The sequence below is a fragment of the Cupressus sempervirens genome, chromosome 1 (assembly GCF_028749045.1).
Source record: "Cupressus sempervirens isolate cs-2001-9-10 chromosome 1, ASM2874904v1, whole genome shotgun sequence".
In the NCBI taxonomy this organism is placed as follows: Eukaryota; Viridiplantae; Streptophyta; class Pinopsida; order Cupressales; family Cupressaceae; genus Cupressus; species Cupressus sempervirens.
The window spans coordinates 890,930,676-891,002,764 of record NC_143118.1 but is presented as its reverse complement, the minus strand read 5'-3'; the positions used below and the strand labels follow the sequence as shown (position 1 = coordinate 891,002,764).

At 35.2% G+C, this 72,089-nt stretch overlaps 1 pseudogene; it reads left to right on the top strand.

Moving 5' to 3' along the window:
• The first annotated feature begins 56,815 nt into the window (after positions 1–56,815).
• LOC149580721 (uncharacterized) lies at positions 56,816–58,009 on the top strand (annotated as a pseudogene).
• The last annotated feature ends 14,080 nt before the right edge of the window (positions 58,010–72,089 follow it).

Sequence of the window (72,089 nt, the reverse complement as noted above, 5' to 3'; positions counted from 1 at the left end):
GTATTAGTGAAAACTTGGTAAACATGCACCTCAGTAAAAAATTAAAGGAGAATAATTTTTTCCTGCAGTGAAAACCACTTCTCATGGCACCATGGAAAAGTATCATGATGAAAACCTAGGAAACAAGTGTCATGCAAAATCCTCCATCCCCCAAATATTCCCTCTTTCATCTTTGATCTTGAAAATATTGAGCTATCCAATAGTATAGGCTATCTTATCCATTACGTACCCTATCATGATATTGTTTATCCCAAATTATTTGCTCATAGCCTCCATACCGAGCTTCTTCCCAATCATTATATCCTATTACTACCCTATCCAGTTAAACCCTTGGTATTGATCAAAATAATGAGAAAAAGGAAAAACATGGTTCTCATAAGCCTCTTGACATGCCCACTTTTTTCAAACTGTATGCTTTCATGATATCAAGTTATTATCCTTTGTGTTATCTCTCTCGTTGACTTCCATTACTTATCCAAAACATGCTTCATATTTCTATTTTCCCTTGCTAAGGTAATATTAAAGAGATGTTCCTTGAGTATCACACCTTTTTTCATGCATCATTGCCCTTATCCATCAGCTTATTAATCCATCATGTCCTATACCCTCACTAGGCACTGGGATAAAATAATGCGGTCTTACTTAAGAACTGATAATCTCTAAATCACTCCAAAAACATTGATATATGATCCTAAGATAATCAAGAATGGTCCTAAAAAAAAAATTCCAAGTGGTTAAAATATGGAAACATGCACTACTTGTGACCTTTATGCTTTCATCTATTAACTCATGGCTTTGGCCATGAACCAAATGACTTTTACTCACACATATCTCCTTGGTTTAGAACCAATCTTTGTCTAGGTCTAAGGGGACAAGTACCATGTTATCTTTTGTCTCTAGGACACAATAGTGTTTCTCAACACTTTTCTCCTTGACATAAAGTATTTCTTAACACTTATTGGATACACCTTGAGAAAATACTTTTTTAGCAGTTTAGGATTGTGTAATATGTCTCACTTGTAGGCATAAGTCCTAAAGAGTCAATGGTTATCTTTTTCACACCACTCTTAAACTAAAATGATTGAGGCATGCTTGATGATATTTGTTGTTTGTTGTTTGTTATTAATGATTTTTATTGATGTTACCTCCTTAATCTATTTGGGATAATATTCAACTAGATGGTTGGAGGCATGAGACATTTTTTGTTTGTCTTCTTCTTGTGGGTGTATTGTCAATGATAATTTTTCTCTTATTGCATTGGGTGTCTATAGTAAGTGCCCTCTCTTGGTTTGAACATTGCATATACATTGACCCAATTCATTTGGAGACTTAGGAGAATTTGAACTATGTCCTTGATTATTACATCATTTTTATTCCCATAAGACCGTGCTTATGACCATTTCGACATCTATGTCTTGATGCAAGAATAACCTTTCAACATCAATTGGAAACTTAACCTTAGTCATTTTAGACCTTATGTATTTTATGCATAAGTGATTTTCTTACATCCTAACTGGTATAGATCATATTTATATCTTCAAAATCACTTTGTCACTAGTGATGGTTTTATGATCTCATGATGTCCCTAATAAGGCCCGATGATAATGACTAAGGACCTACTTAAAATAGTCCTTGCACCTTTCACTTTGCATTTTCATCCTAGCTTGCATCTTACATTTTGCATTTTCCATCGAGTGAAGAGAGATTCTTCTATATATTAGATACATCTGGTCACCATATCATCTTTTTTCAATTATGCTTGATCATCTTTATGCTCTTCTTGATCATCTATTTCTCATCATCCTTCTTTCTTCATGTCATAAAAGGTTAACCTTATTGTCATGCCTATCTATACTTTCAGACCCCTTATACCACATCTATCTATCCTACTAGGACTCTTTGCATCTCCCATTCTATGGTTTATCTTATAAGGTTCTCCATGTTTAGGTTCATTTGTCAACCACAATCACATCATTTGAGCTCTTTCATATCATGAGTAGAGAGCTATAAGCCATCTCTCAAACTTCCTATTCCATGATATTCTTTGAGAATAAGGGTTTACAGAAGTATGCTCATTTTTAAGCATACAATTACATGTCATTTTGTATATGTGCTATTATTTTTGCATTTTCACTTCTTTAGTTTTCTTGGATGCTTGCAACATGATAACATCGATTCTTTTTGGTCTCAATGATGCCAACACAAAAATAATCTTTTTTTCTATCTCTTATGTTATTTTTCCTCCATTTTATTTTTTTTCTACTTCCTTTGGGAATGATGAAATTTTATACTTGATATAATATGACATATTATCATATGATCATACTCACCCCAAAGTTAGTACATCCCTTTTGTGATATCTCTTTTAATCATGTATTTATTTCCCTTGAAGTTCTCTTGGGGGTACTTCAGTGGATGCATGTGTTAGAATAAAGTGATAACTTAATTATTAGGTCATCTAAACTTGATCATCAAGTTACCTTTAGTTCCCTCTTAATATATCACTTTATGCATTAGTGACATTTAATAATTATATTAACTATTAAATGATTTCTTTTTAAGGTTTCTTATTTTAGGTTGCCGGATCTCCTATATTAGGATTGATCATTTTATACTTTATTCATTTATTTGATTCGATAGTAGAATCTATCATATTTTTAGAGCCCAAACCCTTTCTTTTTTATTCCTTCTTCCCAATTACAGGCTATTTTGAATGGAAGTGATCTTGGCTTCAGGAAATTGGATTGCCAACTTCTACATGGTATTAGAGCTTTGACCTATTGTAGCTTGTTCTCACTTTTGAAGATTTTGGATAACCAAGGATTTCCTTGGATGGATCGCAAATTACTTTGAATTTTTTGGTAATAGGGGGTCACCTATTTTTGGTGCACTACAAGCCTAAACAAACAACCATTGGGTTCGTAGTTCCAAAAACCCTAATTTCCTTATAAAATATGTCCAGTTTAGATGATATTACAATATGTGGAAATTATTTATAGCCCAAGTCGTACAACATAGACATGATTATCAAGGCAACAATTTTTTCTTTTTTCAAAAATAAAAAATAGAAAAAATTAAGAGATGTTTTTTGGAAAAAGATTTTTTTTTTCAAAAATAAAATAAAGAGAACTTTAATTGAAGTGCATGGGCATTAAAAAGCACTTATGTGCATGCACTTAAATAAAAGAAAGGGCACAACTTTTGAAGGAGAGCCCCACTTACATTTCAAAGTGGTTTTCCATGTAGGAGCTCTAGTAGAACCAACCCCACAAACCAAGGTGCACCCCCCCCCCCCCCCCCCCCCCCATGTTTTATGTGTTTCCACACATAGGGTCAACACATCAAAACCCTTGCATGTGGTCCCAAAAAATTCCTTTTGACCACAACTAACTTCTCTCGTGATCTATACACAACTTCTGTACTTGTACTTGTATATGAGAAATGTTAGTATGCTAATAGAAACCAAATTTAAATAAAGCTTCTACAAACTAAAAAAAATTCATAAACTTCAAGATAGACTAAGATGAGCTCTCAATTGAGAATATGAGTCATTAATGGGCTCTCTCAATGAGAAGCTCTCTTGTTGAGTAGCTTTTTCTAAATAGATAGGATGTATGCTCAAGCTTTATGCTTCAAAAAGGACTTCAAATGGAGTTGGAATTTGGGTGTGAGTGTATGGTTTTGATGTAAAATGGCTTCTCAAAATGGCATTATGACTTTACTTCATGTATTGTGTTGTTTTGCAAAGGGGAAGATCCAATTTATAGGCAAGAGGCTTGAGGGATTGAGGGCTAAGATGCAAGGATGGGAAAAAGCTCATGGAGGGCTCAGATTGCATGAGAGGAGAGCACATGGGTTGTGCTTCCTTACAGCCAATCAGGGAGTGACACATGTCACAGGGTGAGAGGATGGAGGAAAGGGGAAGGATGTGTCAACAAAGGAGGCTCAAGGGATAAAATCTTCATAAAGACCCTCATAATGGCTTGTAAGAGCAATAAAAGGGCTTGGAAGAGTCATTTATGGCATAGTGGGCTTCATAAAGTTTTATGGTTGGGATATTTTGAGGGAGATGAGAGGAATTTCGACTTGGGCTTGATTAGGAAGGTTTTAAGCTTTCTTAGGCTTGTGCAATGATTAGAGGATGGATTAGGATGGTTTAGGATTAGCTTAGGGATAGGCAAGTGGATGGCATTTAATGAGGGTAGGTGAAGGAGGAGATATTTGTTAACTTTGGCTTGGGTTGGTAAGTCTTAACCCATGTTTAGAGAATGTGACAAGGTTAGGAGGGGATTAGGATTAGGTTTAAAGACATCTTCTAGAAGAGTCTAGACTTTGGATGAGGATAAAGACTTTTTAGAATAGTCTAGAACTTCCTAGGATGAGGATGAAAACTTTCTAGAAGAGTCTAGAACTTCTTAGGATGAGGATAAATTAGATTTTTAGGAAATAAATAAAGTTGTATTTATTTCAAGGGTTTGGGTTGAGGAGATATTTATTAAAACTTTTTAAATAAACATGAGGATTAATATTTAATCTTAATTAAATATTTTGAGTTGGGATTAGGGGTAGGAAATGATGGGATTAGCCTTTAATCAAAATTAAAGAAGAATTAGAAGATTTTGGAAGAGGTTAGTGGTCTTAAGGAAATTGGCCAAGTTTTGGGCAAAAAATAAATTTTTTATTTATTTTGGGTTTTTTGGTCAATTTATTAATTAAATAATTAATAAATAAATAAATAATGTTTAAATAAGATTTAAACATTTTTGGGAGGGATTCCTTAATTAAATATTTATAATTAAGATAAAGGGATTTAATGGCATAAAAATTAATTAATTAATTAATTAATGATGATGTCATCAGGAATTTTTTAGAAAATAAAAATACTTTATTTTCTAAAGGTTTTTAGGTGTCTACATTTTGCCCCTCTTTGATGTGATGTCGCAAGTGGCATGGCATCAAAGATAAGAAAATAAGATGCCCAAGGCTAGAGCAGAAGAGGAGAGAATGGACTACAAGATGCCCCCTCAAGAAGGCAGCGGGGAGAGAAAGCGAGGCTCGATGACTTCTTGAAAAGTACAAGAATCCAAGATGAGCAAGAAGACTCGGATTGGCTTAAGAGAAGAGGTTTAGTTAGCTCAAACTCTCACTATGGGAGGATGATAAAGGGAGAATCAGAGGCACAAGAGGAAGCAAGCTTAAGATCTGAAGGATTGCAGAGGATGAAGGAGTGGAGTGCTATAAAAATAATCCAGGATGGGGAGATGGATGAGGGGACTAAAAAGCTATTGCAACAGGATTTCAAAGAGTCAGATTGGCGGAAGATGGGTTTCAGAGATCCCTAGGACTAGGATTGTGGATCTCGAAAGATGAGGCTTGGTGGATTGATTTGGATTGGTGGATCCCTAAGACTAGGATTGTAGATCCCTAAAGCTAAAGGTGAGGAGTGATTCAAAGAGATACTAATGCATAAGCTGGGGTAGGAGAGACAGATGCTGGATATGGATGGGGGATAATGGAGATGAAGGAAAACCATTGAAGCTTTTTTTTTGAGCAAGGGGATACTTCAAAGAGAAGTACCACTAGGTAGTTGAGCACTAGATTTGCTATAGGACTATTGGTTAATTGCCAAGGTTACCAAGAACATCAAGGCCATGTCACCAACCATCCAAAGGACTGAGGAACCGACTCAAAACAAACACACAAGGATTGCCCCAGCATCACACATGAAACTCGGAGGGAACAGCATGGAATCGATACTGGGTAACCCACAAGAAAAAAAAAAGAAACAAATGAAAGACTTGATCAAAACTATATTCTTAGAGTGCCCCATTCGTAGCATACCATGATATGAAAGATCATGGCAACCTTGAGGAGGGAACAAAAAGATTGCTTGGAAAAGATACTTCAAGACCCAAAAGGGAAGATTCCAAATCAAAAGAAAGTGAAAATCCAAAAGAGAAACATTTGCCAACGAGATGGGTAGGACGAGGTACTAACGGACCAAGATCAAACATGAGGAAAAAGCTGGTGGATCTAGAAGAGTGATGCGTCTGGCAAGCTAAACTAAGAAGGATAACACTTTGGTGACAGGAGATCTAGCTAAAGGATGCATTGGAATAGCTAACCAAGATGTGCGATGTGTGCAAGATGCTGATCAAGGAGGAACTGACACAAAAGCTAGATAGATACAATGGTACTAAGCTAAAGAGGATGTACAAGCTGACGGACCAAGATATTTACAAGCTGAAGCTGACCAAGATAGTTACAAGTAGGAAAAAGCTCAGGATGATAGGATAGTGGGATGGTTCGATGTTGTGCAAGATGCGAAAGCTAAGGGTGGGGTGATAGCCAAAGATATGGATTTGGCATGATGCATCCAATGATGATGAGAGATTTTGTGACCAAGGATAGCTAGAGGAGCAGGATGAGATGGCTGGCTAGGATGGTAGATAGCTAGGATTATGATGGATATAAAGAGATGACATTGGGTTTGCATGAGGATAGCCTAGAGCTAGATACCAATGACAAGGGAGGATGGACAAGACAAGATCTCCAAGGAATATAGTGCCCCTAATCAGAAGATAACATGCGGAAGGAGGTCTTATGATGGATGTGATAGGATTGAAGCTAGGATGGAAAAAGCTAAAGCGGCTAGGGAGATGGATGATAGCTGGGATGGTTGGCTGAAGCTGTAGGAGATAAGTGGATGGTGTGAGATGGAAGATGGAGGATGGAGGATAGGTGGATAGATTGGAAGATGGGGTTAGATGTCAAGAGATGACCAAAAGCATGAGGGTGATAGGCTAAGCTGGGGATGGAAGGATTGCGCATGATGCTTGTTTGCCAAGTTTTCATCATGGTACTTGTCCAAGGCGCTTGAATTGCCAAGTTTTCACCAATGGACGCTTTATTTTTCTTTATTATTTTTTTTGACTTTTTGACTTTGGACTTAGTTGGAATGATTTTGGCTTTCTTCAACTATTTTGGCTTTTTTGGGATTTTTCACTAGCTGTTGGAATGTTCAATTTTGTCACTAGTTGTTGGTACACCGGATGTCTGATTTATGCAATAGATTGGATTAGATGGGATTGATGGTAGGAGATGGAGGGATGAAAAGGTTGGAAAGGAGCATGATATGGGGATGCTTGCAAGAGAAACATTGGCACATGTTGGGACAGGTATGAAAAGAGCATATGGGGGATAGATGGTAGATGTGGGCGTGATGGAGGATTTTTGGAAGCTTGCTTGGGGATATAGGCACCCAAGATGGAGTTAGGAGATGGGGGACATGAGTCACTGGATGGAGGATTAGCAATGGTGGATGCCATTATGCATTGGGTTTCAACTTTTTTCTTTGGGATCCACATGGTTTTGGTTTTTCTTTTCATAGGCGTTTGCAATATTTTTCATTCTTTGATTGGATTTTTCCTTTTTGGAGTATGTCTTTTAGAATGGACATATGATTGCCTAGGATGTGGATTTTTAGCTTTATGCATTTTTAAGTTGGCATTTACATTACTGTGGTAAGCTTTGGGAAGATGGTTAGGAGAAGCTTTGTGAGATGGAGAGGATATGGGAGAGCGTGTAGGGGATGATGATGGATGATGTGCCTAGATATGTACCTTTGCTGATCTTGCATAGGAATGGAGGGAATAGGATTTGAATGATGGTTGATAGGAGGATGGAGTATGGTAGATTTTGGGACATAGGGACCCAAAATGGATTTAGCAGATGAAGGGGGGATATGGTAGGTTGTTTTAGTTTGCAAAGATGGTGGAGGGGGGATGACATAAGATTTCTTGAAGGAGTGATGGGAGGCTGGCATGGGCGGTTTGGAGATAGGCTTGGTTTGGGGGTGTGGTGTACCAACACCTTTAGATGGTGAGCCTTTTGATACATATCCAAGACCATGAAATCCTAGATTTTTTTTTGCAATAATTGGCTTTCTGATTCCTTTCTCTTGTGGTCCTAAACCTTGACCTTGATAATGCCATCAATTGAGCATTTGAACTAGCTGAGGATACTTTTTGCTTGCAGAAAATGGTGGAAGTGCTTTATCAAATGTACTGCAATAGGGAGATACTATTCTTAATTCTTCTGCTGAGAGGAGGCCACTATGGATGAATGTAAGTGAACCAAGAGGGTATATTATAGATGGTGAAATAGCTTGGATAGGTGGTAAGATGGAAGCATGGAGTGGAGGAGATGGTAGGATAGGATCTTGATTTAGCTGATGGGATGAAAAGATATCCTATAGTAGAGGAGGTATGGCTTGAGGTTTTGGAGATGGAGGGGATAGTGACTGCACTATGGATGGAAGACATGGTACGATGATATCTTCGTTTATGCTTTGGGGGATGTCAACATGCTTTTGGGTAGGATCTTGATAGGATTGGTTTGGAGTGGATGGTGCAATAGGAGGTGAAGGGATGGACTCTTCAAAGGCAGCAGATGGATAGATGGAAGATTCAGTAGTGGAGATGGGTGAGTAGAAGATGGATGCATAAGGGTCATTATGGGAGATTTGGGAAATGCTTAGAGGTGATGTGGATAGGATTTGGAGGGTTTTGATAGATGGTGGGATTTTGATGCTTGTGGGAAGTGGAAGGATTTTAAGCAATTTGATGGATGGTATGGGGATGATAGCTATGGGAGATGGAGGTGATATTATAGATGGGGAAGCTTCATTACTGACTACTTCACATGGTTGGATTAGATGACATGGCTTATCGACTGCTGGAGGTGACTTTTCTTGTATTTCCTCTAGGAGATTCCTTGGAGACTCGTGTGTCAAAGGTGGAGGTGGATTGATAAGAATAGCTAGTGTGATGGGGGTGGAATATTGGAAGCTTGGTTGATTGGGTGATGGAGGAGAAGCTGGGATATCAGATGGCATGACTAGATAGTTTGGAAGAATGCATGGATTTTGTAGGATGCTTGGGGGAATGTTTCTAAGGCTTTCAATATACCCGTCATAGTCAACAAGATTTTCATCATCATTGGAATAGGAGGTGGCGGGAGCAAGGACAATATGACTGAACACATCATGACAGGTTTTGGATTTCATGTTTTGATGATGAGTTGGATGGGGATGGGGTCTTGCATATGGATGAACATAGAAGCTCATGGTTGGATTTGGATTAAGCGCAAATTTTGGATTGGCTGATGAAGGATTTCCTAGGGAGAGTCAAAGCTATATGACAGACCTAAGGAGGATTGGCTAGAGATTTTTGGCTTTCCTGTGGATGGAAGACTTCAAGGGCATGCTTGTCAAAAAGTGAGTTTTGCTTTCATATGCGCTGGATTGGTGGAGATTGTGTCAACTTAAGGATAGACTAATCCTATGGGCATGACACAAGATTTACCACTTGTGGATCCCAACCTTTAGCTCAAGGTGATGAGGGATAACAAGTGACAAAGCTAGATTACCCTAGACAAAGCTCTGTCAAATGGATAACCTTGGTGAGGCTGGTGGATTGGTCAAATTTATTAGATAGGAAATTCTAACAGAATGACAACAACTCTCTAAAGGCTTGGGTGTGATATTGGATTGGGTTGCTAGCTGGCTGGGGGGGATGATTTGGAGAGACTTTGGATTTGGGATTGTTCTAAAGCAAGGAACTAGATAGATTCGGTTGCAGCGGGGGAGCTTGGATGATTTTTTGATGAGGCAGTGACTACACTAAGTATGCCTTGAGCTGGGAGATTTTTTCTTTTTTGGGATTTTGACCAAAGTTGGCAAACATTCATTCAAAAGCTATGAACAAACAAGCAGACAAAATTTTGGAGCAAGCACATCAAACACACCAACATCCTAGGAATCTTTCTACAAGGATGAAATTTCTTATAGCTAGGGATTTCTTGATATATGCAAGGTACATGAGGCCCAAATCCATAGATGAAACCAAAAAGATGTCACATAGCCGAGAGGAGCGGTAACCCACTTCTCCTCTTTCACTTCTCAATGGTATAAAGTTCCTTGAGGCTTAGCTCGAGTGACAAAATCTTGATTCCAAGAGAGGTGTCTTTGGATTCACCTCCCGATTTTTATACTTCACAGAAACACTGGAGTTGAGGTCGTCCCAAGGGGTGATGAAATCCCCAAGTAGGCCTCCTAAAAAGTGTAAAACAAAACCACATACATGATCTTGGGCTTTAAAAGACACGCATTTATTCCAATTGATGATTTAGATTTTGTAAGCTATGATTGAAGACACTTTTGATTATGGCATACAATGTTCATTCCAATTTGACAGCATCGTCAGCATAATGAAAGTCGAGAGATCGTCAACATAAGAAATGTGAGCGTCATTGAAACTGCATCCAAACCATGCAATGTTCATTGATTGTTAGGCATTCAAGATTGAGTGTGAGTTTGTTTTAAGCCCAAAACAAAGATGTGTGAAACTCGATTGCCAAGCACGCACCCGGAGGCCCTCCACGTCAAGATTTGTCCAATTTTTATGCCCAAATGAAGTGTGAGCGAGATTAATGCACATTCAAAGAATTTTCTAACTTAGAAAAACCACTAAAGACCCAAGTGAGTGGAGTCTGATCTTTATGGAGCACTTAACACCCTCTTAGGTAGACCCATCCCCATAGATGGCACTGAGATTGCAACCAATGGTTAAATTGATGGGTGATTAAAGAGGGTGATTCCAACTACAAACTTACTCAAAGCATCTTTATTAGTTTTTATAACTTAGAAGATTTCAAAAATGTGGCTTCTTTTTATGCCCCAAAAGATGATTATTTGATCTATGGCATTCAAGATTGGATTTGTTATTTTAATCATGCATTCATAAAATAAAAAAAACTTGATTTTAATCCATGGCACACAAGAGTGATTTTAGCAACATGCATTCAAAGACAACTGATTAAACATTCAAGTTTTTTCCTTTGAGCATTCAAGATTGAGATTTTGTGTGTTGTTTTAAGAAATTTGAAGTGCTTTGTTTTAACCTTAGATCATTCAAGATTGTTTTGGACTCAAAAGTGAAAATGAATCTTTGGACTTTGGTTTTCATTCAAGATTTTGTGTTCTAGTTTGCATATTTTAAGCCCAAAAATGATATTCCTAGATTGTTTTGATGCATGAAAAACCTAAGAAACATTCAAGATTTTGCAACAAGACATTTGTTTGGAACAAATAACAAAGCTTTTAGGACAATTTTTGGCAAACATTTAGGACTCTTAGTTTTCATGAGATTTTTAAAAGAACTTTAAAATATTTTCAAATGAGGTTCATTTTATCCTTGATTGATGCTTTGAGTTTGATTTAGATTTTAGTGTGCACTTAGTGTTGATTTTGAACCTTTTGAAATGGAAACTTGAAGTTCTTTTTAAATTTCCAAAAATGAAGTGTTCCTAAATTTGCATGAATGCATCTAAAACCTTGATGTTGCAAGGATGCAAATGATTGGATTGGTTTAGTTTCACTTGTTAAAAGATTTTTTCTTTTTTGCAAATTTTTTATTTTTTAATGGATTTAAGTATGATTTGGTGGTTCATTTTAAGCACTAAAAAAAAGTGTGTATGATTTTGCTTCCTTAAAAAAAAAATGGCCAAGATCTCCCACAAGAAGAAGAAGAAGAAGTAGATGGAATAAGAAGAATATAGACAAGAAGAGGAAGAAGAATTTCAAGTTCTTTGTCCACCTATAAGCTTGAAAAATCTGCAAACACTATGAGATAGATTATGAGTTCCTTTGTCTTTTTCATGCTCATGTGGACCTACAAAACCAATTTATACAATCCTACCAATCAAAAAAACAAGAAAAATTAGCCAAAATTAGAAAATGACATACAAAACTTGACTAAAAAAGCTAATGAAGATGACCCATGCAGGGTCCCACCGGGGCGTGCCAAAATGTATATGAGCAATGTTAGTATGCTAATAGAAACCAAATTTAAATAAAGCTTCTACAAACTTAAAAAAATTCATAAACTTCAAGATAGACTAAGATGAGCTCTCAATTGAGAATATGAGCCATTAATGGGCTCTCTCAATGAGAAGCTCTCTTTTTGAGTAGCTTTGTCTAAATAGATAGGATGTATGCTCAAGCTTTATGCTTCAAAAAGGGCTTCAAATGGAGTTGGAATTTGGGTGTGAGTGTATGGTTTTGATGTAAAATGGCTTCTCAAAATGGCATTATGACTTTACTTCATGGATTGTGTTGTTTTGCAAAGGGGAAGGATCCAATTTATAGGCAAGAGGCTTGAGGGATTGAGGGCTAAAATGCAAAGATGGGAAAAAGGTCATGGAGGGCTTAGATTGCATGAGAGAAGAGCACATGGGTTGTGCTCCCTTACAGCCAATCAGGGAGTGACACATGTCACAGGGTGAGAGGATGGAGGAAAGGGGAAGGATGAGTCAACAAAGGAGGTTCAAGGGATAAAATCTTCATAAAGACCCTCATAATGGCTTGTAAGAGCAATAAAAGGGCTTGGAAGAGTCATTTATGGCATAGTGGGCTTCATAAAATTTTATGGTTGGGATATTTTGAGGGAGATGAGAGGAATTTCGACTTGGGCTTGATTAGGAAGGTTTTAAGCTTGCTTAGGCTTGTGAAAATGATTAGAGGATGGATTAGGATGGTTTAGGATTAGCTTAGGGATAGGCAAGTGGATGGCATTTAATGAGGGTGGGTGAAGGAGGAGATATTTGTTAACTTTGGCTTGGGTTAGTAAGTCTTAACCCATGTTTAGAGAATGTGACAAGGTTAGGAGGGGATTAGGATTAGGTTTAAAGACATCTTCTAGAAGAGTCTAGACTGTGGATGAGGATAAAGACTTTCTAGAATAGTCTAGAACTTCCTAGGGTGAGGATGAAGACTTTCTAGAAGAGTCTAAAACTTCTTAGGATGAGGATAAATTAGATTTTAAGGAAATAAATAAAGTTTTATTTATTTCAAGGGTTTGGGTTGAGGAGATATTTATTAAAACTTTTTTAATAAACATGAGGATTAATATTTAATCTTAATTAAATATCTTGAGTTGGGATTAGGGGTAGGAAATGATGGGATTAGCCTTTAATCAAAATTAAAGAAGGATTAGAAGATTTTGGAAGAGGTTAGTGGTCTTAAGGAAATTGGCCAAGTTTTGGGCAAAAAATAAATTTTTTATTTATTTTGGGTTTTTTGGTCAATTTATTAATTAAATAATTAATAAATAAGGAAATAATGCTTAAATAAGATTTAAACATTTTTGGGAGGGATTCCTTAATCAAATATTTTTAATTAAGATAAAGGGATTTAATGGCATAAAAATAAATTAATTAATTAATTAATGATGATGTCATCAGGAATTTTTCAGAAAATAAAAATACTTTATTTTCTAAAGGTTTTTAGGTGTCTACAGTACTCACATCATCAATGGGCCCCATGTCTTGGCTTTCTTTGAAACCCATGCCAATTTTTTCACCAAAATTTTTTAGTAGTTTTTGAATTTTGTCATGGTGATTTTTGGGTTTCATGGGAAATTTCAAGTTTGTACAATGGCTTTTGGTCCATTTTATAATGTTCTCAGTGGTTTCTGAACTCCAACATTAGTTTTTGACTTTGCAAGGTGATTTTTTCCCTGAAGGTGGTTTAGGCATTACCAATGGTTTTTTAGACTAGGAAGTTTTGTTTGCCACCAGATTTTTTTGGCACAAACATTTTTTCCTAGTCATTATGATTTTTTGTGCATTTTTTTGCATCAATGGTTGTTTAGCCATCAAATTTGGGCTCATCATTTGCTTATGTCAACACATCATCAACATGCTTGTTAGCCATTTTGGCTCTATTTGACATACCTTTGATATTTTTCTCATATCTTGTGCACACAAAATCTATTTTTTCCAAATGATATATCACTAGATAGCTAGTTCCAAGCTTGTCTGATTGGTGCATGTACTTTTAAGTTTTGATGCATTTGTGATGGCTCTTTTTTTTCGTCAAAGTCAGAGGTTCTATATTGCACTCTCAAAGATGTATCTTGAGCATCTGGTCTTTATTTTGAAAAAAAATTATATAATTGAAAATATTGTTTTGTGCTCTTTCTACTGAGGCTAGTTTTTTTTTCAAGATTCTACTCCAGGTACATTCTATTCATTTTTTGGCATTTTTTAACACTGGTGGATATGTTGCTTGTTTCAAGTCCAAGGATAATTATTGTTGCATGGGATGACTCATCTCAGGTTGCACTTTCTATTATAATAGCCTCATGTCTCTTCTTATTTTTGTTGACATTTTTTGTAAGTGTTCTTATGCAAACACACTGAGATAAAATGCCATTTTCTATCTACATTTTTTACTACACTTGTTTACCTTGTTTTGCCTTTTGATTCGAGCAATGTCATCTAAGGGAACTCATATAGATTATTGTAATCTTGGGATCCACCATATATTGTTCTTTATTATCCATGCATTACATTTATTAAGTGTCATGGGAGGTTGATGGTAGCCTTTGTTTTCCATCTACCTTTTTCAAGTGAGTGTTCCTTCCGTGACATTAGCCTCATGAAGTGTCTGAAATTGATCACCTCATGACACTATTATGTATTTTTTTATGCATCTTGATTATGGTTCCTTGACATGCAGTTCTTGTTGACCACTTTTTTTATTACCTGCCACCTCACCCTTATCTGCATTGGTTGGGGGGGTGGGGTGGGGGGTGGGGGGTGGTATTCTTTTGTTAGTTCTTATGCTTCCTTGGTTAGATGAAGTGAGTTATGTATTTAGTATTTGTTCCTATGTACTAAACATATGCAATTGTTAGATACCTATGAATTTTGGTGAAAAGGATCATTTACCATATGAAAAATTTTCTTTTTATTCCATGTTTAATTGATTAGTTCTTCAGGATTTGGTATTTTATCTCATCTATATCTTCAAGTTCAGTTGTTTGTCTCTTGATTTAAGTAGTGCCATTTGAGAGCGCTCATACAGATTATAGTATTCTCTACCTAGTTAGGTTCTATTTCAATGGAGGTTCTTTAGATCAATAGTTACTATAAGCTTTACAACTTCTTCATGCTTCGGTGGTGTTCTTCATGATCATTCTTTTGTTCCTTTCTTCTAGTAATTTCTCTAGTTTGGAGGCTTTTGTAGTCCACTAGTTTTTTTCAGCATTCTTTCCATCTCTCTTTAGACTAGAGTTTTTTCTTATGAGGTTTTCTCTATTTCTCAACTTTATAGATAGTTAGTTGTGATTGGTTACCTCATTAGGCCATATTTTTGAGACCCAAGTTTTCTTTTGTATTGTAGTTTCCTTTTTTTATGCATTATTTTTAGTTTCATTGTCCCTCATCTTAAGGAGGGGTGTTAGAATAAAGTAAGAACTTAATTATTAAGTCATCTCGACTTGGTTGCTAAGTTTCCTTTAGTTCTCTCTTAAGATAGCTCTTTATGCATTAGTGATGTTTAATGATTATTAAAGTATTACTTTTTAGAGTTTCTTATTTTAGGTTACTAGATCTCGTATATTGGGATTGACCATTATATACTTTATTAACCTGGTTGATATGATAATATAATATTTAATGTTTTCAATGCCTAAACCCTTGCTTTGTTATTATATTCTTCCCGGTGACATGTTATCTTTGCATACATGTGATCTTGGCTTCATGAAGTTAAATTGACAACTTCTACAATATGTGCACTTTTATTAAAGCTATTTCTCTTGTTGAGGTGTTTGTAATTGCTTTAATGTAGAGGCAAACACTCCACTCGCTTGTGCGCACACACACTTTGATGGTTAGTTATTTTTAGCTTCTTGGATTGCTTTCTCAAACTATTAATATTTTTGGGGCTTGATCCTATAGATGCTCAAAAATGGTTCGCATCTACGATTTCATCACTTCTTCATACTAATTTGTCCCATTTTCTCATTCTACTAACTTTGATCTTTTGGCCAAAATTGATCATACTTTATCATTTGTATCTCTTTCACATCAATTTCATGTCATTTCAAAATCATTTCATATCAACTCAAAATCACCCCAAATCAACTCAAAATCACTCAGAATCAATCCTAATCAACCTAGAAAAATCAAAAATCTCAAATCAATCATCATCTATCCAATCCTAGGCATTGTTGTGGCTTTCAGTGTCTTGGAAACCTATCAACCTATCAATCTTATCAATCTGACCTTAGTACTGTCATGGCTCTCAGTGCTAGGTCAAACTATCATTCATGTCATCCAATCTTTGACATTGTTGAGGCTTTCAATGTTGGATCATGGCATTATCAACCATTTTAATAATATTGACAATGTTCATTAATGTTATTATGATCAACCTTATCAATCAACCTTGATCCTGTAGCATTTACAATGTTAGTTAAATGTTACGTATCAATCAATTCATGTCATGTGTCCTTGGCATGTTATCAATTTTGATCAATCAATCAATTTGACCATGGCTTTGGTCTACCTATCATTATCCTAGTAATTTCCACTATCATCGTCACATTTTCATCAAAGGATACGGTCACATTTATTTAATCAATTTGGCCAATCATTTACTAATTTTCTCTATAGGATTAAATAATCCATAATTTAATTCTATTATGCTTACTAACTATTCTTCCTAATTATCGTCCTCAATTAATTAATTTTATGAGTTAACTGGTTCATCATTCACAAGCCATGGAAATTCTTAATTTCCTAAGTTACATTTTCCATCATTAATTCCATTTTCTACTAATTCTTATTTTGTGGAATAAAAGGATTTTTAATTCGAATATTCCATAAAATATTGCATCATAGTGACACTTGGATATGACACCTCGTAGATTCTCCTTTGAAACTTGGATAAGATTTGTCATAATCAAATATTCTTATTCCTTACACATGTCCCTATTTGGCTTATTTGTCATAGATTCTTGGCTTTAAGTGGGCTTGAGGTGTCTTATGACACATCATAGATTCTCTTCCACATTTAGCCAAGTTTGACTTCCATGCATCATAGAATCTTACAATTGGCATATTTTGTCATATGTGTCATGGATTTTCAAAGGAATCTCTTGTCACATTGCATATCTAAGGGTGAAAAATCCGATGCTCTCATCCTCCATGCCAATTATAAAATGAGCATTTTTCCTCTCATTTCTAGTCCTTGAGGTCCTTGAAGGTCCTAATTCTTCAGTCTTTGAGTCTCTAGCTTCTTTGCATTTTGCATTCTTGCTCTTACACTAAAATCACACTTCTAGTATTCTCATGGCATTATCCCTATCATAGACTTTGCTTCAATATTGTGTGCACTATAGACAAGTTGGAGCTACATCATTTGGAGAAGAAAGAAGGACATGGGAGCTACAAATGAAAGAGGGGGTTCCTAACCTTGTGTTTGCTTCTTTTGATTAGTTTGGCTTTCATGGTAGACTAGTGGGTGCTAACATATGTTGATTGAGTTTGTGATTTTCTCATAGTATGTTATGCATTTAACCCATTTTCTAGGTACTACAAATCCTTATAGTTCTTTTTGGTTCCCTCTATCTAACAATCAATAGTTTAAGGGGATTGATCCTCATAGTTCTTTTTAGATCTCTCTCTAGATTACTAATAGTCTAGGAGCCACCATCCTTGGTCTTGATCCCTCTTTAGAATATTAACAATCTAGGAGGTATGATTGTTACTTTTGATCCTTCTTTGCACTATTGGTAGTCTTAAAAGCCTCATCCTATTTTTTATCCTTTGAGGACACACCCATCCTTATACATGGGTGATTTTTTATTCCCTTTTTAGTATATGATGTTCCCTTTAGTATGAATCTCTTTGATGGATTGACTAGCACACCGCATACACTTTCTTGACCATTCAGTTCATCTTTGATGAGTTGACTAACTTTTCACACACATATGATAGACCATTCAATATCATATTTTGCAGAAACATGCCTTTTGAAGTAGTTTACAATGAGAAATACAAACCTTATTGCATGAGTTGACTACACTTTTTCTCTTGTTAGTGACATCATTATGATTTTGAATATGATGAACACTAAAGTCTATTAGGGTATCGATAGCTTTTTTGTTTCCTTGGTCATTATAATATTAGCTATTTCTTTTGATATACTTTACTTTGAGTATGAGGATCTCATATTCTCACTAAAGTGGAGGTTAAATGTAATGTCCTAAAATAGAAGTTGTTGATCTCAGATTGGTTTTGACAAGTGAGTGTCAACACACTAAAGCTATTTACTTAATTCATATCGAACTAGTAATACATGTCAAGTAAAACATGTAATTATTAGACCATGTTGAGTTGCAATAAGTGCCAAGTCACTCAAGTGCCAAGTAGATAGACCATGCTGAGTGATTCAGAAGTTTTGTAAATAGTGGATGTCGAGTAATATAGGTACCAAGTCACAACATAAATAATAGAGTATGTCAAGCATCAAAGACTTCATATGCAAGTGACATAGTTTTGACATATTTTTTGTAATGGCACAAACAACAATGTAAACCATTTTTTAGCCAACTTAAGTTTATATTTTGATATTTTGAAGATAAGGATGAATCTATATTTGGATTCCCTATGCAATTACATCAGCCAATCAGAAAATGAGAAGGAATAAGCAAAAAAATGGATGAATCTCAGTCATAGATTCATACCTAACCCTAAGCCACCAAAGTCTTCTTAAGGAGAATGAAGCCCTAAACTCTTTATGGACATCAGATCGATAAAGGAGAGTAAAAGGTGTGAAAAAGATAGTTTTCATGTAGAGCATTCAAGGTGACTTAGAAGTTATTAAGAAAGAATGAATTACAAAATTAGTTAGAGAAGAAAAGAGGATAAAGAAAAGGATACAGCATTGAGACATCTAATTGTGAAGGATCTATAAGACATTGTTTAGAGGTGATTTGTTATCAAGCAAGCAAGTGTCAATCATAGGATCTATGTTGAGACATTTTAACAGGTGATTTCAGTTAAATCTCTTAATAGGGTATTCCTAATAGGTTGTATGAAATCCTTTAACAGGGTGCTTACTTAGTTGTAAGTTGAAGTCCTCTAACAAGGCACACTTCTAACAGGGTGTTGAAATCCTCTAACAAGCTGAAACATAATAGTCTTTGTAAGCCTTTAACAGGGTAGACCTTTCATAGGGTAGATCATGTTTCATGGTCAAAACATTGTAACCTTAATTGATACACTTTATTACTACAATAGTTAAGATTTTTGGGTGTCATCCCCACTCCAATTTTACCTTCTCACTTGGAGGGTTTATGGGTAATCATATCTGGTGTTATCTGTGTGAATGCTTACATGGTTATATGATTGAGATGTATATGCTTTACATGTTATTTCAGCTTACTTATTGAATGTAGGTGATGAATGTATGGTGAAAGTTTTATGGGTCCAAGTTTAAACTATTGATTCACCCCCCCACCCCGAAGTTTACGTTTTCTCTTGTAATTCCAACAGAAGCGACCATCAAAATATTTTAGCTCCCAATCTTTATTGATTTTATGGACCATGGATGCATTTATGCTTGATCAACTCTTTCTCCCTCTTAGTTCCTTGTTCTTCTTTTTAATCTATGAAGTTTTCAAGACCTCATGTTTCACTCTTTTTGGAATAACCCTATCATAGGTCAACCCATTCAACTTATACAGGCATAGGTCTATTGTTATATGGAGCCTAATTAGACTTGAAGTTTATTATTTTCCCGCTTCCTTCTATATATTTTCCTCATAGATATTTCTATGGGGGTTTAGGGGTGGTGTACCCATGATGGTCTCAAGGGGAATTGTCCCTTGCAAAGTCTTGGATAAAGCCCCAAGCACTATACAAGGTAGGGTCCCATTAAAGCCATAAATGACTTTATTATTATAAAAAGTTGTAGACACTTAAATCTAATTACACAAATAAGTAATCTTATTTAGTTATCTCCTAAGATATTATTAATTAAGTATTTGATATATAATTAATTCATGTCATCCCCTAGTTAGTTAATCTAATTAATTGACTATAGTCCAATTAATAAATCAAATGACAACCAATAGTGTGATTATTAATTAAATCCCTCTTTCTCTATTAAATTAAATAATTGCACAATAACTATCTAATTTAATTCTCAAAACTCCTTTTTGATTAAATAATACCCCTTAATCAATCATCAACCCTAACCTAATCCTTAACCCAATCCTACCTCCTTGGTTCAAACTAAACCCAACCCATTCACCCATACTAAGCCTATTTGATTAACTAATTAAACCTAATTGATTAAAGGACCCACTTGTGTTTCTCTAACATCCCAACTTTCCTCCTAATCACTCCTAACCCAAACCTAATTCAACCCTAATCATTTGCACAACTTTAAACATGAAGTTTAATAAATCTAAACATAAACCCAAGTCAACTCTAGTCACATCCTCCCACTCCCCAAACCAACAACATTAATGTCAACCTTAAATGCTCTTACATCCCTCTTACACACTCCAACTCCCTCTTACACTTTTGTCCCAATCAAATCCACCAAAATAGTCACATTCCCTCTAAAACCCTAATCCCCTCACATGTATTCTCCTTGTGACAAGTGTCACAAGGCTATGCATTTGGGAAAGTACAATCCATGTGCTCTCTTTTCCTTGCATCTTGGTCACTCCTCACAATCTCCCAAGTTTTCATCTTGATTTTCCATTTCCACCTCTTCTTATCTATAAAATGAATCCTTTATGGGTGATCCCACAATAATGGGTTCCACTTTTTGACCAATTTTGACACTGAATTCAATATTTTTGCAACAAACGTCACATTCAAGTGACTATATCTCCAAAACTATAAATAATTTCAAGATGACATAAACTAGTGATTTTGAGTACTTTGTTCCTACTTTGTAATCATATTTTTTAATCTTAAAAAAAAAAATTTATGTCAATTTTTTTTATCTCCTCCGAAAAGTGGTACATAATAAAATTCAATATTTTAAAAAGTGACAGTTCGTTTGACACACATAACTTTTTTTCTAGAAATGATAATGAAGTAATTCTTTCGACGTTAGATTTGTAACATCAATATCCAGAGGATGCATTTGGTTTGATTTATTTTGGTTGAATATTGTATAGTTTATGAAGTTTTGAAGTGACATGGACCGTAATTCAGACATACGTTCTGTTTGACACAGATAATTTGAAGTCAATTTATCATAAACCATTTTTTTTTTTTGAATAGAAAGGTATCTCAATAAACCAGTTCCTCCATATTTTTCAAAAAAAAAATTGACCTAATTTACTAAATTTCCTGAGGTGTCAAAGTCGGTTGATGTTCAATCGGTAATGAACCTATAATGAGTTAAACTCATATTTGAAAGTCTTAATGATTAAATTATGTATTAAAATTATAGTCGTTGGAAAGCTTGCTTTGAGCAGCACATTTTGACATTTTTTATTTTATAGTAGAAGATCATTCTCCTGCAATTATGGCAGTCAAAAGAGCAAAAAAAAAAATGAAAAAGGTTTTTTTTTTGTGATTTTGCATGTTCGTGCAAACATGGCATTCGCGCGAACACGTTTACCATGTTTGCGTGAACGTATGTTTGCGTAAACATGCAAATCATGTTTGCGCAAACATATTTATCACATATGTTCGCGCGAACATACGAAATATGTTCGTGCGAACATGATTTAAAAAAAGTTCGTGCGAACATATGGTAAACTCAATTTCTCATTTTGCAATTTTTTTTATTTTTGTTCGTCCCACTAAAGTGGAACCCATTATTGTGGGTTCACCCTTATTCCTTTATTTTCATTTGCAATCAACAATAATGTTATAATGATAATTTGAGAGCTGAATTATGGAAAAATCTCTCCACAACTCCATAGCTTGAAAAATATTCATCTTCCATCCTTTAAAAAAAATCATCACTTTGAAGCATTGAACAAGTATTTGAGCACACATTCCTCATCTTAGACACTATTAGAATGATTAGAATAACTGGGGGAGTGAATTAGTTACCCTCAGGTCTAGATGTACCAATTGAACTTTTAAACAATTTAAATGTTGGAAATCTAATTGAAAATATCATTGTTGAAGAATGAAGAAGATTGATTGCAAAGAAGGATGATTGTTGTTAAAAGAATGGTTTCAATCATTGTTTTGTCATTGATGTCAAACCTGCTATTTACTGGAATGACAATTTCTTATAAGATCCAAGTACTATCACTTAGTTGATTGATGAAAAGGATTTGATCAACAAGATGTAACAAAAGCACCTAAGGGAAAGGTTGAGTTATGGTTTTGTAATGAAGTGCAAGGATCAGTTAAGACAATGGATAAATGATGTATTGATAATATACTTGAAGATACAGAGATTGGCCACACTTAGAAATATTGAAGGAATAAGTTGTAATAAGGTTGACTGCAAAGCTTAAACTAAGTTCATTAGTAAGTGTCAAGCAAGTTAGTGCAAGCCAAGAAAATTTTCAGTTAGTGTCGAGCAAATGAAAAATCTATTGTGTGCCAAGTGATACAGAAGGAGCTGAGTGTATTTAGGTGCCAAGAAAAGTAACAGGTTTTGAGCATCAGAAAAACTTAGTGGATGTCAAGTGAATCCATAGTAGGTGTCAAGCATCAGTAAAATGTATTTGATGCTAAGTAACACAATATGTGTCGAGCACTAGAATTTCAATACTGTTGAGCTGCTACATTATTGGAAAGGTCAAAGATTCACCAAATCTGAGCCCAAAAAGTTGTTACCTTGAATTTTGTGAACCAGTTGGAGGATAAGGATGATGAGCTGGTGGCACAAAAATTTATGTAAACCATTTTTGAGAGAATTCAAGGGGATTGTTCAAGATGTTTCTAGAAGGAACAAGATGTGGGTTAGATTTAATGAATCCTACCTAATCCTTTCGAACTAAAAGTAAAGGAGGGAAGAATTGAGCGAGAAAAGAATTTCTAGACTTCTATTTAAGGAGTCATAGGCCAAGAAGTAAAGAGCTGCTAGTGTGCGAAATTGCAAAGTGGTTGAAGGCTGTCAAGGAGAAGAAATCAAGAAGAAGGAAGAACAGAGCACAAAGACTCTGCTTTGATTAGTGGTCATAGAAAGGATTGTATAGGTACATCAAGCATGAAGACTCAAGGAGACAAAGCTTGAAAGGAGTGCAAGCTATCAAGAGCTGCAGAGACTGAAAGCCAAGCAATGTGAAGAGCTGAACAGAGATCTAAAATCTACAAGATAAGTTGTGAATTGTAATCAAGTCAAACCCCTTATTGTTACTCTCTAGCCATTGTATCAGTTAGGATAAAAATCCTATGGACTTAGGTTGGTTTAACAGCCATTTGTAAATCCTTTAACAAGGTGACATTCCAAGTGAATGTTCAAAGTCATCTAACCAGGCCCGCTTCTAACAGGGTGGTTAAATCCTTTAACCAGGTCACATTTAACAGTGTGTTGTAGCCTTTAATAGGGCGGGCCTTTTGTAGGGCATCAATTCAGAAGAGTGAGAATTGAGTAGCATGTTACTGGTGGTTTTTCCCAAATTGGGTTTCCACGTAAATCACTGTGTCATGTGTTGATTTTTTCATGTGTTATGCTTGCATGTTGATTTATAGTAACTTGTTGAGTAAGGAATGTTTAATCTTGGATGAAAGAACAGCTTTAAAGGTTCATTTTATTTGAGAAAAAAGGTTTTAATTGGACATTTGGACCTTGAATAACTAATTCACCCCCCCTCTCTCAATTATTCTAAAGCATTTCTAACATTAAATACTTCAAATATAAACATTTACCAACTTAGTCTCTATAGAAAATAATCAATAACATAAACTTGCAGTTCACTTCCCTAATAGTAAAAAACTTACAAAATGTAAGACATAAATAGTAAAATATCTCAAATAACATTTGTAGACACCTAAATCTGATTACATCACTTAAGTAATCCTATTTAATCATCTTCTAAGGCATCGTTGATTAAGTATTTAATATTTAATTAATCTATTGTCATCCCCTAGTTAATTAGTTAATTTAATTAACTATAGGCCAATTGATAAAATAAAATGATCACCCAAAATCAATTTATCAGTTAAATCCCTATTCCTTTATTAAATTGAATAAATCCTCAAATCTATTCAATTTAATTCTATATCCCCATTTTATTAAATAAATCATTTAATAAAATATCTAAAATCCTAAGAGCCTCCCTAAACCCTATCCTAACCGCTAATCCAACCCATTTACACATGCTAACCTCACTTAGCCACCTAACTAACCCATCCCATCAAATCTAAGCCACTTACCCCCTAATCCCCCTCTAATCCAAGCCTAATCCTCTTCTAATCATGTGCATAATCATAAAAATGGGTTAAGACTTACTAACCCAAGCCAAAGTCAACAATCTCATTCTCCCCTCAACCATCAACATTTATGACCCAAGCCAAAGTCAACAATCTCATTCTCCCCTCAACCATCTCCATTTATGACCCAACCATCCCCATTTGTGGCCCAACCTCCCTCATTACTCCTTTGACCAACCCATATCCTACCCTCTCACATCTAATCACCCTGTGACATGTGTCACCTCCTAATTGGCTTCAAACAAGCACAATCCATGTGCTCCCCTTTGAATGCATCCTAGCCCTTCGTCACCATCATCCTAGCCCTCTGTCACCATCTTGCCATCCTTGCATATTAATCATCCATCCCTCTACCCCTTGGCCTATAAATAGAAGTCTCTCCCTTCACAAACATCATCCACTTTTCAAGCAAACTTATAATGCTATTTTGAGAGCCTAAAAACTACCAAAATACTATTATAATGTTGAAATACCTCCATCAATCCATTGTTGAAACCTTGCTTCATCCACTCCATCCATCCATCTAAAACTTGAGCGTACATGTGAGCATACATATCTTAATCAGGGACATTTCCTTTGTATCATGTGTTATGCCATTAGGAGCCTACCATTCTTGGTTTGCTTCCTTTTTGGTGATAACCCTCGGTCCTATCTTAAGTGTTAGCTTGCTTAGTGTTTTTAATGCTTTCATTTAATAGTTAATATACATTTTACTCCACTAAATTAGGTGATACAACATCCACACAAGTATGACTCTAGGATTTAACATAGAAATCCAACTAGGGAAGAACCACCAATAACATGTCACCAATTTTTCACTCTTCTAAAGTGAGAGTTGTTAGGAGCCAACCTTGTTAAAGGTAATAAAACACACTATTAAATGTGACCTTGCTAAAGGATTTAATCACCTTTTTAGGAGTGGCTTTGTTATAGGGCTTAAGAATATTCCATTAGAATCTCACCTTGATTAAAGGATTTCAAAACTTATAAAATGGTTAGAAAGTAACAATAGGTTGAGGTGACAAATAAAATCCACTTTGCAAATACAAATCACAATTTTCTTCATATGTTGATCCATTGACTAGCCTCCATAGTCATCTATGTCTCTGATCTACTTAGAAACCCTTCAAGCAATCATACTTCACCTCTTCACAACACTTCTCAGCCCCCTACTCAAGTTCACCAATCAATAACATCAATAACTACTCCAGCCACTTTAGGTTAGTCCTTATACCTCCTTAAATATGTAATTATGATCTTTTTTCTATTTAAACATCATTGTAGATCTTAGGGTTAGGTCAGATTCATCAAATCCTTCCATCATTTTATCTCCTCTTTTCTCTTTTAGAAACTTCTCGAATCTTATCCTCGAATTCTTGCATAGAAATGCTCAAATAAAATTTCCCTTGAATTAAATGTTCTAGGTCATACATCCTTATCTTCAACAAGCTTTACATGTTCCAAGAAAACAACTATGTCAGCTGGAAATCATGATTTTCTCATAATTTATCAAATGATGCCACTCGACCAACACTGGGTTCTGACACTCAATCACTACTGAATTACTTGGTTGCTACTAATGGTTCTGTTCAAAACATTTACTAACACTCAGTCAATATTTTTCTCAGCTTATACTATCTTCTTCACTCAGGTTATGACTAAAAAATCAATTTATCTTGTCAAAATATAACTAATCAAGTTCACATTGTAGTTCCTCATAACTCAATCTTTCCTCTAGGTCCTTTTGTTATGTCCTTCTTCTTAAATCCTCTTCATTAATCATCTTGATATTACACTCTACTCAGGTAACAATGGTCTTACCTATAAGGTTTGACATCAATGACAACATAACAATTGTCTCAATTGTAGTTTCCAACAATCTCCCTCTTTGGCATTGATGGCAACACCTCTAGTTACCATGAAATTCAAAACATGTAATTGCTTCAAGCATCAGCCTCTATTTTCAATATTAGACATTCATTAGTATCCTTAGTTTCATTTAGATTCTCATCTCAGTGTCTAACAATATTGCCTTTTTAGTTTCATTCTTATTCTCCTCCATATAGCTCTAATATAAGCTCCCTCTATGATACCACATCATGAAGTCAATCAACTCCCTCTTGTATTGTTGGAAACACCATATTCTCCTTCATATGGTAACTATATATTATTTCTCCCTCTTTCATGTATAACTTCTCTTCTTTCTTATTACTGCATAGGTAATTGCTTCGTAATCTCCCTCACTTACATTCTCTCCCTCTTTGACAACAATGCCAAAGACACTACATCTTTCTCATACATCTTTACTATGTAGATATCTTCATGTTAGTACTTATGAATCTTATTCACTATCTGTCATCTGTGCTTATGATTGATACAACATTTTGTTCTTCTTTCTCCACTACTTTAGGAAGCTCCTAAAGTATGACTTGTTGCATCAACTTATAAGATATTATGAGCAATAGATTTGATGTAGAGAACCATCTTAGCTTAAGTATCCTTATCTAGGGGAATCACCCCTAATTTACCTCTTAGATGCTCATGTGCATCCTTAGGTAAAGCCTTAGTGAAAATATCAGCTATTTTCTTTTTAGTGTTCACATATTCTAATCTGACTTCTTTATCTTGAACTAACTCTCTCAAGTAATGATACTTGATAGAAATATGCTTGGTCTTTGTGTGCATTACAAGGTTCTTTGATATATTAGCACTTGTTTTGTCACAATAGATAACAACAGGATTAGTAATTTCTTCCTTCACCCCTTTCAATAATTGCTTGATCCATATAATATTAGAACAATTCATAGTTGTTGCCACATATTTAGCTTTAGTTGTCGATTGTGAAATATAGTTTTGCACTAGTATCTTTCCTAGAAAGAAAAATCCACTTGTACTCTTTATGTCATCAACATTGCCTTCCCAAACAACATCTATGTACACTTTTAGTTCAAACTTTCCATTCTTCTTGTAATATAAGTCATAGTCTTCTGTTCCTTTTAGATGTCTTAGTATCCTTTTTAATGTCATCATATGATTCTCCTTAGCATTTGTAGAAAATCTTGCAATAATTCCAACTACCAATAAAATATCAGGTCTATTGTGAACAATATATTGTAGTTTCCCAATCATTGATCTATATAATATTTGGTTCACATTAGTAGAATCGTCAATCTTAGATAGCTTATGGCATATGGTCATAGGTGTGTTGACTGGGCTTGAATTGTCCATCCCAAAAATTTAGTATCTCCTTGATGTATTTTGATTGAGTAATGTAGATACCTTGCTTCATCTAATATACTTGTAAACTAACAAAGAATTTTAATCTCACCAAACATAGACATTTCAAATTCCTTTTGCATTACATCTACAAATGATTTACATAATGCATCTTATCCTATGAATATGATATGATCAACAAATATTTTAACTAGCAGTATCCCTTTACCATCTTTAGTCTTTAAGTATAGATTATTATTATCATTATTTCTTACAAATCCAATCTTTGCCAAATAATTGTGCAGCCTTTCATATCATGCTCTAGGGGCTTGTTTCAATCCATATAGAGTTTTGTGCAATTTACATACCACATTCTTCTTGCTAGAATCAACAAATCCTTCTCATTGTTCAATGTAAACCTCTTTTCCAATATTCCATTTAGAAATGTAGATTTGATAAACATTCGGTACACTTTAAATCCTTTATATGTAGAATATGTAAGTAATTTTCTAAATCCTTCCAATATTGCAACTAGGAAAAATGTTTCCCCATAGTCAATACCTTCTTCTTGTGTATATCCTTTGCATATTGATCTAGCTTTGTTCCTTGTGACTTCTTCTTTCTCATTCAGCTTATTCTTGAATACTCACTTGGTTCCAATAACATTTGTGTCCTTAGGTATAGTAACCAATGACCAAGTTTTTTTCTTTTCTATTTGTTCAATCTCTTCATTCATTTCTTGAATCCAATATTCATTATCCAAAGCATCCTTTCCTAATTTAGGATCAAATTCACAAAGTAAACAAGTATCACTTCGAAGTCTTTTCCTTTTCATAACTCTAGAGTATTTTCTTCCAATGATTTTTTCAGGTGCATGGTGTATTCTCACATACTTTTCTAGTGTAGGTTCTTTTACTCTTTCTTCTTGCATAGGTTCATCTTGAAAATTGCTTTCAACTTCATTTTGTATACTTGGTTCTTGTTCTGGTTCTAGTTTAGGTTCTAATTTCTTGACATTATCTTCCTAATGTTCGACATCTTCATGTATCTTGGCATCATTTTACTGATGCTCAACACCTACAATCTATTGCTTGGCAGCCTACTATTGCAGCTCGACATTAAGAGTTTGTTGTTGCTCAGTAGTCCATAGAGTAAAGGTTTTCCTAAGCATTTTTATGCCTATGAAAAAGAAAAAAAAAAGTTTATTTTGTTTTTCCCATAGTTAAGCTTTGGTTTTTGAGATTTTTGGTGACTAATCAAATTGGTTTTTGTAGCTTTGCAGGTTGAAGACTTCTATGAAACCACTAACCATGTTTCTTGCAAGTTTTCCTTACGTGGTTTAATGCTCTTGGAAAATGAACTTGAATGTTTAAACACTTTCCTTTGAATGCATGTTGCTAAAATCAAATCTTGAATGTTGTGGATTAAAATATAACATTTTCATTGGAATGCATGATTAACACAACTCTTGAATGCTAAAGGTTAAAAAGAACGATTGCGATGAACACTTTATTTTAAGGTGCAAATGAACATTATGAGCAAACACTTCAATTTTGGGGCTTAAAATAAATTTATCAAATCTCGAATGCTCTAAAGTGAAAATGTTCTTATTCCCTCCTTTTTAAAAAGCTTTCACGCGCACGATTTACTTTTGTTGACTCAATTTTACTTTTTTTGGCGATGTTGTCAAGTTGGAATGAACATCTAAATGCTAATCACATGTGTCTTCAAAGTTGTACGATAGAGAATCTAAAAGTGTCCAAATAGTAATGAACCCCATGTCTTGTGTGTTTTGAGATTGTGCATCTTAGACTTCTCTCTTTTCATGCAAAGTAAGACCATTAAAATACGTGAGGCATGTACCAAAATTTGTTAGTAAGATCATCCGCAAAAACCTAGGAGTGCTTCTAGTGAGTTCATCCACCTTTGGGAAGTGCATCCCCATTGGTGAGAAGCTCAAACCGATAAATAGTCTAGCCGATATATAAATGAGGGGAAGGGTAAACCTTCTCGCTCCATCTCTTCAGTTTGGGCGGCATGTTTCTAGGGGTAGCCTGAGGTGGGAAAGCTTTCCCATGATTTTAGCATGTTCGAAATAGATCCTTAAGTGGATCACAGCCAGTAACAACCATTGCAAAGACTCCATAGAGCCATTTACAACCCTCTTAGTCTAAAGTATCTCACTTTCTTTCATGGTATGTTATTCACAGTGCAAAGGAAACAACATCCCTCAAGATTACTCACCATTGTGCTCCCCTAGTAGAGGCATAAGGCCACTTGGATTTCATCTCCAAGGGTCGTTGTTCCCGCAAAAGGGGAATTTCTATTTGTCATGCCTTGAAGGTTCTTTGATGTGTATCCTTTGTCGATCGACTCTTGTATCGACTCACCTCTTCGATTAGAGGGAAATATTGCACTAGAACCAGGAGACATCAAGCTATGGGTCGTTGAATAACATATGACAATCAAATTCTAACTTGTAGGGATAAAGTGTGTGTTTGAACTATCTTAAATTGTGCTCAAGACCTGTGAAAACATTTTTTGAATATACACAATTTAGTGGTTACTATCAAAAAAAAAATCCTTTTGCTAAAGAGATCAACTGTTTGTATTTCTCAAAGTTGCTTTGTCCTTTGAGAAATTGTTTTCTCATTTATTCCTGCATCAGAAGAAAGAAATTTTCACCTTTGTCATCTCAAAACAACGGTTGTTAGCAAGTCCATTCACAACAACTACTTGTCTCGCTGGTCCAATTTGTCCATTTGTCTCAAAATGATCGACTTATTCCCTCAAAAAAACAAGACTCACTAAGCAAAACCTAAAGTTATAAATCATTTGTTGGCCCAAAGTCTTATTCTTTTTCAAAATACTTTGTCATTTACCCTACTTGACCGAAAATATCACAAATCTTATCTTTGAGAGACCTCACCTTCAACATTAAAATCATCATTCTAGAGTAGTCATCAACAAATAGAATGAAATATTTGTCTCCATAGTAGCTTTGTACTCCAATGGTTCCACAAAGATCAGTATGAACCAGTTTTAAAATATCATTAGATGAGTATTTCTTGCTCTTGAAACTATGCTTTGTCATTTTTCCCAATTGATATTGTTTACACAAATCATTATCAGGTTTCTTCAATCTTGGAAGTTCTTTTACTCTTTTCATCTTACTAATGCTTACCAAATTATCAAAGTTCACATGACACAACCTCTTATTCCATAACCATACATCTTCATTTTGTGCAAACAAGCATGTCTCATCAGATAAATCTAGATAGAACAAGTTACCTCTTGTTTGTTCTCCACTTCCAAATAGTTCACCAATAGCATCAAATATCTTGGTCTTTCTATGATGAAATTAAACTTTGCATCCTGATTAGTTCAATTGTTGAGACACTCAACAAGCTATAGTTAAGTCCTTAAACCCAATAAACATTGTTACACTTGATCTTGTCATTCAATTGTATTGAACCTTTACATTTCACAAGACATGGAGTATCATTACCAATTTTAACACAATTACCTTTGTAGGCTTTTATGGTTTCAAAGTTACTTTTATCACCAGTTAAGCGATGTAAACAACCACTATCAATTATTCATCTATCACCTTTTCTCACATATGAAATTAATGCAGTTTTCTCATCTTCATCAAAATCTTCTTTCATAGCAACATGTACAACTTCTTCAAGATTACTATCAAGCTCATTATCAGTTTCTTCTCAGCAATGTAACTATTGGAAGTCTTATTGGGAAGCAAGATACTAAGAGGGGGGAGGGGTGAATCAGGATCTATAAAACTTTTAATTCCTTGAACAAAATAACAAATTAACTGAATTCACTCATAATCCATCTCATATCTAGACCATATACCTTATAAACTTGAACAGTGAAAATGAAACAAATCTAACTATGCATGATATTCATCAACATGAAAATTTAAACACATAACACAAAAAATTTGGTTACCCTGAAACCCTCTAAGGTGAAGGTAAATCTAGGGTGGGGATGACACCCACAAATCTTCACTATTGCAGTAATAAAGTTTGTCTATTAGGGCTACAAATTTGATCACTTATGATGATCTACCCTATGAGGATTTTGCTCAATTAGAAGCACTATAAGACTATTATGTCTAACTTGATTAAAGGATTTAAACTTACAATTAAGTTAGCACTTTTATTTGGAGATTTAACTAGGTCTATTAAAACCACTCTTTTAAGAGATTTGCCCTATACACTAGTTATAATCTCTCAGTACATGATCCTTTATTTTTCTCTCTTGAATTTGATTACATATATTCTCTCTTTAATGTCTAAATCTAATCTCCTTATCTTATTTTCTCTATCCTTCCCTTCATTGCTAGGTTGCTATGTTTGATCACTTTATCAAAATTACCCTTCCTCTCTTTGTCCTTAGCATTTTGTGTATTCACAATCTTCCTTCACACTCATACTGATTTAGGGTTTAGTCCCTTCTTAAATAGACAATTGTGGAAGGTTCTAGATCATAATTAATGATCCAAAATTCAACCTTTTTCTGCTTAGTCCTTATAATTTTTTGATTGGTTACTCTACCTTCCTAGGGATTGATGTCCTCTAAAAATGCACAATTAGCTCCTTAACTATCTCTACAATCTACAAATATTTCATCAAAGTCAGCCAAAATGATTTACAAAAGTGTTTGTGCCATTACAAACACATATGCCAAAATTGGTTTACTCAGTAATTGAATATCCTGACACTCAGTCATAACTAACATGCATGTTGTCCCTCGGCTTTTATATACATGGCATGTACTGACTAACTTGGAATACACTAAATTTACATTACTTAGTCTTCATATGTTTCACTTCGCATTTATTGTGACTCGGTCTATACTAGGGTGCTTGACAACCTTTGACTTGTTTGACAAGTAGCAAAAATATAAACAATTTCATGTAGTTCGACCTTCATTGGATGGATCGGTCATAGTGATGATCAACCAATAGTGCATAGAAAATGACTAAGTGTTGGACACTAATAGGAAACAAGTCTTAGAGATCAACAATAACAAGATTTATTATCTTTGTCTTTGTAGTCCTTGTTTCTCCTATTGTCTTGGTCATCTCTTCTACATTTGTACTTGCTTTCCCTTCTCTCATCCTTGTCTTCTCTATTAGGAAATATTTTATAAATATTACCAACTTTTCTACATGAAAAACATATTATAGGAAGTTTATCTTTGTATTTTTTGCTACCTTTTGGAATTCTCCTAGCCATCAATGCTTCAAGCTCATCAAATTCATCATCAGAGACATCACTGTCACTATTCACACACTTTCCTTTTCCTTTCATACTAATAACCAATTGAGATTTGAAAGTAGATTCAATAGTAGTAGGAGTGAAATTATCAAAACTTGACAATTTAAAAGCAATAAGCCTACCAACTACACTTTCCAAATTTAGATTGTTACTAAGGGTACATCTAAGGTCTTGTATTGTAGAAACTCCAATAGCATAAATAGGAAGTAGGGTTCTTAGTACCTTGTTAATCATAGTTTCATCACCAATCTTTACATTTGATCCTCTTATAGCATTTACCACTTCTTTGATTCTTCCACAATATTGTACAATATTCTCTCCTTCTACCATTCTTATTTCATCAAATTTATCTCTCAAGCTTTCTAATTTTTCTCTCAAAAAAAATTTTTCTTCTCCATAGATAGTCCAAAATGTATCCCACATTTGTTTTGCATAGCTTATGGTTGATTCCATCTCCAACATAACCTTGTTATGTTCTTATCTTTCTTTTGTTGTTGAGTTTTCAGAGGACTTGGTATCGTCACATATTCATGTTCCATATAGTGTATTGCACCATCTCCAATTCCTACTAGATGTAACTTCATTAAACTCTGCCATGCAGGGAAGCTCTCTTTGTTCAACCTTGGCACCTCCTTTTTGTACATCTTGATCTTTAGCTTCAAGTACCTTCAAAATTTTCTCTACAAGCACCAATGCTCTGATACCAATTGCTAAAATGATTTAGAATGACTGAGATATGGGGGTGGTGCAATTAGTTATCCTTGGGTCCAGATGTACCAATTGAACTTTTAATCACTTCAAATACTTCAGATCTAAACATGTACTAACTCAGTCTCTATATAAAATAATCAATAACATGTAAAAAATTAATAGTAATACATCTCAAATAACATCCACACATGTATGACACTAGGATTTAACATGGAAACCCAATTTAGGAAAAACCACCAGTAACTTGTCACCAATTTTCCACTCTTCTGAAGTGAGCTCTATTAGGATCCAATTATATTAAAGGTTGCAAAACACACTATTAAACGTGACCTTGCTAAAGGATTTAATCGACGTGTTAAGAGTGTTTTTGTTTGAGGTCTTAAGAACATTCCATTAAAGTGTCACCTTGATTAAAGGATTTACATATGATTGTTAAGTTAACCTTGATTGAAGGATTTAATACAATGGTTAGAAAGTAACAACAGGTTGATCTAATAAATGCAAATTACTTTGCAAATATAGAACATAATTTGGTTTATATGTTGATCCACTAACTAGGCTCAGTAGTCATGTTTGTCTCTGATCTACTTGGAAACCCTTCAAGCAATCATACTTCGCCTCTTCACAACTCTTCTCAGCCTCTTACTCAATTTCATCAATCAATAGCATCAACAACTACTCCAACCAATTTAGGTTAGCCCTTATACCTCCTTAAATAGGCAATTCTAATCTTTTTCCACTTAAAAATAATTGTAGATCTTAGGGTTAGGTCAAATTCATCGAATCCTTCCATCGTTTTGTCTCCTCATTTCTCTTCTAAAAACTTCCCCTTGAATTCTTGCATAGAAATCTTCAAACATGATTTCCCTCAAATTAAATATTCCATTTCATCCATCCTTATCTTCAACACTCTTTACATATTCGTTGAAAACAACTATGTCGGCTAGAAATCATGATTTCCTCATAATCTATCAAATGATGTTGCTCGACCAACACTAGGTTCTGACACTTGGTCATCATTGAATTACTTGGTCACCACTAATTGTTTTATTTAATACATTTAGTTACAATTAGTCAATACTAATTCTTGGTTGATACTATTTTTCTCTACTTATATTGTCTTCTTGACTTAGTTTATGATCAAACAATCACTTTATCTTGTCAAAGTCTAACTAATCAAGTGCCTATTATAGATCCTCATAACTCAACCTTTCCTCTAGGTCCTTTTTTTATGTCCTTCTCAAATCCTCTTCATTAATCATCTTGATATGGCACTCTACTCAGATAGAAAATATCTTAGCAATAAGGTTTGACATCAATGACAACATAACAATTGTCTCAATTATAGTTTCCAACAGGACACATCTACACATCAAGTGAGCTCTTGGGTGCTTGTATTTAGTTTGTACTCTATTCACTCTCTTTTGCATTTTCATATATGTTGTTATTGATTTAGTTTGTTGAATGTTTAGTTTCTTTGTGTTCTTAAGCACATGATTTTTCATAACATGCATTTTGGCATGCCTGGTGGTACCCACTTCTAGGGTCATTCTTTCATCTATCTTTGGTTGTTTCTATTTTTAAAGCTATACAATTTTCTAATGTTTCTTTTTGTTCTAGAGTTTTGCAAGGTTTTTTGATATTTTGCAGGTTGGAAAGCTAGCAAAGGGGTCAAACCACCACTATTCCCGTTGGTATTTTTCACACAGCAAAAAAAGTCTCTGATGCAAACACAACCTTCAAAGGTGGGAATGAAGGCTCTATCAATGGAAATGCAAAAGGCTGACTATGATAAAAACCCACCTTAGACCACTTCTTTTCTAAATTTTGACCTATGTTAAAACATTTTTTTGAAAGAATGTGAGTTAAACCAATGGAACTACAAGTTTACTATGTGATAATGCTTCCTATAAGCCTTCAAATACTCCATTAAAAAATTTACCAATTTCCTTGGCGACAACGAGGTTAATTTAAGCAGGATCAAATTTATCGGCGAGAACATGACAGTTAGATATGGCCTGGCTACTACTATGTTTTTCTTGGTAAATTAGATTCTTTAAGTTCATGAAAATCAATAGGAATGCAAGTATAGACCTATAGCAATGCTACCGGTAATTAGTTTTAATAATTTATATTAAGTGTAAAAGAACACAAAAATGAAGGCAATATTTATGTTTAACTAAAATGAATACACACTTCATTTTTAGTGCTTAAAAAGAATATTTAATGCCAAAGAACATCTTTCACTTAAATTTTAGGCTTAAACAATCAATAAGGATAAAATCAATCTAAAACAAACTCCCGAGTTCTTAAAATTAATGAATAATGCTATGACTCACACTTGGATTTTTGAGCTTAAAATAAACATTAAAATATTGAATGCTTAAAGGAGAGTAAACACATCTTTTCTAATTAAACTTTCTCTTTTAAGCATTGTCATTTTTTTTCCAAAGAACATTGTATGTTAATCTTGAGTGTTTAAAGTCATAGTTAGAAAACACTTAGGATTAATTAATCATCAATTTACAATGAACACTTCTTGATCTATCTCAAGGAGTAATTTATAACACTACCTTGAGATAATTTATTGTATTTTGATAGCACTATTAAATATGTGACATGAATTAATTTTGCTTGTATCCATACACTCTCCCCTTTCCTTCATGAAACTTGGGTGATGAGAAAGATCAACCAAGTTTAGTTCACTTCTACGGAGGTATGTCTAGCAGGAATGTGCTTCCCCATTAGAGGATGACCTTAAACTAGTAACACCTTGATCGATATATAAACAAGGCACTGAGTAAACTTGTGTCTCATCCCCTTAAGGTTGGACAATGTGTGTTAATGGTAGTCCAAGGTAGGTGTATATCCCTATGATTTTGGTACGGTCAATTAGGCTCTTAAGTGAGTCACATGCATATAGACCAATTAGGAGGACTCAACAGATCTAAACACAAACCAACTTAGTAGCCACCCCTTTTTGCTTGGTAAATTATACATGGTGTAAGAGAATATAAGGCTTTTTTGAAGATACTCGTCATTTATGTTTCCCCTGGTGTAGCATAAGGATACTTGGGCTTCATATCTAGAAGTCATTGACCCCACATAAAAGGTGCTTCTATTTTCCACATCTTCAAGATTTAATTGGTTTTCTTTTATCTTCGTATTTTCTTACCTCTTAGATTACGAGGGACACAGCATATGAGATTCAAGAAACATCAAGATTGGGTTCCTCCCTATGGACCTATGAATTATGTATTGTGAAAAAATGGCCATAGGGATATTCTATATTTGAAGTGTATTATTATGACTTGAATTCATGAAAACATTTTTCAAATATACACAAAGTTTGTTTTTGATGAAGGATGCTCCCCTAAAATTGTAAACTCATAATAGAAACAAAGAAACAATAGAAAATGCAAGAACAAAATATGGACTTCTTATTTGCATCACAAATGCAAAATTATAGAATTCACAAGTACAAAATTTTAACCACTAGGTGCCTTCATTATAGTAATCTGCAAGACTAAGCTACGAACTACACCCAGAGCTATCCTAGACAATGTTCGAACCTTTCTTAAATAGGCTATTTTATGTCACTCGAGAAGGTTCTAGATATTGAAACTTAATAACTGGGGTTGACAGAACCAAACAATACATATAGAGTTAGCCAAATACATCTTTGACAATTATTTTAGATATTTTAGGTAGCCCAACTTTGGAAAATCATAACTCTCAAACCGTTGCTTTGATTGGCTATTATAACCACCTTTTGAAAATGCTAGCTCCTGATCTATAGGCTCGAAACCATGCTAGGCTCTTTCGTCAAGTTTTTAGACCTCATTTGGGCACTCTAAGGCCTCCAATAGTGAGCCTAAAGATTTTTCTACAAATATTTCCATCCAAAATCTGTAATAACTTCTCCAATACTTAAGCTGGAGCAATGAGACTTATAACTCTAAAATGAACCTTGATGTAGAAAGTGATAACATTCTGAGCTCATATGAAAAACTTAATAAAGATAGAAAGTTCCCATAAATAGTAACCACCCTGTCTACTAGTCCTTATTAAAATAGAAAAAACTAACAAAAAAAAATTGGTGATGCAAGATTGCTCTTATACCCAAGATGCTCCTACATCAGACACCTGAGGTAATTTAACAAGTGACTCTGTCACGTCTTAGGTGTTTAGAGGAAAACCAAGATAGTGAACCTCCTCCCTTGCTAGCCTTGATGAATCCTCTACTAGCCTCCCTTTCCATTTGACCAAGTATTCCTCATAAGTTTTGTTCCTTGTACTTTTGCCAACACGATTGTCTAGTATCTTCTCAATTGCCTTTGTAGTTAAACTAGTTGCTAGAATACTCCACTGTGCTTCTATAACTTCATCTCCATCACCTCCTTCATAATACTCTATCAAATCTAAAATATTAAATACTGATGAAATATTCAATTCAGTAGGTAGCTCCATTCATAAGCATTTATAGAATCATGTCTTCTCACTATCTTGCACGGTCCAAACTTCTTCATCTTCAACTTATTATATGTCCCCATTGAAAAATGTTCTTTTCTTAAATGAGCCATGACTTCATCTCCAATATAAAATTCTATATACCTCCTTTTCACATCTACCTTAGCTTTATACTGCACGTATTCATCTTTATGATGTGTTTCCCCACTTCTTCATGGATGTTCTTCAAATATTTAGCAAATTATTTTGCTTCAACACTACTTATCTCCCCTTTATGTAACTACCTCAATTCATAAGTATTTTTGGGACTACACCCATTTACAATCTGGAGTGGTGATTTACTAGTACTCCTATTCACAAAATTATTATATGCAAATTCTACCTATGGTAAAATCAAATCCCATCCTTTTGGCTTGCCTCCAACCAAACATCTTAGCAAGTTTCCCAAATTGTGATTCACAACTTCTGTTTGTCCATTAATCTTTGGATGATGTGATGAACTAAACTTCAGCTTTGTCTTTAATTTCTTCCACAATGTACACCAAAAATGCCCAACAAATTTTGTATCTCAATCTGAAACTATACTCTTTGGAAGACCATGTAGTCTCACCACTTCTCTGAAAAACAAGTCTGCTACATGAACAGTATCACTAGTCTTCTTGCAAGGAATAAAATGTGCCATCTTTGAAAACTTGTCAACCACCACAAAAATAGAATCATGCCCATGTTGAGTCCTAGGTAATCCAAGAACAAAATCCATGCTAGCATCCTCCCATGGGTTCTTTGGTATAGGTAATGACTGATACAACCCTGTATTCTACTTCACTCCTTTCGCCATCTAACATACTCTGTAACTTTGTACAAACTTCTTCACATATTGTTGCAACTATGGCTAGTAATAATTCTTAGCAACCAAAGCAATGGTCTTATCTCTGCCAAAATTTCTAGCCAATCCTCCACTATGCTTCTCCTTGATGAGATTCTCTCTCATTGAACTTCTAGGAATGCACATCTAGCTTTCTTTGAACAATATATTATCCTGTATCATGAAATCCAGTCACTTTGTCCTATCAAGTGTAACAAGTTTTGTACAAGTCTTCCACGCTTCACCAAAATCAAGATCATTTGGATATAAAGTACTAAGTTCCTTGAACCCAACCACCTCTATTTGCATTTCTATCAACAAAAGTTTCCTTCTACTAAGAGCATCTGCAACTCTATTAGACTTCCCACTCATGTGTTTCAAAACAAATGTATAACTCTACAAAAAAATCAACCCACTTCAAATGCCTTGGTTTAATTTTCCTTGACTATTTAAATATTGCAAAGTTTGATGATCACTATACAAAAAAAAACTCCTTAGGAAGAAGATAGTGTCTAGTGTCTCCACTTCTTCAATGCTTGATCTATAGCATAAAATTCTTGATCATAAACAAAAATTATTATTTTTGCATCATTCAACTTCTCACTAAAGTAAGCAATAGGTCTACCTTCTTGGCTCATAGCAGCTCCTATTGTAGTACCACTAGCATCGTAGTCTACTTGAAACACCTTGATAAAATTAGGAAGTGCTAAAACAAGCTGCTCAGTAACTTTCTATTTCAATAGATTAAAACTCTTATCTACCCCTACAGTCCACTTAAATTCTTTCCTAACCCCTCTCATTGTTTCAGTCAGGGGTCCACAAATACTGCTAAAACCTCTTATTAACTTTCTATAAAAACTAGCTTTTTCATGAAAATATTTTACCTTTGTTGCACTCCTTGGAGTAGGCCATTCAAGGATAGCCTTCACTTTCTCTAGGTCCATTTTCAGACCTTCTGATGAGACTATAAATCCCACGTACACCAACTCCTTTACAAAACTACACTTCTTCAAGATTATCAACAATTTTTCTTCCCTCAACTTGTCAAACACCTTACGAATATGGATCAAATGATCCTATAATGTCTTACTAAAGATCAAAATATTATCTAGTTAAACAATAACAAACTTACCCATAAACTCCTTCAATACCTTATTCATGAGCCTCATGAAAGTGCTTGGTGCATAGGTTAGCCCAAAAGGTGTGACTAACCATTCATACAGTATTTATTTTGTCTTGATTGTAGTCTTCCACTCATCACCTTCTCGAATGTGATTCTAATGGTATCCACTCTTCAAATCTATCTTTGTGAAATACTCGGCTCTACTCAAACAATCCATAATATCATCTATCCTTGGCAATAGAAATCTATACTTGATTGTGATCTTGTTGATAGCACAAGAATATATACACATCCTCCATTCACCATTCTTCTTTGGTGCTAATATGGCTGGTATAGAACATGGATTTAGACTCTCTCGAATCAACCCCTTCAATAATAACTCATGAACTTGTCTGTTCAACTCTTCACTTTTGGTTGATGTCATTCTATGCATTTTCTTGTTTGGAAAATTGGCTCTTGGAACCAAATCCATCTAGTGACTAATCTTCCTCATTAGGGACAATCCATCAGGTTCATTATTTGATACAATATCAAAAAACTCTCCCAACATATCTGCAACTTCTAAAGGTACCTCTACTTCTTCTTTACTATCTTTTGGAATTATAGAAAACCACATATGCTCATGCTTCATACCTTTGAGAAACTCTTTTCCATCAATAAAACATATTGTAGCAGCACTAATACCTTTTCTTCTTTCTCTTTCAACAACTTCAACTTATGTTTCACTCCATCCTTGGTTAGGGTGTAGGTATTTTCTCGCCCATTGTGTACAGCATGCCTACCAAACTACCATGGCCTACCCAACAACATATGACATATGTCCATAGGTATGATATCACATAGTACCTCATCTTGGTAGCTTCCAATCTTGAACTTCACAAAGCACTTATCAGTGACCATGACCTTGTAATCATCTTGCACCCAAGCAATACAGTATGGACACAAGTGTTTCTGTCTCTTCAACTTCAACTTGGTGACCATCATTTTTGACACTAGATTGTCAGTACTTCCACCATCAATGATCACATCATAGCACTTATCTTCACAACTACACTTTGTGTGAAACAAGCTCCTTCATTGATTAGGTTCATTCTCAGCACTCAACAGGACTCTTTTGCTAACAAGGACTTCTCATCTTTTAGCATCTTCAGAATGAGAGGATCTGACATCTTCATCAATATGTGCAACTCTATCTTGGCCTTCTATTCTTTGATCTATCCTTCCTTGGTGCTAAGAACATTCAAACACTTTATAGCCTTCTTCTCCACAGTGAAAACATTTCCCACAAAAGCCTCCTCTTCCAAGTCCTTGTCATCTACCTCTTCCTCTATGATCTCTATTGTTCTAATCATGGAAATGATTGGAATTGTTTCCCCTTTGGTTCTGATTGCTACTTCCAACCTCATCCTTGTTCTTTTGATCATTATTACGGCCCCCATAAGATCATCTACTAGATCTTCCAGTGTGACCTCTTCCATTATTCTTGTTGTCAAACTTCTTGCTCAGTTTCTCCTCAAGTTTTAGGGAAAACTGGTATGCCTCCTCAATACTGTTCATTCAAACCAGAATCATCTTGTCCTAAATGCTTGGCCTTAACCCATAAAGATAATGGTCCACTTTCTCCTTATCAACTTTTGCATGGTTGGTTCTAATGAGAACTCAGTAGAACTTTTCAATATATTCTGTTAGATTATGGTCACTGATTAGGAAAGTACTGTACATACTTCATAAATAGTGGGGTTCAGGGCATCGCCCCGAAAAAAAAAATTTGGAAGTAGCCGACATGGTAGCCGACATATTATGGCCGACATATGGCCGACATGTTATAACCCTAAAGCGGTTTAATACTTGTATAAAAAGGGCTTAGGGTTGGGTATTTTTTATATGTGGTGATACGAAATTGGTTCTTGCGGCAGTATTGAGCTGTAAGGGATTACAGATTGTAATCAGGTTGTAATCACTGGATTGTAATAAGATCGGACTTGCTGTTTGGTGGACGTAGCCCAAGGATTGGGTGAACCACGTTAAACCTTGGTGCCTTGTGTTCATTTCTGTGTGTTCTATTATTTTTTTTATTGGTTATATTTGCATGTAGTTTTTATTTCTGTCCGTGGTTTATCCTAACATACTCTTGAACAAATTTTCCCGCTTGCTTCAACCCTTGCATTTTCTTCAATGGATCAAGCTCATAATCCATAGTAATGAATTGTCACTTTAGTTTAGCTACCATTTGTTCCTATCTGGTGATTTTATCCTTTTCCTTTCTATTTTACTCAAACTGAACCTCTTGTCACCAGATCTTCACATGCCCTTTAGTTTTGCCTTCACAAACTTGACCCTATCAAGATCCTCAATATCTTCATACTCAAAGTACTCCTCCAATTCATTGATCTGATCGATCAGCTCCTCTGGGTTAAGATTTCCTAAAAATGTGGGAACCTCAAACTTAGGTCTTTTTCCAATCTTGGAGATTGCCCTAAAAAAACTCTCTTCTTCTGGGTTTAGAACTTCCTTTGCTTCGGCATTTTCTTCTACTCTATCCTCATCCTTGCTTTCATCTTTTACGGGAAGATTTATTCCTCTATGCATTTTTTCTTCCAATGCTTGTATTTGTCTTTGGAGGGCTAAGAAACTCTCAGCTATAACACCTACAACTCTTTCTCTACACTCTCTTCGTAGAGGCATTTTCACATTTCTGCTGAAACCCCAGTGCAAAGTGCCTCACAATTAGTGATCTATCTACACACTTAGTCCAAACCATGGTCCTGGTGTGAACTGCCTCACAATCAGCAATCTGTCCACACAATCAAGAACTTTATCTCTGATACCACTTGAGGAAGGGTGCTCCCCTTAAAACCATAAACTCATAACAAAAACAAAGAAATAATAGAAAATCCAAGAATAGAATATGGACTTCTTATTTGTGTTGCAAATGTGAAATTACAGAATTCACAAGTACAAAATGCTAACCCATATGGGTGCCTTCATTACAGTAATATGCAAGACTAAGTTGTGAGCTACACCCAAAGTTGTCCTAGACAATGTTCAAGCCTTTCTTAAATAGGCAATTTTATGTTGCACAAGAAGGTTCTAGACATTGAAACTTAATAACTAGGGCTAACAGAACTTAACAATACATATAGAGTTAGCCAAATACATCTTTGACAATTATTTTAGATATTTTGGGTAGCCCAACTTAGGAAGGTCATAACTCTTGAACCGTTGCTCTGATTAGCTATTATAGCCACTTTTCAGAAATGCCAGCTCTTGATCTATAAGCTTAAAATATTGTTAGGGCCCTTTCATTGAGTTTTTCGACCTCATCCAAGCACTCTAAGGCCTCCAACAGTGAGCCTGAAGATTTCTCTACAAATATTCCACCAAAAATTTGTAATAACTTCTCTAGTACTTAAGCTGGAGCAATGAGATTTTTATGGTAGGCTTATAACTCTAAAAAGAACCTTCATGTAGAAAATGAGAACATTTTGAGCTCGTATAACAAACTTACTAAAAATAGCAATTTCCCATAAATAGTAACCACCCTATCTACTAGTACTTATTAGTATAGAAAAGATTGAAAAGAAAATATTTTTGGGTGATGCAAGATTGCTCTTACACCCAGTATGCTCCTGCATTAGTATTTATCAAAAATCTTTTTTGTCCAAAAGAGATCTAATTGCTTATCTCACTCAAAGTTGATTTTTCCTCTAAAGGATTGTTTGTTCACTTGACCAAAAAATATCATGCCTCCAAACCTACATTAGGGCATACTTAGTGTAGTCACTACCTAAATATGAGAATTCAGAACCAAAAGAGTCAAAGTGAAAGCTCATGTCATATCAACCTAGACCTAAGTTTAAAATGGTTAAGCTCACACCTTTCATTTCATACAAAAAACAAAAAATTGAATTGAAAAGGTTGAGCCCAAGTAAAAATAAAGTACAATCTCTACTGGTAGAAAGTGTTTCTATTTAAAATGCAATCCAAATAGAGTGAGAAACAAAATTTCAAAACATGTAGTCTAGACATGGCGTAAAGCAAAACTTCATCTCCTTCTTGAACCACCCATTTGACAATTAGATCCAACTTTTCTTCTTTTATACACTTGTACAAATCACCATCACATCTTAGGGTCTTTCCTCAAGTGCATCACTTATATGTTGTCCTTTAAGTGTTCATAGATTCATCATTCTTTGATCATTCTTTAGAAACCAAATCTATAAATCAATCAAACCTCCATTCTAATCCCAAAAACTTGGTGTCGCTATCATTTGAGTTGTTCATCCTACATCTTACACATCTACACTTTGTTGTAACTCTCCCTTGAATTAAATAGTGTCTAAGGTTAGCTTATCATGTCACTTGTGATTTGCATCACCATGATCTATAGGTATGGTCACACTTGACAATCATACATCTTTCAAAGATTATTAGTTTATCCTAGGTTAATGTTGGCCATTTTTGCCCTCCATTCAACCCATCATTGATAACCAATCATAAAGATCTTCAATGGGCTAAGTCCTTTTTAGAGGGTTAATATCACGTAGGTTGGCAGCTAACATTCTAAGTTGGCTTGGTTTTTCTTTAACTGAGTGAACTCAGTTTCCTCTTTTGTTTAGTTGGCTCATGCTATGAGATCCAATGACTCTCATATTTTTGTGAGCTATCTCCCCATCTTCCTAAAAGTGAGATGGTGCCAAGTGTCATTATTCTAGTGTTTCCTCGTGTTGTGGAGTCTCCATAAGGCCCCAAAGTCCATAATTCTACCATGCAGTGGAGGGCCCCATCTCCAACACTTAAGTTACTCCAACATGCAGTTGTGCAGATCAACGATAGAGATTCAATGAAAGATTAAAAGATTGTTGTCTGATTTGTTAAACAAAAAATATAAGACGTTTCCACGCATCACAATTCTAGTGCTTCTTCATATGTCAATGTCTCCATGAGACTTTGAAGCCCAAAATGGCATGTGACATTGCCACCCATCGTCATTCTAATGTTTCATCACTTTGCAGTGCTTATTCAAGGCTCTAAGGCCTAGAATTGTGTCATGTGGTGGGGGTCCCCACCTTTCATGCTATCTTCTCCCTTCATTGAGGGATCTCCTTGTTGAATCTTAGTCATCCACTTAAAATAAGGCAAAGCACATCAACGGCCCACATGTTTTTGTGAGATAGTCTTCTTATCTCACAAAAGTGTCAGATGCTGCCAAGTGTCACCATTCTAGCATTTCTTCATGCTGCAAAGTCTCTGCAAGGCTCCAAAGCCCAGAATTACATGATAGTCATTGGATCCAGTGTATCTTGGGGTTTTACTCACTTCATCTTAGCCATCCATCTTGAAGGTAGGATTTGAATGGATGGTTGTGTCTTAATTTGTCATTGGGGAGATTTCTCATGACATCTAGACCATCTATTTCAAAGACAAGATCTCCATTGATGACCAGCATTCATTTTTGGGGAAATCATATTTTCCCTCATGGTCAACCTTGCATGTTGTAGGCAAATAAAATGTCATGTTATCCCTTCCCACAATTTTTTTCCAATAGTATGAATCAATTTTGTTTATCCATGACATGCCACTAGGGCCTATTCTTCAATGTCTAATGACTTCTTAGGCCTTGTTTCCATGATGCCAATGCACTCCATTCCTCTTTAATGCATGAAATGATTAGATTTTTGATGATTTGATCTATTGTAGCTGGTTGCATTGTTTATGCTTTGCTTGTCACTTCCAGCATTAGATTGCACTTCATGATCAGATTTATTTTTTATTCTTCAATTATTGTTCTCCTTTGCAACTCAACTCCACCTTGGTTAGGGTTTGAACTCAATATAAACATCATAGCTATGCATGAACTCTATAAAAGGCAGTTGTAAATATTTCCTAAGAGTTCTTCTCTACTTGTATTTTTGCACCAACATTATGCTCTATAACTTTTACCTTTCCATTAATGAAATCTTTGTTCCTTATCTTCACTTTCCATTTTGTTATCTAGCGCATGTATGTGCCTTATGGTGAATTTTCATTTTCTAATTTTCTTGATTTAGATGTTGTGTTAAGTCTACTAGCAGTTGTTACATAGTGAAATATCTTTCTTTTCAGCACTTCAATTAGTTCCAAACCTACATGTCATTCCTTGGAAAATAGAATAGAGTAAAGACTAGTGTATTTTAGTTGTTTCATTGATGTTTTTTGTAGCTATAGGTACATTTATAACCATGTTCTATCTTGGTTTATCACCCCCTTTCTCTTTCAGCATTTTACTTTATGTTCGCCTTCTCCCTTTTCCTCTCAAGCAGTAGTTTAGGTGCATCCTAATAGTAAGGAAGTTGGCCTTCTCCAAAGATTCAACCTCAAAGTAGAAGTCCCACACTTGGAGGTCATTTCCATGTTACACAAGGTTTCTTGAGGGTCACTCCTCAAGAAAGCATGTAGAATTTCATGTCAACAGCTTTTGGCACGCCCAGTGGGACAATCATTTAAAGATTCAAATTAGTTTCCAAAACCTCCACTAATCATACCATAGTTTTTGGCACACCCAATGGGAAACAAATTTCAGCTTCATAATTCCACTAGTTAGCCATTTGATCTCTATCCATTGAGAATTTGGGTGTTATTCTCAGTGAAATCAACCTTTGGAGGCATTCATTCAACACCATGGTGACTCTATGCATCTTTTAGTTTTAACAGACCAAGTGCTGGTATGATTTTAGATTTATATGTTCCTTCAAAATTTCTATGAAGATGTTCGCACAAATGCTTTATCATGTATCCCCTTCATAGAGATACCTCCCACTTTTCCCCGTATCATGATGAGGCTATTCCTTAGCCCTCCCATTCTCTATCTCATCCACAACCTCATTATGACCAACATGATTACCTAGATCATCAAGAGGATGATTTTACTCCAACCCATCATGTCATTTATGGCCATGAATATGTGAAAATTCCACCCTCCAAGTTTATCATGGTCTAGGAGTTCCAAGAGCAGCAATAAACGAAGAACAAATCAAGCCTATGTATAGACTCTTCCTTGAGTTTGTCTTCCCTCGCAACATCAAATGGTTAGTCTACCCAGTTTCCCATAGAGCCCTATAATGATCCCAAGGCCAAGTTAGAAGAGCTCTACAATCGTATAGGTGGTTTATGACTTATCTTTTCTAACTGGGGAAGGATTTTTGATGAAGTTCATAATCCTTATGATTTTTTAGATAGTGGGAACTTTTTCTTCATTATACTCCCCATGAGTTCTTGGATTGAAGTGATGTATAGCGACAAGCAGATGTGAATATCTTACCCTTATGCATGTTAGGTGGTGTCTAAGGTAGTCGATGTTTTCAAAGAGGCTTGAGACACTCTCCTTCATTTGCAGTAGGAGGAAGAATTCAAATAGGAGAAATTTGAGGAGGAGGCATGACTCAAGCTTTCCCAAATGCAAGAGGTTGAAGTGCAAGAGCCTCCAAGGAGGGATTTTGCTAGCTTCAGACAAAACAGCCCTCCTCATATTTCTATTTCAAGTTTCCATGAACTTAGACTACAATTTAGATACCTCCACATGCTAATGATGGTGAGCCCCAAAATGAATATTGTCCCTTCTTTGTTGTTAATGAAGAAGTGGATATATATTTTCCCACATTAAAGACGGCAAAAGAATGTCCACTAATTGAAGAACATGTGTTGCAACAAGGGGTTGAGGAAGAAGAATGTCATAAAGGACATAGATTTCAGCTTCATAAGTCTGTTGGTTAGCCAGTTGATCTCTATCCATTGATAATTTGGGTGTTATTATTAGTAAAATCAGCCTTTGGAGGCATTCATTCAACATTTTGGTGACTCTATGCATCTTTCAGTTTTAATAGACCAAGTGTTGGTATGATTTCAGATTTTTATGTTCCTTTAGAATTTCTATGAAGATGTTTTCTTAAATGCTTTATCATAAATCCCCTTCATAGAGATACCTCCCCCTTTTCTCCATATCATGAAGAGCTTATTCCTCAACCCTCTCATCCTCTATCTTAGCCACAACCTAGTTATTACTAGCATGATTACCTAGATCACCAAGAGGATGATTTCACTCCAAATCATCATGTCATCTATGGCCATGAATATGTGAAAATTCCCCCCTCCAATTTTATTGCATTCTAGGAGTTCCAAGAGCAGCAAGAGATGAAGAACAAATCAAGCCTATGTACAAACTCTTCCTTGAGTTTTTCTTCCCCTATAAAATCAAATGCATAGCCTGATTAGTTTCTGATAGAGCCCTATAATGATCCCAAGGCCAAGTTAGAAGACCTTTGCAACCATATAGATGGCTTGTGCCTTGGATTTTCTAAATTGAGAAGGATTTTTGATGAAGTTCATAATCCTTATGAGTTTTCAGATAGTGGGAACTTTTCCTTTGTTATGCTTCTCATGAGTTCTTGGATTGAAATTATTTGTAGTGACAAGGATATGTGGATATTTAACCCTTATGCATCTTAGGTGGTGTCTAAGGTAGTCGATGTTTTCAAAGAGGCTCAGAAGGCTCTCCTCCATTTGCAGTAGGGGGAAGAATTCAAATAGAAGAAATTTAAGGAGGAGGCAAGACTCAAGCTTTCCCAAATGCAAGAGGTTGATGTGCAAGAGCCTCCAAGGAGGGAGTTTTCTAGCTTTAGACAAAGCAGCCCTCCTCAGATTTCAATTTCAAGTTTCCATGAACCTGAACATGTAGTTTAGATACCTCCACATGTTAATAATGGTAAGCCCCAAAATGATTATTTTCCCTTCTTTTTTGTTAATGAAGAAGTGGATATATCTTTCCCCACATCAAAGACAAAAAAACAACAGCCACTAATTGAAGAACATGTGTTGTAGCAATAGCTTGAGGAAGAAGAAAATCACAAAGGACACATATTTCAGATTCATAAGTCTGCTGGTTAGCCAATTGATCTCTATCCATTGAGAATTTTGGTGTTATTCTTAGTGAAATCAACCTTTGGAGGCATTCATTCAACACCATGGTGACTCTATGAATCTTTTAGTTTCAACAGACCAAGTGTTGGTATGATTTCAAATGTTTACATTCCTTTAGAATTTCTATGAAGATGTTTGGTTAAATATTTTATCATGGATCCCCCTTATAGAAATACCTCCCACTTTTCCCCATATCATGAAAAGGCTATTCCTCAACCCTCCCATCCTCTATCTCATTCATAACCTAGTTATGACTAGCATGATTACCTAGATCACTAGGAGGAGGATTTTATTCCAACCCATCATGTCATCTATGGCCATGAATATGTGAAAATTTCCCCCTCCAAGTTTATCATAGTCTAGGAGTTCCAAGAGTAGCAAGAGATGAAGAACAAAGCAAGCCTATGTATAAACTATTCCTTGAGTTTTTCTTCCCCTACAACACCAAATGGTCAGCCTACTCAGTTTCTCATAGAGCCCTATAATGATCCCAAGGCCAAGTTAGAAGAGATCTACAACTATATAGATGGCTTGTGCCTTGGCTTTTCTAACTTGGGAATAATTTTTGATGAAGTTCATAATCCTTATAAATTTTTAAACAGTGGGAACTTTGGCTTCGTTATGCTCCTCATGAGTTCTTGGATTGAAGTGATGTGTAGCGATAAGGAGATGTGGATATCTGACCCTTATACATGTCAAGTGGTGTCTGAGGTAGTCAATGTTTTCAAAGAGGCTTAGGAGGCTCTCCTCCATTTGTAGTAGGAGGATGAATTCAAACAAAATAAATTTGAGGAGGAGGGAAGACTCAAGCTTGCCCAAATGCAAGATGCTAAAGTGCAAGAGCCTCCAAGGAGGAAGTTTACTAGCTTCAGATAAAGAAACCCTCCTTAGATTTATATTTCAAGTTGCCCTGAACCTTAGTCTAGAGTTCAGATACCTCCACATGTAAATGATGATGAGCCCCAAAATGACTATTTTCCTTACTTTGTTATTAACAAGGAAATGGATATATCTTTGCCCACGTCAAAGATAACAAAAGAGCAGCCACTAATTGAAGAACATGTGTTGCATCAAGTGGTTGAGGAAGAAGAATGTCACAAGGAAATTTGTGTCCTTGATGAGGAACACATTAATGTGCTTAAGGCTACTCCTCAACCTGCATGCAATGTCACAATAGAGAAGACATTATAGGAAGACGAGTTTCTTTCTTCTTCAAGCCATCATAGGGACTGTTGTGACATAGGGACATCACAATGGATGGGGGAGATTGATTTTTGTGAGCTTGAGGTCTTGTGTTTATCTAACAAGTCATCTTTCCCATATAAGGAACATTTGTTGCAATAGACTATCCTTCATGATATGAAGGATGGAAAGGAGGATGCTAAGGATATCTCTATCCTTGAGGAGGAACATACTAATATGCATAAGGTTGCCCCTTAACCTATGCATATTGTTACAACTATAATTGAGGAGATTGATGATGAGGATGAACTTTTGGATGAGTTTGATGCTATGTGCTCTTCCATAGAGCTTGAGTCATCATCTCCTATATATGAAGAGCATGTTCTTTAGTAGGAACAAGAGGAGAGTGTATTACTAGTCATGCCATCAAAGCCAACCCATATTGACCATGAGGATTTGAGTATTGTAGAGCATAAAAACATGGTCAAGGATATTTCCTTAGACCAAGCACCATAAAGAGGATGGCCCATAAGGTATCTAGCTTTTCAATAGTGCATGTTGCCCCCAATCATGCTCATTCTAGAGCATGAGGGTAAAGACCAAAAGAAGGAGCAAGTTTGTCTTGCTCAAGATCAAGGCATCCTAGTGCTAGAAAGATTATTTATTTTCAACATTAGCAAGGAACTCCATGAGCATCATGCTTGTCATGCTAGCTACTATTTTTAGTTGCCCACATGCATGAGAGAAAAAATCAGCTAGTGAGGAAGGGCGGCTACTTCAACAAGCCATTCAATGGCTTTATTTGATCTTTTTGTTCATAAATACTCGTACATAGTAGAGTAGGTCTTTCTAGCTTTCCAAGAAGTGCATAAGTATAGCTATTCCCTCCTGGATATAGAAAATTTTATAGTTTTCTAGTTGTAGAGGCAAAATTTTGTGAAGTTACAGGTGGGACAATGTGTCATTCTATTTGGTGACTCCATGCCCAATGGATCACTTAAGGCCACTGATCTAAGCTAAGCAAGAAAGCATCCCCTCTAAGTCACCAAGAATGTTGGCCATTTTTAACCCTATTCAGCCCATCATTGATAACTAATGTGAGAGATCTTTAGTGGGCTAAGTTCTTTGCAAAGGGTCAATATCGCATAGGTTGGTGACTAACATTCCAAGTTAGCTCAATTTGTTCTTTGACTGAGTGAACTCAGTTTCCTCTTTTGTTGAGTTGGCTCAGGCTACAAGATCTGATGACTCTTTTATTTTCACAAGCTATCTACCCATCTTCCTGAGAGTGTAAGATGGTGTCAAGTGTCATCATTATGGTGTTTCTTCATGCCATGGAGTCTCTATGAGGCCCCAAAGTCTGAATTTATTCCATGTGGTAGAGAATCTCATCTCCATCACTTAGGTTATCCTAACATACAAATGCACAAATTGACGATGGATATTCAATAGAAGATTAAAAGATCATCATCCAATTTGTCAAATGATAAGTCACAAGATGCTACCACATGTTTATATTCTAGCCTTTCTTCATATGCTAGTCTCTCCACAAGACTCCAAATCTCATATTTACATGTGACATTGCCACGCATCTCTATTCTAATGTTTCCTCACTCTATAGTGCTTTATCAAGGCTCCAAGGCTTAGAATTGCACCACGTGGCAAGGGTCCCCAACTTTCATGCTATCTTCTCTCTTTATTAAGGGATCTCCTCATTGCATCTTAGTCGTATGCTGGAAATCATGCAAAGCACATCAACAGCCAACGTGTTTTCATAAGATGGTCTTCTTGTCTCATGAAAGTGTGAGATGCTACCAAGTGTTATCATTTTGGCATTTCTTCATGCTATAGAGTCTCTGCGAGGCTCTAAAACTTGTAATTACATGATAGTCATTGGATCAAATACATCCTAGGGTTTTCATCATGCATCTAATTCATCCATCTCAAAGGTAGGATGTGCATCAATGACTATGTCTTAATCTATCATTAGGGATATTTCCCATGATATTTAGGTTCTCCATTTTAAAGTGAAGACCTTCATCGATGGCCAGCGTTCATTTTTTGGGAAATAAGATTCCCCCTTGTGGTCAACCCTACATGTTGTAGCTAGATAACGCACCATGTTATCCCTTCCCACAATTTTTTGCCAATAGTATGAATCAGTTTTGTTTATCCATGGCACACCACTAGGGCCTATTCTTCAATACCTAATGACTTCTTGGGCCTTGTTTCCATGGTGCCAATGCACTTCATGCCTCTTTAATGCATGAAATAATCAAATTTTTGGTGATTTGATCTTGTGGTTGGATGCATTATTTTTGCTCCACCTATTACTTCTAGCATTAGATTTCACTTCATGATCAAATTTCTTTATGATTCTTCAATTATTTCTCTCCTCTACAACTCAACTCCACCTTGGTTGAGGTTTGAACTCAATGTAAACATCATAGTTATGCTTGAAATCTATAAAAGGCGGTTGTAAATATTTCCTAAGGGTTCTTCTCTACATGTATTTTTATAGTAGCATTATGCTTTGCAAATTTTTCCTTTCCATTAATGAAATCTATGGTCTATACCTTCTCTTGTCATTTTTTGTCTAGTCCACGTATGTGCCTTGTGGTGAATGTTTCTTTTCTGCTTTTCTTGATTCAAATGTTGTGTTAAGTCTGCTAGAAGTTATTGCATAGTGAAATATCTTTCCTTTCAACACTTCAATCAGTTCTAAACCTACATGTGGTTCCTTGGGAAATAGAATAGAGTGAAGACTAGTGTATTTTGGTAATTTCATTGATGTTTTGTGTAGCTATAGGAATATTTTTAACCATGTTCTATCTCGGTGCATCACCCCCTTTCCCTTTCAGCATTTTACTTTATGTTCTCCTTCTCCTTTTTCCTCTTTAGTAGTAGTTTAGGTCCATCTTGATAGTAAGGAAACTGACCTTCTTTGGATATTTAAACTTAGAGCACAAGTCCCACACTTGGATGTCATTTTCATGTTGCACAAGATCGCTTGAGGGTCATACCTCAAGCAAGGGTGCAAACTTTTGTGTCAACAATTAACAAATCCACCCCATCAAGAACTTAATTAGGACATACATCTAATCCATATTTGACACCAACTAGTCCTTCCGTCCTTTAGACACCTTGTCCCTGGAACCTTCATCTCATCATTTCAGCATCACCCATCTTTATGTTTTAGGAGAATCCTCACATCCTAGTATAGAAGTCATCCACATTGTAAAAAGTATTAGGTATCACTTTGCACTTTGCATTTACCATCATCATGCCTTACATCCTACACTTAGATGCATCACCATTTCATGCTATTTGAAACACACCAAAAGAAGAAAAGAAAGGACATGGATCCTAATCACACCAACTAATCATCTAGCTCACACCCTAATCTAGAGGGTGTGATGATTATATTTGACCCACCACCACCAAAGTCAAACATAAATATGGTACCTACTACATCTTACATGGAGGAATTTATGAGTCATCCTAGGAATTCCCAACTAGTCAACAACCTCATTGACTAAAACTAGGACACCATCCTAACACACTTAAAGACAAACAACATTATCTCATTTGACTTTAGCAAACTACCACAACCCATTGAGCCCATGAGTCTAGTACACCCCTTATTTGGCAATTTGTCTCCATTCATCACTCTCATAGACCCCGTACAACCTTTATACATCATAAGGGGAATGTACAAACCAACAATTAAAAAAATTATGAACTCGATTGCAGGATCCACCCTTATCCATCAAAGCAATCAAACATCCATCGCCCAACCATTGTTTCACATGCCATAACAACCTACACCCCCACAAGTAATACCCACTAGCACACCTATTGCAACATCTACTATCACACAACCACTTGCATCCATATCCACCCCATTATCTAATGTAACACTCACAAACACTCAAGAACCTACTCACCATGTTGCCATTTAGGTAAAAGTGCTCAAATCATATACATGACCTACTAGTGGCGTAACCACTGCATCTCAAAAAGGCCCACAACAAAAATCATAGTACACCACAAGAATGCCTCAAACTAGACCCAATAATCAACCACTTTATCCCTCATCCAATGCTATCACTAACCCATTTGAATCTGATCAAAGCATGCCCACACCATTTCCACTTATTCCATGGGGGCTAACACAAGATCAGATGCATACCATAGGAATTCCAACTGCAACCCATGTTGTGCCCCTCATATTAAAAATGATACTCCATGTACAACCATCACAATCACCACCCCCTCCACAAGTAAATCCACTGCCATTTCTCACTAATTACTTGTTCATGCATCCCCCCATAGCTAGCCAAGTCACTCCATCACCATAGTATCCAAAAATAGGTTTAACCCCATACATGAACTTGTTATAATGATAGAATAACTAACAGGTGGGTGAATCAATTATCCTCAAGTCCAAATGTACCAATTCAACTTTTAACAACTTCAAACAACTTATTCAAACTCATTAAACCACTCAGCCAATATAGCAACTTAACTTATTCATTCAAAACTTAGTTATCTATTTAGTATATGTTGAATAACATAAATAAACAACACTAAATAAAATGCATCATAAAACAACATTCACACATGTATGGCACCATGATTTAATGTGGAAATCCAATTTGGGAAAAAACAACAAGTAATATGCTACCACTTTTCACTATTTTGAAGTGAGCTTAGTTAAGAGCCAACCCTGTGTTGTCTGACTTTCAGTCACCCATTTTTATTTTTTTTGGCAATATTGGTCATATCAAGTCATCAAGTCAATCTGGTGTCTAGGTCTAAGTCTTTATAGGTAGGTAATCTTTGCCAGGTTTCCCTTTATTTGCCATCTTGTTTTAAGTCAAGTGGGACATTTTCAAGGTCTCGTTAATTAGGTAGGTTGTAGCCCCAAATCTAGCAAAGATTATGATCTTTCAATTAATAATCTTTTCAGCAGAAGAATGGTTGGGGATTATGATTTTCAAGCATTCAGAAAGTTTACATATGGATAACACATTGACAGAATTGGTTTTGGAAGTTTCAAATTTTATTCCTTATGCATTCAGTTGTTGAAACCTTTCTTATACTAAATGAATGCATATGTGCCAACATGGCTTTCAACAACAAAGTATAGATAGTCATAGATTGAATCACCTCTTAAATTGTTTATAGTTTTGAGCAAGGTCGAAACAATAGAACTTTGGAAAGAAGTCTTTTTATTAATACAAGACTATGGATACAATTCTCTGAAGGCTCCTTGATTGAAGTAATCACTTTAAGAAGGTATGTTAATGCTAGCAGTATTGTATTACTATAATCTTATGAAGGTAACAGAATTTGGGAGAATGCCAAATCAAATTATGATTAGTCTCCTTTGAAGATAAGAAAGGATAGGGTTATGAATGTTTTTATCATAAAACTTTGCCTACATTATGTTGAATCTTACCAAGTCACAAAAGAATTAACTCTAATTATGAAGGAGCCGTGGCTTTTCAATTCAGGATCATTGATGAAGACATCGACATCACCAACATGATTCAATTCAAAGTATCAATGTCAACTCCTAAGGATAGACCAAGTGCTCCTATCATCAGATTCTAGGCTCGAGGCAGTTCAATCAACCACAAATTTCAACTTTTCACCCTTAAGCATTATAGAGATTAGAAATGTTAATGGTCTTATGGATGTTCTAATCAAGATGATAAATGCTTTGGATCCAAAATCAAAAGAGGGTCTCAAGCAAAAATTAATTGTAGATCTTGTGGAATAGTGCCATTCTTACAAATAGCAAGTGGCACAACTTGTGAACATAAAAATAGATGAAGAACTTCATGGTCAAGGTCTAGCTTTGAATGATGATCTTGAGCGTGTTCTTGCTAAGCACCCTGCAAAGGAATTGAGCTCCAAATTCATCCAACAGTGCCCATAATCCCAGAGATATAAGTTGATCGGCAATGGGAGCTTGAGGGATCACAAGAGTCATGGATCCCATTTGACATAAAGAGAATTGAAGATGAGGATGACCAAGAACTCAATGAGTAGAAGCACCAAAATCTTGAATGTCGCTGCAAATACCATTACTTCAATCAACCCCAGACCTCCTACTGCTCACCATGATAAGTTTAGAAATATGGTAGCTATCGATGGAAAAACAACACTTCGTACTAAGGCATTTCAGTCTTCTAAAATCTAGTTCCTACGAAGTTTGCTAATTAGTGGCGATGATTCAATGAAGGTTTTTGGGTATGAGTTGCCGATCTTCTGTGCTAACTTTTTCTCCACAGTCAACATGAATATCATTGTCTTGTGAGCATGGCTTAACCTTATGGACACATCCATCCCAGAGAAAAATGTTGTTAAAATTTTTAGAAATGAGGAAGCTTAGCATCAATATTTACTATGGCAAGCAACCAAGGATCCAGGTCATCCCATTCTAAAAAGACTTCTTTTGCAACAAAAAAAAAAAAAAAAAAAGGACTATATTGCGAAGATACATATAAAACAAAGGATATGATGAACCGAGTGGCCACTTGTTCATTTTGATATTAGATAGTGAATCCCCTTACAATGTTTCTTTACCCATATTGAAGAAGCCCGATTTATGAACTAACACTTGAGTTGATGATGAAGCCGAATAAATATATATTTAGTTCATGGTGTCCAGCTGCACAATGAAGATCATGATTCAAAAATCAAGAAAGGGAGGACATTACCATATTGGGTATGCCTGGGCCATGGGCAGAGGAGAATTGTGAAGCTTTTGATCACTATACCACTAAAATTGGTGGCTTGCCAGACTGGATAGCTCTAGCAGAAGAAATTAATCTTGAATTGATGAAGTGTGGTGTATGAGGTGGAGACCTTGGGCTTGTTGCACAGATCCATGCCCCTCTTGAGACTGATAGACTACATATTGAAGAGCGTACACTCTATATTTTTGGATGTGTTCTCCCAAATTTTGGGTTCAGCCTATTGAGTTGGCGTACAATAAGAGTTCAGAAAATAATTCATGTGGAATCATCTCAAACTGGTGGCATGTTTAGAGGGTCCTTGTTAGGGTCATCGTCTTCAAGTGATGACAGCCTAATAAGGATAGAATCATCAAACAGGCTTAGTGAGCAAGAGTAGGAGCTTAACTCCAGTATAGATGAATGGTGGGAGGATGACACATGGAGACATTCGACAAATGGTGAAGATAGTGTTGGATCTCTTGATATGTGGGAGCTTGGTAGGGCTTTGTTGGAAGCTAGTTACATGGTTGCTCATCCATCTGAGGGTCAAGATGAGGGCAATCATCTTTTAGTTGGAGAAATAAGTCAAAGTGAAGCTGATATTCTAGATACTGGCTTGCCTGTGCTTCCGTGTTTTTATATCTACTCGCAAATTGAGTCACAACCATCTCAAGGCAGCGGGCCTTTATCCACTTTGTATACATCTGTGGATTATCAAGCAGCACATAATTATGTCATCAAAGATGCAAATAGTGAAACCTAGGAAGGGGAAGAATATGAGCATGCCAGGGCTTTGAATGTTGATAGAACCTATCTTAAATTCAAGAAGAGGCTTGAGTGGTACCCAGGGCAATGCATCAGATTTTGCCTTGGAGGTCAACCGTTGTTGGCAAATAAAGATCAAGGAGATCCTGGTGTTTTTTCTCTATGTGGAGGACCTCGAGTTTATGAAATTCAATTGATGCCACCTCTGCTATATTATTTGCAGTAGGCTTGCAAGGATTCAGAGTGTTTGTATTTAGCAAATAATTGGGAATGGCTGACACTTCTTGCATATACTTGTGCCCAGAGCTATTTAGGAACCAGAGGAGATGGCGATGGTGAAACAGAGTGACTTGTCGTAGAGGAAGCCACTATTATTCAATATGAAACATGATTCTTTATTTCCAATTTCACATTTATTTAGTTAATTTTCAAATTACATGGCAGATGCAACACAGGAGCTTTCTAACGGTTGAGAGCTTAAAGGAGAAAATTTTAGAGATGGGGCCAGTTTTTCTTCAATCACTGAGTTGCCCATGAAATACAGCAACAATCCATGGTACTTACCTGGAAGCATATGTTAGAAGGTCGAGCCTTTTGCAGCATCTCACATATTGATATCTCTCGACTCATCATTTATAGCAGCATCTTTAAGTGGTAGTGATGCTCAAATTACACATGGGCTGGAATGGATTCGCAATCGAGCTCTTCATATTGCTGAAGTTGATTATGACTATGAGTGATTGTGATGAATTTGACATGGCAATGACACTTCTCTAGGATTTTTTTGTGACAATAGAGTTTCCAATAGAAGTTTTAGCAACAAATGAAGACTTGTGACAGGTGGAATATATTTTGACCGATAAAATAGGAACACTTACTGAAAATATGATGGTGTTTTCAATCACATCTTGAAAAAAAGATTACATTTAAGGTACCTTTAAACTATTAAAAGTGGGGGTGAATCATTTTTAATAATTTGATATAAACATTATTAAGGATAGAAATTGGCAAGGGAATGATTTTCATTTTCCATCAAAATGAAAAGACCATGTGTCACGGAATAGAGAGGATTTTATTTTTCTTGAGGCGGTTACAAAACTAAAAAGTCAAGACCGTTTTGAGATTCAGTTTTATGAAACCGAAAAGCCATCATAAGGAGAAGTTGAATAGGCATCTGGGGTGGAGGCTATTTATTTTAAATCTTTTTCTTAGAGAGGGGTTCGGCCTTTTCTAGATACATTCAGAGAGCTAGAGTAGGAGGGGGAAAAAATTGTTGATGTATTAGACTTAATATTGCAGAGCCAATAAAGAGGATTTTATGTCAATGGTTTTCTATTCCATTTAATTAGTCATTGCTTCTATGTGTCTTTCTTTCTCTCAATTACAGAAGGAGAGAAAAGATGTTTTATTCTTTTTTCATGAGGATATGAATTAACCACAGTAAGAAGTGCTTTGGCGTATTCAAAGAAAGATTCATTATAAGTCTTTAATCATCTCATTTATTTTTCTATTAGCGTTTGTTGTAGGTTAATTAAATGCTAAGTATATGGATTCATAAGAATTGTGAGTTATATTGCTTGGTTTATAGATTAGAAAGTTTTTCTTGCTTGGATTAAGTGCTATTTAGGCTTAATTCAGTTTGCCTCTTGTGCTTTCGGGTTAAGAGCATACCCCGTGTTAGTTTAGGAGAGAAACATAATTCCTTGAACATTATTCACATAGGGAGTTGTACCTTAATTCAGAGGGAAACTAGTTATTCTCAGAAACAGTTTCCCAACTGTTATGTAAAGTTGTTCTTCAATACAAATTGGGCAAATTAAAAGGAGAATCAGAAGAAGAACAATCTGTTTACCAACACCCTATTAAAGGTTACAAAACATACTATTAAGTGTGACCCTGTTAAAAGATTTAAATCACCCTATTAGGAGAAACCTAGTTAGAAGTCTTTAGATCATTCCATTAGAATATCACCTTGATTAAAGGATTTATAATATGATTGTTAGGTCAACCTTGAGTAAAGCATTGTACTACCATAATGGTTAGAAAGTAACAACCAAGTTTGATCTGATAAAATACAACTCACTTTACAAATTTAGATCTCCATTCAGGTCATTCCTAGTTCATTAACTAGACTTCATCATATATTACATCTCTAATATGCTTGATAACCCTTAAAACAATCATACTTCACCAATATTCTCACTTTTCCTTTGCTACTATGTTCTTCACAAGTCATTCAAAAAATAACCAATCAACAACCATAAAACTTCTCATGTGCCTCCTTAAATAGGTAGCTTTGATCTTATTCCACTTAAATATCACCATAGATCTTAGGGTTTAATCAGATTTATTGAATATGTCCATCGTGTTGTCACACTTCTCCTTTCTTAAAACTTCTCTTTAAATCCTTGCCTTTGATCACTTAAAAATCTCAATTTGTGCAATAAATATGCCAGCTCATCAATCCTTGTCATGGTATTAAAGGTAGAAATTATTGTAGTTTGAGGACACACAATAATTACAAGTCTGCTCCCTCAAGCAATAATACCAGTCTAAATTTATTGCAAAGATAAATAACACTTAGATTAGAATTAAAGTTGGCAACTCCTCCATACTTCAAAATATTAAGATTGTATTCAGAAACAAAGGATATTATACGAGTCTGAATTATTTAGTATAGAATTTGTAGAAACTTTACATGGTATTAGACATTTGGTAGTCAAACCTAGGCTCTACAAATTTAAGTAATCATATCTTAGATATATCTAGCATCATTCTCCTATCTTCAATAGCATATATAATCAGACCTGAGGATAGGTTTGATGGGAAAGAACACTTTGATGCTTGTAAATTTACAATCATGATGATTCTTGAAGAAAATGATGTAAAACAATTTGTTGATTCAGCATCCAAACAACTTAATATTGAACCTCATAAAACTATATGTAGTAAAGGAAATAGAAAATCCATTCAGATCATATTAGATGGAGTAAAGAATGATATTGTACCTATGCTAACAAAACATCAGACATCATTTGATATGATGAATGCATTACTAGATGCATATGAGGTTCTTGCACTGAAAAGGCAACTAAATCACATATAAATAAAGAAAGGAGAATCAATGAATTCTTACTTCCTAAGGGTTTCCATCATAAGAGATGAACTTTCAAGTATAGGAACCATTATTGGTGACATGGAACTAACATTGATGGCTACAGATGGATTATCAAATTCATGGGAAACTTTTGCACAAGGAATAAGTGCCAAAGATAAACTTCCTGACTTCAATAGACTTAAGGGAGATTGTCTTAAAGAAGATTCTAGAAAATTAAAGAAAGGAGGAAAAATGAAAATGTTAGATTGTGGTGACTGATTAGGAAAGTACTGTACATACTGCATAAAAATTTTGGGCCATGGTCGACATGTTATAACCCTAAAGCAGTTTAATACATGTATAAAAAGAGGTTAGGGTTGGGTATTTTTCATTATGTTGTGATGCGAAATTGGTTCTTGCGGCGGTATTGAGCTGTAAGGGACTACGGATTGTAATCAAGTTGTAATCACTAGATTGTAATAAGATCGAACTTGTTGTTTGGTGGACGTAGCCCAGGGATTGGGTGAACCACGTTAAATCTTGGTGCCTTGTGTTCATTTCTATGTGATCTATTATTTTCTGTTATTGGTTATATTTGCATGTAGTTTTTTAATTTCTGTCTGTGGTTTATCCTAACAAGTGGTATCAGAGCGAGGTTGTTTTTTAGTTATCCTCTGCAAGAAAGTCTCACGGTTAAGTGGGAGTCTCATGGTTGAGTGGGAGTGATGTCAGATGAGGGTAAGCTGAGGGTTGACAGGTTTAATGGGCAGAACTTCCAGTTATGGAAGATGCAAATGGAAGACTATCTATATCAGAAGGATTTATGGAAGCCGTTGGAAGGCAAAGCCAAGAATCAGGGAACTATGTTAGAGGCTAAATGGGATCTTTTGGACAGAAAGGCACTCGAAAGTATTCGATTATGTTTGGCACCATCAGTGGCATTTAATATTACAAAAGCAAAGACGACAGAAGATTTGATGAAAACCCTAGCGACACTGTATGAAAAGCTGTCCACTTCAAACAAGGTATTTCTCATGAAGCGTTTATTTAATATGAAAATGGCAAAAGGTGGATCTGTTGCAGATCATTTAAATGAGTTTAATACTATTACTAGTCAGTTATCTTCTGTGGGTATCAATTTTGATGAAGAAATTAGGGCTCTCTTGATTTTGTGTTCTTTTCCTGAAAGCTGGAATGGCTTGGTAATGGCGGTGAGTAATTATGTTCTTGGATCTAGTACCCTAAAATATGATGATGTGATCGGTGTTATTTTGAGTGAGGAAACTCATAGGAAATCCTTAGGTGGATCTACATCAAGAAGTGCTTTGAATGCACAAAGCAGGGGCAGAATGATTGAAAGAGGAAGTAACTTTGGAAATCATGGGAAATCAAGAGGAAAGTCAAAGGGGAGGAGGTCTCAATCGAGAGGACCAAATGATTGCTAGTACTGTGGGAAACCAGGGCACAAAAAGAAAGATTTCTGGAATCAAAAGAAAAATGAAGGAGATAAATCAGATGGAGACAAGGAGGCAAATGTGGTAAGTAACAAATCCGAAGAGGATGCTTTGCTTCTATCTTTAGAGAGTGTTGATGATTCATGGGTTTTAGATTCTGGCGCTTCATTTCACGCTACACCTCATAGAGGTTATTTTATTGATTATGTCCAAGGGGATTTTGGGCTTGTTTATTTGGGGGATAATGAACCCTGTCAAATTATTGGAAAGGGAAAAATTAAGATTAAGTTGCAGAATGGGAATCATTAGCTACTACATGAGGTAAGACATGTTCCAAAGCTGAGTAGGAATTTAATTTCAGCAGGGCAACTTGGTGATGAGGGTTGTGTAGTTACTTTTAATGATAAAAATTGGAAGGTTTCAAAAGGTGTGAAAGTAGGCACCTTATATCTTTGTATAGGTCATATTGTTCCTTCTACTTTGATTGTTTCAGAGAAAAATGAATGTTCAGGAACAATTGTTGCAGTTGAACAGGGAGAACAAATAGCTACTGTAGATTCTGATACAGCGCTGTGGCACAATAGAATTGGGCACATGAGTGAGAAAGGTATGAAAGTACTTCATTCAAAGAAAGTTTTATCAGGTCTGAAATGTGTGAATATGGATTTCTATGAAAGTTGTGTGTATGGAAAACAAAAGAGAGTGAGTTTTGTAAAGACTGGGAAGGAAAACAAAAAGGAGAAATTAGAGCTTGTGCATACAGATGTATGGGGACTAGCTCAGGTATCTTCCCTTGGTGGCTCTCATTATTATGTTACATTTATTGATGATGCAACTAGAAAAGTATGGGTTTATTTCCTTAGACAAAAATCTGATGTATTTCAAACTTTTAAGAAATGGAAATGCTCGGTTGAAAATGAGACTGGTAAGAAATTAAAATGTCTCAGATCTAATAATGGTGGTGAGTATTGTAGTCATGAATTTGAAGATTATTTCTCCACTAATGGTATTCGTAGACAAAAAACTGTTCCAAGGACTCCACAGGAAAATGGAGTGGTTGAATGCATGAACAGGACTATAATGGAGCGCGCAAGGAGCATGAGGTTGCATGTTGGGTTGCCCTTACACATGTGGGTGGAGTCTGTCAATACATTGGTATATTTAATTAATAGAGGTCCCTCTACTCCTTTGGGCTATGGTATTCCAAAGGAGGCATGGACTGGTAAGAAGGTGAGTTATTCTTTTCTCAAGACCTTCAGTTGTGAAGCTTTTGCTCATATAGATGCTGAAAATAGAACCAAGCTAGAAGCTAAATCAAAGAAATGTGTCTTTGTTGGATATGGCATTAATGAATTTGGTTATAGGCTTTGGGATTTTGAAAATCTTGAAATTTTTAGAAGCCGAGATGTCATATTCAATGAGAAAGTGTTGTACAAAGATCTGTTGCAGCAACATGAGAAGAAAGAAGATGATTATGTAGTGCTAGATGATACTCCAAAAGTTGATGTTCCAACCATTCCTCATGATGTGCAACAACTGCAACAACAAATACCACACACACCATTAAATGTTAGAAGATCAATGAGGCAAATTAGACCTCCACAAAGGTTTTCTCCCTTTGTGTATTCTATTTTACTTACTAATGCTGGTGAACCTAAAAGTTATGATGAAGCTATGCAGGTGGATACTAAGATTCAGTGGGAGTCTGCAATGAACGATGAAATGGACTATTTGCTGGAAAATAAGACATGAGATTTGTGCAAGTTGCCTGCAGGTAAAAAGGCTTTACAGAATAACTAGGTTTATAGGTTGAAAGAAGAGGAAGGAGGTAAGAAAAGATTTAAGGCCAGGTTAGTTGTAAAAGGATTTGTACAAAAAAAGGGAATTGATTTTGATGAGATATTTTCTCCTGTTGTTAAAATAACTTCTATTCGTATTGTTTTAAGTCTTGTGGCTACTGAAGATTTGCATTTAGAGCAAATGGATGTTAAAATAGCCTTTCTTCATGGTGATTTGGATGAAGAAATATATATGGCTCAGCCACAGGGTTTTGAGGTCAAAGGTAAGGAGAACTTAGTGTGCAAATTGAAGAAAAGTTTATATGGCTTGAAGCAAGCACCTCGGCAATGGTATCTGAAATTTGACAGTTTTATGCATGAGCATGGATATAAAAGGTGTCATTCAGATTACTGTGTTTATTTTAAGAGGTTGGATGATGATAGCTACATTATTTTATGTTTATATGTTGATGCAATGCTTGTAGTTGGGTCTAACATGGATCATATTAAGGGGCTAAAATGCTAGTTAGCACATGCATTTTCTATGAAGGATTTGGGTGCAGTAAAACAAATCCTTGGTATGAAGATTTGCAGAGATAGGAAGAACAGAACATTGATGCTATCTCAAGTTGATTATGTTGAGAAGGTGTTGCAATGTTTCTCTATGGAGAATGCCAAAGCTGTCAGCACACCTTTACCCAATCATTTGAAATTGACTAAGGAAATGTGTCCCAAGACACAGGAAGAGGAGGATAAGATGTCCAAGGTACCCTATGCTTCAGCGGTAAGAAGCTTAATGTATGCTATGGTATGCACTAGGCTAGATATTGCACATGCAGTGAGAGTCGTTAGCAGGTATATGAGTCATCCAGGATTTGAGCATTGGAATGTTGTCAAGTAGATTTTTAGATATTTGAGAGGAACATCCAATAAGTGTTTACACTTTAGGGGCTCTACTACTGATTTACAAGGCTATGTTGACTCAGATTTGGCTAGGGATATTGATATCAGGCGGAGTACTACAGGTTATGTCTTTACTGTTGGTGGGGCAGCTATGAGCTGGGTTTCTAGGTTATAGAAGATTAATGCTCTATCCACTACAGAGGCAGAGTATGTTGCTGCAATAGAGGCAGCCAAGGGGATGATATGGCTTCAGTTCTTCTTGGAAGAATTGGGACATCCTCAAAAGGATAATTATTTTTTCATAGATAGTCAGAGTGCCATTCATCTTGCTAAGAATTTAGCTCTGCATTCTAAGACCAAACACATACAGTTGCGGTACCATTTCATTCGGTCAATTTTGGAGGACAGACAGTTAAAGCTGGAGAAGATACATACCAATGATAATCCAGCAGATATGTTGACAAAGGTTGTAACAAGGGAGAAGTTGAACTCCTCTTCAGCTTTGGTTGGTCTATTAGACTGAACATGAATAAAAGAATAGTAGAGTCCAGGGTGGTTTGATCCAGTGGAAGCCCCATGTGGTAGTGGTATTGCTACAGGATCGATCTCCAAGTGGGAGATTGTTGTTTAGTGTGGAGCTTGATTAGTCCCCAAGTGGGAGATTGTTAGATTCTGGTGACTGATCAGGAAAGTACTGTACATACTTCATAAATAGTGGGGTTAAATTTTGGACATGGTAGCCGACATATGGCCAACATGTTATAACCCTAAAGTGGTTTAATGCTTGTATAAAAAGAGCTTAGGGTTGGGTATTTTTCATTATGTTGTGATGCAAAATTGGTTCTTGTGGCGGTATTGAGCTGTAAGGGATTACGAATTGTAATCAGGTTGTAATCACTAGATTGTAATAAGATCGAACTTGCTGTTTGGTGGACATAGCCCAGGGATTGGGTGAACCATGTTAAATCTTGGTGCCTTGTGTTCATTTTTGTGTGATCTATTATTTTCTGTTATTGGTTATATTTGCATGTAGTTTTTTATTTCTGTCCATGGTTTATCCTAACAGAAAATAGAAGATGAAGAACTTCATGTTCTTAATATAAACTCATATAAGGGTAAGAAGAAGCATTTCAAGAAGAAAAGGGGAAATCAAAAGAATGGAAAACCCAAGAAAGATCTATCCAAAATAAAGTCTTTCAGATGTGAAAATTTTGGACACTACAAATCTAATTTTCCTAAGAATTTTAAACAACAAGTGAATTGTACAAATGTTACTAGGGAAAAAGATAACTATGATCCCGAGAATTGTGTATTGTATTCGTCACTATCAAATGGAATATCAAGTAAAGCATGGGTAATTGATAATGGATCTTCTAGACATATAACATGATACAAAGAAGCACTAGACTCTATATCATAAAAAGTTAATGGAAAACTCATCATTGGTGATAATTTAGCACATTTTTTCAAATGAATTGGAAACTACACCTTGAAACTAGAATCAAGAAATTCTCTTCTTCTCAAAAGAGTACTCTACATATGAGGAATAAAAAGAAATCTAGTCTCAGTTAAAACACTTGAAGATGATGGATGTAATGTTGCTTTCATGGATAGTGAAGTAATAACTTAGACTAAGAACTCCTTAATTAAGAAATTGAATTTGATTGGTTAGAGAAAAGGGTATTTCTATGTATTAAATTCATAACCTAGTTGACCTATTCAAGCTTTAATTTATGAAGTTGAAGACATAAATAAAATATGGCACAAAAGATTAGGACATCTAAATTTCAAAACCTTATCAACTATGGAGAGGATGGTTACTAGTTTACCTAAACTAAATAAAGACCACTCAAGCATATGCAAAGGGTGCACTCTAGGTAAGAACACCAAACGTTCATTTCGTGATAGCATTAGAAAATTCAACAATGTTTTGGAATTAATTCATTAAGATTTATGTGGACCTATGTCTATTCCTTCTCTTGAATGATTTTGATATTATATTTTGTTCATAGATGACTTCTCTAGGAAAACATGGATTTACTTCTTAAAATGCAAAGAATCAGAAGAGATCCTAAAGAGATTTAAAGAATTCAAAATAGTAACTGAAAACTTATCAAGACATAAAATTAAAACTCTTAGAACTGATGATGGATGGGAATACACCTCAGATTTGTTTAAAAGGTTTTGTAAAGAAACATGAATTAAGAGGGAGTACATCATTCCTTATAATTCAGGAAAAAATGGCGTAGCAGAAAGAAAGAATAGAACAATTATAGAAGCTGCTAGAGCTATGATATTTGATCAAAATCTAGAATATTATATTTGGGTAGAAGCCTCTTGTACTATTGTCTATATTCAAAACAAAAGCCTTCACTCCTACCTTAGACATATAACTCCTGAAGAAGTCTTTACTAAGGTTAAACCCAATATAAGTCATCTTAGGATTTTTGGGTGCCCTGTATATATCCATGTTCCAAAAGAAAAGAGAACTAAGTTAGAACCCTCTGGGAGGAAAGGTATTTTTTTAGGGTATAGTGAAACATCTAAAGTGTATAGGATTTTCATACCTAGATAGAAAAGCATTGAACTTAGTAGGGATTTAATTTTTGAAGAAGATCTAGCATTCAAAAGAGCCCTAAGTTCTGAAGAAACTTCTCCTTTACCTAGTTCTGAAAGAAATATTGAGTCTGAGTCTCAGAGCGAGAACATAGAAGAAATTGAAGATGAAACTCTAAATCTAAATCTTGGAGAAACTCAAAATTCAAAGAAAATACCACTTTGGACCATTAAAACAGTCGAGGAAGCATGAGACTTTGCTACACCTTCCAGAACAATCAGAGAAAACAAAAGACCCAAAAGATTTTCTAGTTATACAGCAAACATGAATGATTTGTCCAAATAGAACCAACCAATCCTTTAAATGCTATTAAACATACAACTTGGAAAGAAGCTATGACAGAAGAATACCAATCTAATATGAAGAATGATGTTTGGGAAATTGTTCCAAGAACTAAAGGAAAATCTGTTGTTTCTTTCAAGTGGATATTAAAAATAAAGCATGTTGTTGACGTTAGTATTGAGAAATATAAAGCTAGATTTGTAGCTAGAGGATTCTCTCAGAAAGAAGGGATTGATAATGAAGAAAATTTTGCTCCTGTTGCTAGATATACCTCTATAAGAGTATTCCTAGCCATTGCAACATCAAAGGGATGGAAAGTATGTCAAATGGATGTAAAAACAACATTCCTTAATGGAAAGATTATAGAAGAAGTATATTTGGATCAACTTGAAGGATTTGAAACTCATGATCCTAACATTTTTGTTAGTGGGCTCAAGGAAGCTCTTTATGAGCTTAAGCAGGCTCCAAGGGCTTGGTATGAAATAATTGATAAGTATCTCACCAGCTTAGGATTCTCCAAAAATGAAGCCGAACCAAATTTATATTATGAAAGAGATAAAGATGATATGGTAATTTTGATACTACATGTTGATGATTTACTAATGATAAGTGATGATAATCTCATAGATCAATGCAAGAAAGACCTAATTGGAGAATTCAAGATAAAAGACTTGGGACTCCTATATTACTTCCTAGGACTAGAAGTATGACAAAATTCATATAGCATTATACTTAATCAAGGGAAGTACACATCAGATATTTTGAAGAGATTTGGAATGTCGAATTACAAGTCTATGTCTTCTCCAATGGAGACTAATCTACATAAACTTAAAGAAGTAGCAGCAGAATCACATTTCATAGATTCTACTCTTTACAGATAGATGATTGGGTCCCTTATGTACTTGGTAAATATAAGACCTGATATTTGATATGTTGTTAATACCTTAAGTTAGTTTATGTGTGAGCCAAAGGAAATTCATCTAGTTGCAGTCAAACACATTATGAGATACTTACAAGGCACTCTTAATCTAGGGCTCAAATATGAGAAAGTTGACTTATATCTACATGGATTCACTAAGTTATATTGGGGTAGAATTGTTAAAGATAGGAAAAGTGCTTTAGGATATTTTTTCAATTTGGGATCAGCAATGATATCTTGGATATGCACAAAGTAGTCTTTAGTAGCTCAAAGCTCCACAAAGGCCAAATACATTACAGCTGCAATGGCCTCTCAAGAAGTAGTTTGGCTAAGGAAGTTACTTGTTGGATTATTTGGGGAAGCCATGAATCCTACAATTATTCATTGTGATAATCAGAGTTCTATCAAGCATTTGGTGAATCTAGTTTTTCATGACAAGTCCAAGCATATCAAAATTTCTTACCATTATATAAAAGATATCATAGACAAGAATACTATAAAATTAAAATATATTTGCACTACAGATCAGACAGTAGACATACTCACCAAACCTCTATCTAGAGTGAAGATAGACCACTTCAAGAGAAGACTTGGTATGGTTGAATTGTAATCCACTTGTATTCTTTAAATTATTATTAAAATAATTTTATTTGTCAGGCTATTGACTATTATGGGCTCCACTATCTATATTCATTATTTAAGAGGTGACGATCTCTAAGATAATGAATACTTGTATACAAGACATTATGAGAGATGAAGATCCCTCGGATAATGTATTAAACAATATAGAACTATTGTTAGATCTAGGTGATTTCAAGATCATTTGTGACTAATAATCATTTCTATGCCTATTAATCACAACTTTAAAAAAAGGAAGCATTTATTCTTCAGACTTTACCATGTTCTTTGGTAGATCTTGACTCAAGATCAAGTTGTGATATAGGATTACCAGTACCTATGAATCACAACCTAGATAAATGAAGAATTTTATCATTCTTTAGATTTTATCATGTGTGTATTACATTACATGCAACACTAACATCACTAGTATAAGTGATAAGTCATATCACAAGATAGTTATACGACTTAGTATCATGTATTCCATGATTCCATTTGCTCAAGAAGATTTAGATAGATATAGAGAATCAATCTATGCTTATTCATCATAATTGATGATGCTAGATATGTTACCTCTCAATATGATTATCAAGTTAAGAGGGAGTGTTTAAGTTTATAACAGTAATAATATACTAGTCTAAGAGTGCAGACATCACTTAGTCTTCTTCCTTTTAATATCATTCAAGACATTATATATATGTCATACACCTCTTAAGATGGGCAGCAATTTTTAGGATATGTTAATGTTAAACTAACTTAACATATTATGTTAGTTTTGTCTATGATTAGAAATCTTCATTAAGTCACCAACTTCTAGGAGAGGAGTATAAGCCAACCTAGAGAGGGTCATGTCCCTTTGAAGGACATGCCCTTTGGTCATGGTAGTAAAGATAGGAATTATTGTAGTTTGAGGACACACAATAATTACAAGTCTACTCTCACAAGCAATAATACTAGTTCAAATTTATTGCAAAGATAAATAACATTCAAATCAGAATTAAAGTTGACAACTCCTCCATACTTCAGAATATTAAGAAGATCATATTCAACAACAAAGGATATTATAAAAGTCTAAATTATTTAGTACAAAACTTTACAAAAAGAAGTATAACTTATCTTTAATGAGCTCTGCCTTATGCAAGAACTTCATATTTAAAAAAGAAAGATCCATCTCTCCTCTTCCTCCATCTTTCTCATAACTCCACCAAAAAAATTATCTTCAAGATGAAGAGTGGGTGAACAACTCACTAGCTCCTCCCATGTCTCCCCTAATAGCCCTCTACCCAGTTTTTGAACTTTAATAAGGCACGTGCCTCTAAGATTTTTTTTGTCTCACCCTTGTTCCCCACTCAACATATGGAATCTTTCAAGATGGGAAAGATGGGTTTCCCACTTTCATTTTCGTCACTCTTAAAAAGTAGCCCTTTTGAGATGTCATATCATGACTAAAATATAATATTATGTCCTTAGGTAGCACCTATCACATAGGTATAGACCTTGGGGGTCTATTTACACACACATAACCATGAAAATGACCTCTCAACACTTTTTAAAACCACAAGGAAGGTTAATTTTGAAGATTCAAGTACATTGAGGCTCCTAACCTAGCCTTACCCTAAATACTAAATTTGCATGATTCCCTAATTTTATACAAAATTCATACATCATTGACTCCTCCAAGAATACCCCCTAGCTTTCCTAACATAAAAATGGTTAATAATTTAACTCCCTGAAGATGCATTTTCCCCAAGACATAAAGGTTCCTCCTTTCATTTACTGTAAATATTTTCCCTAAAACACAAACATGATTAGAGTTAGATTACCACACTAGATCATAATAATTGCATTTGCATAGTTTTAATCTAATTCAAAAAAATTCAAACAACTCCCCATGGATTACATATAGGTATAAGTGTATGAATAACTCCACTGAATCACATACACCAAGCTATCCTATAATTCATTATAAACAATCCAATTTACATTGTATTTCTTAATTCTATTATATCATCATGGTAACCTCAATACATGTATTAGTGTATCCTAACGTCATCATTAAGTACAACAATTAACCTAACTATAATAGTAAGTCCCTGGCAGGTAGAGCCTAAGTCCATAATATATCATCAAAATATATACTTAGAAGTTCTTCCCATCTACAAGGTCATTTCATGTTTTCATCACAACATAATATCTAACATAATTAACTACAATGTGATTCTTAGAAGTATATGTTTATCATAATTAGATAAAACAAAATAAGATAAGGTGCTTAATCATAAAATCAATTGCATTAGCTAATCAAGATGTATGCAAGATAATGTCAACACTAATTCAAAAATCAATCAGGATATGAGATGCAACACAACTAATGTCCTAATCCATTTCAAGATTATATATCAACTAATGAGTTAATGTGTCTATACTCTCATAATATTTTTATAATATAGCTTTATTCAAAAGATAAATTATACAAAATTCTTCATAATTTTAATAACTCCATTCCTATTCCCTTCAATCAGTGGAGTAGCAATCTATCATATAATATAGGGGGTCAAATCAAAATGAATTCAAGAGAATAATGAAGACTAGCCTAATTATTAAATAATAATGCATGGGGTACCAACTAAATTTAGATAATTAAATTTAAATAAATCACAAAAGTACCTCCTTAGTCAAGTTATTAATTGGAACAAGGGACCCATCATTTATGAAGAAAGATACATAAGTCACATCATAATCTAATGAAAGTATATTAAGTTTGAATTAATTCTCCTAAGAATCATGATTCGGAAAGTTCCTT